This window comes from Ornithodoros turicata, chromosome 2 (assembly GCF_037126465.1).
Source record: "Ornithodoros turicata isolate Travis chromosome 2, ASM3712646v1, whole genome shotgun sequence".
Classification (NCBI taxonomy): Eukaryota; Metazoa; Arthropoda; class Arachnida; order Ixodida; family Argasidae; genus Ornithodoros; species Ornithodoros turicata.
The window spans coordinates 76,521,243-76,593,331 of NC_088202.1; the positions used below are offsets into that span (position 1 = coordinate 76,521,243).

Consider the following 72,089-nt stretch of genomic DNA (forward strand, 5'->3'; position numbering starts at 1 on the left):
CTCCCTTGTCTGAACGCTGCCATGGCCTCGGGGAAGTACCTCACAGTTTCAAAGTACCAGGTTAGCCGCGAGTGTACCATGCGCTTCATTGTCTTCGCCACGCAGCTGGTGAGTGTAATTGGCCGAAAGGAATCGATTTCGTGGGGCGATTTTCCAGGTTTTAAAATGGGGACCACCATTGCCGACTTTCATTCCGCGGGAACAACACCGGCGCGCCACGACTCATTAAGGAGCCGCAAGAGCAGCTGGCGTCCGCGGAGGGGTAGGCTACGAAGGGTCTTGCATGTCACTTGGTCTGCCCCTGGAGAGGTGTGCACTGGTGACTGTCTTAAGGCCGACTAGCTTCATAAAAGAGAATGGGTGGTTTAAGGAAGGCTCCATTGGCGGATCACGAACAACTGGGATATCGCAGGCTGACGTCAGGTCGACAGTGGGTGATGAGGTCAGCCTACTGCAATAGTCTTCCGCAAGCTCCATCTCCGAACGACCTGTGGCTAAGGATAGCGACCGAAACGGATCACGCTGAGTAACCGGCTCGGCTAGACCCTTCATCACATCAGGGACAGCGACGATGCAAAGCTTCTCCAGTGGTTCCTGGCTAGTTTGCGAATGTGCCTATCGACGGCTTTCTGCACCCGTTGTGCTTCGCGTTTTTCGTCAGGGAGGCGGGTTCGACGAGCGCGCCTTTCCGCTCTCCGGCTTATCGCACGCAGGCGCGCGTACTCCGCATCAACGGCCAAGAACTTCGTAGGGAGAAGATCGACGCTTGTGCAAGCGCGCGTGGCGCCGACCACCGTACAGCAGAAGTCTTGGTGGTTGGCTCGCTAGTGCACGGAGTCCGTGAGGGCGGATTCAACAGCAGCCCTATAACGGTGCCAGTTCGTCGACCTGGCGGTACGCCTGAGTTGGGTCCAAGGCGCTCCACGGATGTTGATCAACAGCGGCAAGTGGTCACTCCCAAGCGTGTCAGCATCAACTTGCCACGTGAACTGCCGGGCAATGGAGGCGGATACAACCGTGAGGTCCAGGCATGACGAGACAGAAGGCGACGGTACAAACGTACAAACGTTGGAGAATCGTCGTTAAGGAGATGGAGGTCTCTTTCTTCAAACAGCGCTGCAAAGCGTTCCCCTCACGAGTCAGAGCGTGTGCTACCCCAGGTGACATGGTGTGCGGTGAAGTCCCCACACAGTACATATGGAGGCGGGAGGCGGTCTAGAATGCTCCCCAAGTCGTTCACATCATAGGGGACTGCTGGGGGCAGATACACAGATACAACGGTGAGATCGGTAGTGCCCATCCGAACCGAGCAGCAGGCGTATTCCACTCCATCGGTTGGCCCGATGTTCCTGCTCAGAGAGGGTATGTCCGACCTAACAAAAACAGCTGCTCGACTCTTAGCACCTCTGGGCTTGGAGGCGAAGGCGCTATAGTGGGAGAGCTAGGCAGAAGTCGTCACGGATTCCGCATTCCGATATGCACATCAGAATGAACTTGTGCCTCCAGGAAAACTGACGGAAATCGGACACCTTCGACTGCAGGCTTCTCGCGTTCCACTGGAAGATCGTTGTCGTTTGGTACTGAACAGCCATGCTACCAGTGGCGGAGCGGTAAGGGCGCCCAGCTGGTCTTAGCGCCTGCTACGCTTAGGGCCGGATAGTAAGGTGGGAGCGATGGCGTTCTAGAGTTGTGGGACCGATCTGATTTCAGCAAGTGCCTTGCACTCAGGACAAGCGGCGATGATGACTTTTAATGCCGCGAAGGGCAGCCTGATCACCACGACCTGCATGTCACCAGGGCCGTCGTTGGCTCGGATCGGTGATGGCCGGCGGGCCTTCTGAGAGTCGGTCGGCAGCCGACTGGCCTCAGCAGACGGCTTCGGGGCAGGAGTGTGCGCCGTTGGCAGAGCATCGCGACGGTGGGGCAGGGGGGGGGGGGGAGGGGGGGTCACCGTCGCTCAATGGAGATGGCCCACCAGCCTCATTGCTAGAGGCAGCACGGTGTCGTGACTGCAGTCTTCTCCGCCGCCGCCGTCTGCTGTGCTTACTGCGTTGCTCTTTCTGGACCTCCACCTTTGCCTCCCGGTAACTGCTATTGGAGCGCGAGCGCTCCCTGGCAATGCGCCACTGCTCTTTCCGCTTGGGGCAGTCGCTTGATGTTGCTGGATGATTGCCCTGGCAATTCGCGCACAGGGGATCGTCTTGTGGGCAGTCAGAACAGTCATGGGACGTTCCACAGTTTGCGCAGACCTTCTTTCGGAGGCAGCACGCAGCAACATGTCCATGTCTCAGGCAGTTGTGGCATTGTGGCGTTTACGGTAGGTAGTGCTTAACTCTCATCGTGAGGAGATGAAGACTGGATCACCTGCCTTATCTGGGCGTCGGACAATGAGGTGTCGACACCGGTGATAACGCCATAGCAAGAATCAGCCGGGCGCGTTGATACGCACGGACAGGGATCGAGCAGATCCTCTCGAGTCCCAAGAGAGGGCCTTTGGCAAGGGGGGAACGGCTTCCACCGCGATGATGTTATTCGCATAGTTCGGTCGTATTTCCTTAATCTTTCCGGGTTGCTCATACGTAAGGAACTCTCTCAGGTGTTCTCTGTTCTCAGGTGATTCAGTCTGGCAAGGCTCACAAGGTTGGGTCCCGTGGTGCAAAGATCACCGTACTTCCATCAGGCGGGGCAGGCCGCGCCGACTTCAGACGGGCGGTCTTCCGCGCCCCTTTTGAGGACTTCCTTGAACGGTCGGTCATCGTCGTCGTCCGAAAACGAGAGCATGACGTTGTCGCTTAGTCGCTTTCGGAGGATGATCGTGCTGCTACTGGAAGTGTCACTACCGCGGGCCCCCTCGGTACACGATGGGCTGCAGCTGCTGCGAACACCCTCCACACTCTAAATCCGGCACCCGATATGTTCCGCATGAAAGAGGACGCGCACCTGGGCCAAGCGGTACACATGAGGTACAGTCCTCAACCAGCAGGTACAGTTCGCGACCACTGCGAAATTCAAACGGTACAAGGGCTGCGAGACCCATCCGTACCGGATAGGTACCTCTTAAGCGCGATCTGTAGCAGCTGTACCTCATGTGTACCGCGTGTTCCCGCGCATGAGTACGAACGCCTTCTCACGATCTCCATGCGCTGCCAAAATATTTCGCGTGATTCCGAATACCAGTCAATACATTCCTTTATGCAGCACTGCCGTAATGAATCAGCACCATCATTCTGTCAAAGAAGTGCAATAACTAGAACCTGTGACCGTGAGGGATCGCACGTTTGGGAAGATTGCGTTTCTTGCAACCGCTGGCAAATCAGTTTGTTTTGAAACGTCGGGGAGCGAGGACGAGTGTGCTCGGTCTTTGAAGAAGCTCGTTCGACGCTTTCAAGATTGGAGTCATTTAAGGTGCGTATTATATCTAGGAAGTAATTATCCGTCTGCAAGACACATTTTCGTTCATCTTTGCTCTGATTCCCAGTGGTCCTGATCACCGGCAGGCTGGACACAATGACTGAGGAACGGAGACAACGAACTTTGTGCTTCATGCACGAACGTTGATGCGTGAATTAGAGAAGCCTAGATTGCACTTCACACCTGGATTACACAAGCAAGTAGGCCCGTTTTTCATGCAAGCTATTTCGGTTGTTGGATTTTTTTACGTTGTATTTTCTCCTAGGTTACGTCCAGGCGATGTCGTAAATGGGTGAGTCAGTCATCTTCTGTGGTTGGTATTACGTTCTGCGGAAGAAACGGAAGTTGGGGAAGAACAGTAATCCAAAGGTGTGGAAGAGATAAAGAAGCGTGACCACAGAGCAGCTGCAATGGTGAAGGAGAGATGCAGTGGTCAGCGTTAATCCATATACGTTGTGCCCAGTGTGTTCGGCGTTTGTGGATCATGACAATGTACGCTCACGATGGACAAGCATCACCCCTGAAATGGATGTAATTTTCGAATAAAGGTATTAATATCTCGTAGAGGAGGGGAACCACACCGACCAGTAGGCCTAAATAGCTGCGGGCTATCCGTTACATGTACCGCATGTGAGGGCGCGTGTACCTCTTAAATTTAAGAGGTACATTTTTTTTTTAAAATGTACCTCTTGGCCAAGCGGTACTTAACCGTTACATAGGCGTTACCTGGTTTAGAGTGCATTCCCGGGTGGGATGCACTGGCCGTCCCGTGCCTTGCAGCGAGGCAGGGCCTGCTCAAATCCAGGCCTGGATGAGATAGAGCAGGAACAGAAACAAGAAAGAAGCGAAGGAATTGTCTAGATTAGCAGAAAAATTACGGAGCAGAAAATCGCACGTCAGAACACTTCGTCGTCGTCGTCGGGCCCACTGATGGAGGCCAGCCAAATCCAGGAAAAAGTGCGTGAGCACAACTGTCACAGGCAACCCATCTCAACTTAAAAACTTCAGTAGCAATTTAGCGGTAAATGCAAGAGAAATGCGTTATCGTTAAGCGCTTTTTCTGGTCTAAACCCGACTTCCGGTTCTACTCGACTTCTGGTTGTCCCCTTGCGGTTGTCCACCTCCAGACCATATTTGACTTCAGACATTTTCAATGGCTATATGTAAGTCCATTTAATTAACCTTTAATTATCCTCAATTACTTTCATTTATCCTTTAATTAGCTTTTAATTACCTAAGGTAAGTGCAGGTTACCTAGGGTAATCCTGAATTTCAGTTAATTCCCTTTAACTATATTTATTTGCTTTAATTAATCTCCTAATTATCCTTTAATTGACGTTAATTACATTTAATTTCCTGCTGTTACCTTCAGTAAACTTTGATTTAATTTAGTCATTCTCTACCTTACATGAATTATCTTAACCTCCACTTTCTTGCTTTAACTGCCTCTAATCACTTTTAATCACCCCGTACTCTTACTTAATTACCTTGAACTACTTCAATTTTATATGATTAACCTTCACTTACATTTACCCTCTTATCTCCCGTTTACATGTCCACGTATACCTCTGCCTCGGTGGGGCTACACCATGTGATACGTAGACCCCCCCTACACACACACACACACATATATATATATATATATATAATAGAAGCCATTTTAATCTGTAAGTTTGAATTTCAAACACGTCTAGCATCATTTACTTATTATTTTTTAATGGCTTTTCCTCCCTCTTTATATATATATATATATATATACAGCTTTTCCCATTTTGACGCTCTTAATACTAACGCATTAATAACTAATACCCAGAGGAAACAGCGTTTGACAACAAGTGGATTAAAAATACATCCAAGACAAAAAAGAGTGCGCACACAAAATGAAATACATTCATTGGCATGCTTTTTATCTCCACCTATGCACACCAAGCTCGTTTTTAAAAGTGTCACAATACCTTTCTTCGAGTCACTATGTGCTGTATCACAAGCAGGGATCGGAACCGGAACTGAACCCGAACCGAAAACCGGAAAAAAACGTTATTTTCTGACGAACCCGAACCGAACCCGAACAGTTTTCTTGCTTGTCCTGAGCCGAACCGGAACTGAACCGAAAAAAATTGATACGGTTACCGGTTCGGGAATCGCTTCAGAGGTGAATTAATTGTACTACTGACCGACCTTTTTTTTTTGCTCACCTGAAACGTTTATCTCACACCTTTCGCTTACAATCGTGTACGGTGAGCGTAAGCTTGCTCGCATGTAGCAAAATTACTGCCCGTGAACCGGTTAAACCGAGGCCGAAAAAAGTAACTGTTCCAATCCCTGTAAATGCCCCGACCGCTGACAGATTTTTTTTTTTTTTGTCTGTGTATGTGCGGGGGTGGGGGGGGGGGGGGTTCTCCCTGAGCCGAACCCGAACCGAACCGATATACCTGAACCGGTTCAAGCTGATAATTTCGGTTCAGCAGAGCTAAACCCGAACCGAACCAATATGCGTGAACCCGAACCCGAACCGGACCGAAAAAAATACCGGTTCCGTTCCCTGACCACAAGTAGGGAACACCTGGATCAGCGCATCTGGTTTCTCCTTTTCTGCAGCTAAGTTAACAAGGGTTTGAAACTGTGTTGCAACGACGTCAGAAAACTGTGATTCAAGGTCCATTTGCGTAAGTCGAGAAAACTCTGCAAAGATCTGAAATAGAATACAATTAGCAAGATATTCATGGCTTCCATTGAAGATGCAAAGAAGACATGAAGATGTACATCGTTATAGAACAGAGGAAAATCGTTTGCCACATGAACAAGCCATGTGACATTGTAGTAACATATGTGAAATAAGATGCAATCAATGCATGAATTCGGCTTACAGCAGCAACAGACGCACAAAGACGTAGAAGGGCAGTCGAAACCATAGTTGAAGAACACAAAAACAAAAGCACGAAAGACAATCCTAATTTATGAAAACAACAAGCAACAGAAGTGAATCCTCTACAAACATTCAATTGTGATGCGCATGCATACGTGTTTTCCCAAGCACAGCGCAGGGTATGTTTTCAGAATTGAAGCTGCTGACGGTTTTTCACTCTCAGTCCACATACGTCTTGATCCGAATGTTCGGCTCATAGCATCCTCAACCTTTGCATTATCAGGAACGCTCTTTTGCAACTCCTTTATCGTCTGAGCCTTGTGGTATTCAACGGAGTGTGCATCTTCGGTCACAACTTCTGCGTCCTAGATGCATGAAAGCAAAACAAGCAGGGAGAGGAAAAACAGCAATGAAGAAACATATTACTCGTTGGGCACTACTCATGATCTGCAGTCCATAGGTGCACCTATGCACCTATAGGTGCATCTATGGACTGCAGATCATGAGTAGTTGCCAACGAGTAATGTGTTTCTTCATTGTTGTTTTTCCTCTCCCTGCTTGTTTTGCTTTGCATTCACATGGCAGTTCCATTTAACAGACTTTTTATTCACTGCAGAGAGTAATAACACGTAGCTTTCTTTCAAGCTTCACAGCAACAAGCTGAAAATCACAGGCTTAAATTTAATTATGCTTCGGACATGTATAGTCACTGTACCTTATCACTGCTGTTTGATCACTACCACATACCTTAATGTTACGTGACACTCTCCCGGGATTTGGTGACACTACAGGAGATGCGTTTTTAGCGGCAAACTTCTCCCTGTTGCTTGATTTCCCCCACTGATTTTAGTTTATGCCTTTCGTACTTTGCCTTCCAACGTAGTGAACGCTGCCAGGAGTCCTACAATAATGCACAAGTTTGCAACACAACCGTACAAATGGGACGCAGACAGGGTAGCTTACATAACCAGCAACTGCATCTCTCAGTCTGTGGTCACGCAACACAAGTTGGCGTGCTGCCTCACTGTAGAGCTTTTGTGGATAGCTGTGTAATGAATCATGGTAATAACTGTGGTGTACAGAAAATGCAGCACTGGCAAAATATCACTGATGCAAGCAAGCTGATATGATCTCCACACTAAGGAAGCAAGAGCTATGATCTAAAACAAAGAAAGGGACACAGCATAACGTAGCTGTCCCCTTTTCTGTACGTTAGTTCAAAGCTGGGGTTTCTTTTGTGTGAATAGTGGTATACACTATGTCTGAAATAAACATGCGGAATGCTAATAGCAGCTGCCAAACTGGCAAATGTGCCTTAAGGACACAGGCAGGGGAAGATAAATAAAATATGAAGACAAAAAGGACTGTGCCACACTTACAGGCCATATCTGCACAGGTCGTGATAAATCCAAGATACGATACGGGTGCGAAGCAAGCTCTGTATAACTTTATCCTGCCATGCTTTCAAGGAAAGTTGTATATCTGCCGGAAACTTCGGCAGCGCGTAGCTTGTTGCTTGTGGGGTATCATCACAAATTTCTGTGCTAGTCATTGCATGTGGATCCAATGCAACCTCGTTCCTATTGGTAACACAAAAGAAGAAGAAAAAAATGAACGCTTGTTTCCTGCGTCTTACATTGTTTCGTACCTTTCACATTCTTGTTGCTGGGCGCTGGAAACTGACTGGCGTACGTGATTCATCTTTTTCTTGATGCGTGACGAGAATACGACTCTTGTCGTTGAGAACTGTGTCGGGAGTATAGTCGAGGAAGAGCTCAAAATCATCACCATAGACCTGTAGAGAAGGTGTTTAAAAATGTGACCCCTGCATTGGCGAATCTTCGAATTATCACGCTTGTTTTATAAACGAAATGCACATTAATTTTGATGTATTTTGTGTTTTTTATTATGTTGTGACGCAGGAAATGTTACATTATGCTGGATCGTAAGATTGAAACGGAAACCACTGAAACATCCGTTCCCCTCCCCCGTTGCTTGCATGCCCTGTTGCAACACCATGGGGACTCCATTGGACGGAGGGTAGTGTCTTGTCGGTTCCTATTCAAGTGCTTCAACTCACAGTACAATGTCAGCATTGTATTGCCCGCTCTGCCCTTTGATGATGATGATGATGATTGAAAGAAAAAAATGGGGATTGTAGCCCTCATCACGAGGCTGCCTCACACACTGTGACCTGTTGTACTTCACGTTCGGCCCACACATGTCCCAAGGTATCTTACCAAACGAAGCGGGGTAGGTGTTTCAGGTTGCACAGATGTGGTTGCATGAGGAGTGGCCCATTGAAGCTAAATAACAAGAGCAATATATCATCAACCAAGCAAATACGTCACATTGAATCACTGCAGAGGAAATGTGTTGTCACTAAAACAACAAATTTTCAATTGTTTGTTTTCCAGTTCTTGTGTTCCTGGCTGATTAACAAAGCAGTGTTAGCACGCTGGGATGGCAATGAGATCTGATGAAATACAACGTACGTCCATATCTGGATCCGTAGGGCGACTTTGGTATGGCGCAGGTGGGGACCGAAACCCTCTGCTGCCCTGCTTTATTATATGTGTGAAAAAGACAGTTGTAGAATTAGATCATTACCAATACCAAATCCCAAAAACTAGAACATGGTAAGTGGAGTGTCCGAAGAATAAAGTACAAAGCAAAAAGAAAAGGGGAAAGGAAGTAAAAAAAAAGTATCTTGCAGTTTCTTCTGTGCTTGCAAACGGGTCCCAGAGGAGATCCTGAAAATAGAACATCCCGGTCACTCACTATACCTTTATAGAAAGAAAGAATAGCCTTGTCAAAATGATACAGTAGATAGAAACATCAAAATTGTGTCCAATATGCGTGACATGGTGGATTCAGCCAAGCACTAAACACAGGCTATGGTTACAGCAATATCCCTGATAGGGTACTTGGCTGCATCTGTTGACATCCAGTAAATTTAAAAGTGTGAAAACTTCCTGCACATCATGGTGCATGGTGTGATCCCAGAAATGCTGTTGACTCCTGATCCTGAGTTCTGGGAAGAAAAGCTGTCCCTGGCTCACTCTGAAAAGAAAGCAGATAAAAGACAAAATAGCTCCGGTGAAGCCAAGGAAGGGTAACACCATGCAGAAAAATGTTCATCCTCTTGCCATCACTTCCAGGGGCGGTGAAACGTCCTCAACCCAGGGGAATTCATGCCAAACGACTGCCTCACTGCCCACAAATTTTTCCAGCGAATACATTTGGAACAGTCTCATTTCCTTGGATCCTTTTCGTGTCTGGAGAGTTTCAGATGCCAGGGAAGTTTGTCGATTTCGTGCGAAACTCAGGACATTACTGAATGGCATTCTTTGCCACCATGCCGTAATCTGTGCACCCCTTCTGTGGGAGACATATCATTACGTGAGCAGTGCTTCCTACTCGCTTCTGAATCTCCTGCATAAGGGCTTATATATTCTGATTTTGTGATGGAGGTAAAATTGGGACATTTTAATCATCTGAAATATACCTGGAGAAGCCGACTGGCTCCCTTTCTTCATGACAATTGTATGCACCTGTTGAGGAATTCAGGGAGGGAATGTACCCTTTTCCCCCTGTTCCGCCACCCCTGATCACTTTATACTGCGCACTGGAGTGTGAATATTGTTCAGGCGTAACATGCTTTTCTTGTGTGGGTGTACATACCACATTTGCAAGTGCTTCCACTTCCTCATCATGACTTGACTGCCCACCATCCACAAGCATTGTGAGTTGGAGCAATGCAAAAGCGCGTATTTTCTAGTATAGGAAGATATCATTCATCAAAGAGTGTCAAAGGCTACAGCGTTGCCGTCTGCACAGTTTCTAAACGGGTGAACTATGTCACCGTTGCAAATTCATTGAATGGCCCTACCAGTCACACAATGTATGTTACTGTTCACCTTAACAAGCAGGAGTCATAAGCATGTAATATTTTAAGTTACTCGCTGCTCTCATGGAGCAAAGAGTGATTGAAGCTTGGATTGAAAGGAAGTTCTTTCTCCAGCTATATGTTGCCCCATAGTTTTACACAATCACCTAACTCCAAGGAACAGAAAAATTACAAATTACAGAAATCTAATAATGACATCTAAGTGTCAGAAAAAGAAAAGGAAATGAAATGTGTCCTGCATTGTGTTCACACATCCGTACCTCAACGATTGCTTCAGGTTCAGGCCCATCAGATGTAATAGCAGATTCGCTTCAGGTGTGCTCGTGTGCGAGGGAAACGCCCTGCTGCTGCTACTGGCCAACGTCGCTGGCCGGAAACAAAGATGACACCGCCTTTGTGCACTCATGATAAAACACCGGTTATTTCAAGGTGTTCGGATCTTGTCATTCCCCTCCTTACCTCAAATTGGAACGCAATAGTAAGAACTGCACCTTCACGACCTTCACGCAAACGTGCATTTCCTATGGGATTGCGGTCCATATATTGTTCTTGAAAGTGTAGCGAACATACGTATATCGACTTTGGCAGATCCCATTCTGGAGACATTTCCAAGGCCTCCAGCCGTTTGGCACCACGATCCTGGTCCTTCGGAACCCTGCACATATACGTCGTGCACTTCGCGGTTTTCTTTCCTTTCTGAGGGCCACCGGCCTCCTTCAAGAACTGTAGGGATTTCTTTTGTTTTCCTTCCCTCTTCATCCTTCATGTGAACCTTTTTGGAGTGGGGTAGGGTTCTGCACTCAACGCAGGGAAACATCCCGCATCATCATCATCGTCCATTCATCTATGTTGTTGTTGTATTATCTTTCGAACGCTCACTTGTGAAAAGTAATTCCGCACGCTTGTCGGGTCGAATGATTCCCGCATCGAAGAACAAAGCCGCTTCGCATGTTAATTTGCCACTTTCGGTTCGCTATGACCACTGCAAGCACAGGAAACTCGAAGCCGTGGAGTTGTCGAGGCGGGTAAAACAACACCGAACTCTACAACCAACTCCCATGGGCACTATGTTGTTTGCCCGAAATAAAATGGCTGCCGGAGAACTTCCGGCTTCCCTATCTGAGCCGACGTGGGGTCTCCTTAGCTTTGCTTCCTCCATGCCAGAGCCACACCTGCCACTGCCGCCACGCCGGCGCCGCGTCGGGAGATCCGCGTGCCCTCTCCTCCTCTCCCCTCGGAGCGCCTCTCTCCACTTCCGTGGCTACAGACACAACACGCCGCGATTCTTGCCTAGCGAGGACTCTAATGCTAACGCATTAAAATGTAGGTGTGAGCCCGCTTACCGTGGGACAAGCTACTCCAGGTCTAGTAGAGAAAAAGGAAAAAAAAACGTCTAAAAAGACGAGAGCTCTGTTATGCTCTTAACGAAGGTGGAGAGTGAGCGCTGTGCACCCTGACGATGAATCGCAGGCCATTCGCCCAGCACTTTCACGACGTCAAAAGGTCGGCTATCAAGACGGTCTAGGGATCTCTGAAGTTGCAAACGGGCAGTGCGAAACTGCGCACATTCGAGAAGAATATGTGCCGAATCTTCACGCACACCACACGTTGAACACAACGACGAAGGAACAGAAGTGCTTTGGCCAATGGGGCACTGAATCGGAGTCTGTGAAGCAAAGCTTCGAGCGGCCGGGATATCCGCGGAAGGATTCGGTAAGATAGGTCCGGGTCAATTCTGCGCAGCAGCGACGTCGGCTCTGCGGAATTCGACCACTGACTCCGAACCGAACTACGCTGGATGACACACAACGTACGTTTCGCATCCTCAGAGGTGAAATATATCATTTGCGTGGGACCTCGTTGGTGAGCATCACGTGCTTCACTGTCAGCAGCATCATTCCCAGCAATGCCGGTGTGACCGGGGATCCACTGGAGCTCGATTGTGTGCCCTTTTGCGACATTGACATTGTACGATAAAATGATGTCCTACACTATGACCACAATGCCACTGGAGGCCACAGGTGCGTGTAGTGCTTCAAGACCGCTCTTCGAATCAGAAAGGATTGACGACTCACCACGTGTTGCTTGGTTGGCAATGTACTGGACGGCATTGAGAACAGCGTACAGCTCTGCAGCCGTAGAAGACGTTTGGTGCGATAAGCGCACAGCATGGCGGACACTGGAGCCCAGGATGACGAACGCGCAAGAAGATCCTGTGGTTGGTGCATGCATCCGTGAAAATCATCGTCCTTTCTGCATGCCTTATGATATGTTCCAGAGTGAGCTGCTTAAGGACTGGCGTTGGAGTTGATCCTTTATTCGTTATACCAGGTATATCCACGATAACATCAGGCTGACGGAGGATTCATGGGGCCAGCTTGGGATACGCAACGCTTTGCGGCGCGGAATTTCATGAAGCAGCGGGATTACGAGCCTATGTATGCCAAAGTTAGGGCGAATGAGGATAGCCCTGGCAAGCGGGTGACTCCGATGACGGGTTACAAGACGAGTGTAGTGACGCAAGGCTTCAACATTTCGAAGTGTAGGTATGGGTGGTTCCCTCGTCTCGGCTAAGGCTGTTATGTTGGACGTTACGTTGAGACGGAGGCGGTGCAGCAGTGATTCTTCCAGACGACTGCTCCAACATGCAATGAAGAAGGCAACCGAGGGGTCCATGGACTGCATGTGACTGCTGTAGGCAGCAGCCTCAGATCTAAATGCTTGGGCACGGGCAGCACACCGGCGGCGAATAGATACATGGCAAGCCGAAAGTGTAAGGGGCAGACGTGCAGTGGCACGAGTAGCGGCTGTGGCAGCTCGTCTTGCAGTCGCATCTGCGCATGTGTTACCCACGTGACCGGGTACCCATTGGAAGTTCAAAGCATGACCATTGGCATTGAGCCTGTTGTACGTCTGCATGATCAGGCTGGGTATATCCTGTATGAGGCTGGGGCGGCACGACATCAAGCGGAGGAGGGACGCCTTGCTGTCGGTGAGCACGACCCATTTCCCAGGTGGCAGGTCAGAAATATTCCAGGGCGGTAAGGACTCCGAAGAGTTCAGCCTCGTTGGACGACATGGGGTAGGGCAGTTTGTAGGTCTGTTCATGGTCTGTATCGGTGACGTAAAAGGCCGCACCCAATGCGTCAGGCATTACGGAGGCATCGGTGAAGATTTGTCGGCAATGGGGATGAGTAGAGGTGAGGTGGGCCAAAGCGAATTGTCCTCCGAGCTCCATGGCTTGAGTGAATTGCCGCCAGTTAGTGATCCGTGCGTGCCGCCTAATTTGTGAGACAGATAAGTGACATATCAGGACGGGGACGTGGTCGCTACCCATGGGCTCCACATCTGTCATCCAGTGTAGGGTCCTGGCTATGTCAGTAGAACAAAAGGAGGCGTCCAAACAGCTGGAATAGCGCGCACCCCGGAAAAAAGTAGACGAGCCGTCGTTCAACGGCTAATCTCCAAATTCTGCAGCCATGTGGCCAAATAGAAGACCCCTTGCATCCGAGTGCTGACCGCCTTAGACAACGTTATGCGCATTAAAGTCCCCGCATATTATGAAGGGCTGGGGAGTGTTGGCGGAGAGCCGCCTCACCACGTCATCAGTTAACGTAACACGCGGAGTTGCGTACACGCTTCCAAACAATTAGATGAGTTAACCCTGATTGTATATGTGTTTGTTTGTAGGAAAAAAACCCTTAATTAATGTGTTCTTATGCAATCAATGTTATTCATATATCTTAGCCTGTATCTGTATTGTCAAGTATTGTTATCGCACGTATATTTATTATGTATTTTAATGTAGTTATGCTGTGTTACGTTATTTGTGTAAATTTTCTTCAATATAAGGTACATCCCGCAACAGACCTCCCCTGTTTACAAACAAATGACATCAGATGGTGCAACAGCGTATCCAACTTGGTAGACTGGAACTACTATTACAAAAAATCGATAAGTCACAAGAAAGCCACGTTTAAATATAGCTTTTCATATTGTAAATAAGGAGGAAAATTAGTCGAAGCTCTTTGGCTGCACGAAGAGTATGTGTTTATAAGTGCTCAACGCCGCCATACCAGCACTGGACAGCTGTTTCGGCTTTATTGTGCCATCAAGCAGCAGTGCGCAAGTAGGCGACGTTGGAGCAAGTGGCGTCGGAAGGTCACTTGAGGACCTCCCGTCAGGGTGAGTGACTCACCACTGAAAGCCCAGTGCAAAGCAAGTTAAGTATACAAGGAAGAAAATTAGCCCAAGCTGTATGGCTGCACGTAGAGTATGTGTAGAGCATAGCGTCGGAAGGTCACGTGCCACGTACCTTCAGAGGACACTTGCTGAAACGTCGCCTACCTGCGCACTGCTGATGATGGTCCAATAAGGCTGAAACAGCTGTCCAGTGCTGGTATGCCGGCGTTGAGCACTTATAAACACATTTTCATATTGTACAAATTTTATGCAATTTCTTACATATTATTAGCTGCACGGCCTTGTTCTGCTTCATTCTACTGGTAGCCTTACCTTTTCGGTAGCTCTTTCTAAAGATGGCTCCCGTGCTCTTCCATCTTCAAGAGCCTGAAGGGCATGAGTTTCTCTAGGAGTGCACGAGTTGTCTCTATACGAAGCAAGAGCGAACTAAGTCGTACCACGTTCCGCACAGCATTACATTGACTTTCGAGACGATGCAACCAACCCTTGGGTGGAGCCTCATTTTCTTTCCGCGGTGGACTGGGAACGCGAATGAAGACACCAAAGCGACTAAAAACATGACCTCATTTGTGTGTACCATTAATACAAAGCAGTGACCTTTGACCTTCGTGAAAGAATACGGCTTGGTGAAACGGCGGTGTTCTCCGTCCGCGCTGTTTCGGTTTCGCTATGTCTACCAACGTCATGATTACGTCACAGCGACGTTTCTTCGGTACAAGTCTATATGTACCGTTCGCAAACTATGGACGGCGCGCCAAGGACTCTGATGAGCGCCTCTGGCGAAGATCCTGCCGGCTAGTGAAGGGAGACGTTTGCAAAAGCGACCTCCACCCAGTGCGTTGAAGTAACGAATGTAGACGTGAACAGCGCTGAATTTCAACTGTGATTGAGTTGATCAGTAAACCCATAATTAGCAGGGGACGTTCCCTTCTGAAGACTGTTCATTTATTTAATCAAAAAGGAAAAGAAATAGAAACAGTCTCTCCCGTTGTAACCATGACAGGTATGTGCGTGGTGCAGGCAAATGTGAGTACGCCGGCTTACAATCTCACCGTAAAAGTGGGCCGGTCAACGGTAACAATATTGCAATATTATTGCCGTGCACACCAGGAAGTAATCAACAGGGAAGTATTCAACAAAGAAATACGTATATTAATATTAGGGATGATCGGTTTGAGTCGTTTTTTGCGAAAGTGTTGGATGCATCCGCTGGTGTTTATGTTTAAGATACAGGTGTATTACACATTTATTTTTCATCATGCAGTCTATCTGCTGAGTCATGGCCTTAATTTACACACTGACACTGCTATTTTGTGATAATTCAGGGTATAACGTCACTCTATGATCATCATGAGTAACAGCGGAGTTATCGGCACGTCAATTAATTTGGCTTGCTTTAGATTTCCCTGACATGTGCTGAGATCTCGGCACACGATACACACTATTTCTTTTATGAAACGTATTATTTAATTATTTAAATATTATGATGCGTTTGTCCATCTGTGTTTCATTCGCGTTAGAAACGTACCATATTGATATTTTGCAGCGGTGTGAAGATAGCAGAATATTCACCGCCCCACTAACATCGTGACAGCCTGATGTTTCCCAACCGACCCAGGTAATAATATTGAAAAATAACTTCTCTTGGTTTGGACGCACACTGCAATTATATGCAGTCTGTTAAGCATGCTGTCGTTAGCTACGAATCGACCCTAGTACTCAAAATTGAAAACACGTACCTTAATAAGCTATATGCAAGACTTGTTGTTGTTGTTAATTTTATTTCTCGGTTAGGTAATACACAATGGAAGGGCGGCCCTGTAGCAAAGCTAGAAGAAGGGCCTCCCAAATAAGGAAGTTATACGTGTTACACATAAAGTTACATGGTATTGACAAACAAACAAACAAAACAAGTGTCAAACTCTCGGGCACGGAGTGGCAATTAGATACATCATAAAAAATACATAAGAATAAAGAAAAATACATACAAGTACTGGTATAGTTATGAGGATCAATGAAACACAAAATAACAATACACAACACAAAACAAATAACACAAAACTTGACATGAATACTGTGGGCAGCCATTGAAAATATCATCTGGACTCTCGCTGTTGAGAACCACTCGTTCGTCGAGCAAACAGGGCATTCCAAATGTGTTTGCAAAATCCCACTCCATTCCCAGCCGGAATGGAATAGACGAGTTCAGAAAATCCCAGAGTGCTTAGCGTCGCGTTGCACTGTGGGAGTTTACTAATACGAAAGGAACGGGTGGCCTCCAAACTGTCCCGATTTCTCCCCTACCGGTCCATTGTTCACGACGTGTCAAGGTCACCGAAAGCGAAATGTGAAGGATTTTTTCTTCGTTCCCCCGCTCAGCAAGCATCCAGGATGCAATGCGTGCGCGAAGAGCACTGGGATTTTCTGAACTCGTCTATTGGAATGGACTGGTCTGGGTGCCACACGGTCAAGGGCGAAATAACCTTGTCTTTTTGCGTCTTCCGTGATGGGTAATGTCACTCTCCTCTATAGCACCGCTGGGCTACCCAGCACGGTTACCGGTCCCTTTTCTGTTATTGATGGAATTAAAGGAATGGGGTTGCCAAGCCATTCCAGGAGTGGGAACCGACCATACCTTTTCATTCCGAGGAATTGAAAGGAATGACATTATCACAAATCTCCATTCCTCGGAATGAAATTGGAATGGAATGGGTGATCCCATTCCGCAACCCTGGTACATACGGGTGTCACACTCCCCATACGAAATTCCATCACAGCCTGAGACGAAAATCCCGCGCAAATACCTACTTTTGTGCCGTGTCGAATGACTTCAAGGACAAGCTGATGATTTATATTTAAAAGATTCTCGTTGGTTCTGAACCTTTAGATATCTGATACGACTGTAATGTAGCCAACCAGAATTTTCAATGTGAAATGCTATTTGTATGTGTCTCCACATCTCTTGTTGGTCCACGTCGCATTTGTGTCCTGGAAAGCGACGAAAAAACGCATACCGCTAACTAACGCGCACATACCTGAACGCATAACTACCCGGGTAGTTATTGTTCGTATGGGCACATAAACGACGCTGACAGTACACTTTCCACACTGTACCAAGCACTGCGCGAGACGGAGGCGTGTCCCGCCACTTAACTCCGATAGCGAACGCACAGGCGCTAGCGGCTGATCTTTGTGGTATGAGTTTTCCTGGTATGGAGTTGAGTGTGGTATGATGAGTTATCCCGGTGCAGACTTGTACACGTTACTGTAAAGCAGGACCTCAATACTGTGACCCGTTTACTCGAGAAAAAAAAAAACTAAATATGTTACTCGTTACTGGAAAGCGATAAGGAACGCGGACCTCAGTAGCAACTGGTACTCAAAGCTGCCTGACATGAGTTCCCGAGTAGGGGACAAAGAGACAAACTACTAAACGCCCGGAGCAGAGTGAATCCTTGAAAGCAGCAACACAAAGAACAGATTGAGTGTTCTGAAACGCTGTGGAGACTAGAGCAATGAGAAAGGCGTTGCTCTCTGGTATCCTTTTCTCTTCGCTGGGGATTTTGCCGCGTGCTTCAGCCTCGTGCAATGCCGCCACATGCGCGGGGAAAACGACAACTGGCGGTCGTGGTTGGTGACACTGAGTAAAAAAAATAAGAAGGAACGAATAACCATAACAGTAACGCGTTACCAATTTTTGTAACTAAGTACGTTACTAGTTACATTTTTGAGAAAGTAACTCAATCGTTACTTAGTTACCACAAACAGTAACGCGTTACCGAATAACGCGTCCCTTGTAACGCGTTAGTACAGCTCTGTGTACAGGCGTTCAGCGGAATATACAGGCATCTTTGTTGGATGCATACTCTGGGGAAGAGAAGACGCACGTGTAAAGTGATCCAAAATGGCAAACGGACAACACGTCAATTAGAGCTTGCCAACCCAGTCAGGGGAGAAGACATTGGTGCAAAGCAGTAGATTTGATTATTTCGAGCTGCAAATTAACGCCGTCAACCTGTAGTTATATGTGTAATCAATAGAACCAAAAACATATCTTCTTACCTTTACGTGTTTCATTAAAGGGACTGTCGCATCCGTCGCGGTCGATTCCGAAACTACTGTGCCGTTTCACTCCGCCTCCATCACTGACACGCCGAAAATCCGATGCGAATTAGTGAAGTTGTTCCTGTGCAGTTTGACGTAACGCATGGCAAGGGCAGACGACGGACGTTGAGAGTATTCCGGAATTTCCTCTCTGGAAATCGGAGAAAATGTCACTTGGACAAGGCCAATCAGTGAGCGCCCTTTCGCGCGGACAAGTTCAGTCAGGGAGCGGCTGAAGGGCCCTTGGCGACCGGCCGGCGGTCGGGAGGGACGGCGTCTGCTGGTTGCTGAAAGTCTGTGATCGGTTTGTGGAATGTTGTTTGTGGTTAGCGTCGTTCGTACAGCCTCGAGCGTAACACCGTGTTCCACGCAACATGGTCGCGTCAGAACTCACACTGGCAAGGGAAAGTCGACGTATTTACCGATGACTTTTCTCTTAGTACCGTATTTTCCGGTGTATAACGCGCGCGTTATACAGTAAAAAAGTGCTCTGAAGAGGTCCTGCGCGTTATCTAACGGTGCACGCTATACACGGAAATATTTTCCTGCAGAGTTCCTTTTCAGGTCGGTGGCGTACAAATTCTAGCGTCTTCCAGGGTGTGCTGTGGCTTTGTCCCAAATCTCTTAGGGTGAGATGACAAAACCGGCGAAAGGGCACTAGACTTCATCAAATTTAAAAGTGTCTGAGATTGGTGGAACAGGACACACCCACAAAGAAAAATATAAAATGTTGCGCAGTTTTGAGAACGCACTGGCCGCATATGTTCTTGAATCGGGCTTTTCGTGTCCCTGAACTTCGCGCGCGACTGGCGTGATTGAGAAGGGATGCGAAACCGAAAGCGGAGAGGAGACTGAAGTATACTATGATACCGACTCTGTTGCATAAGAGTTTAACGGCTTTGACTAAACGTGTTCCAAATAAAGCATGTGCATATATAATACGCCGCCTTGTTTTATTGTATATACTGGTGGCTGTAAGAAGCTTGTAGCAACATTGCGGTGCGCTTTATGCACCGGTGCGCGTTATACGTAGAACTTTTTTCAAACTCAGTCCATTTTTAGGGGTGCGCGTTATACACCGGAAAATACGGACATTGCGGTGCGAACTCAAAGCAGACGACCTCGGAGACAATCGCCTGCGCTGCGCTTCCATTCGTGTGCCTGGGCCGACGTCATCGTGGTGTTACTACCGCTGGGGCTTCCTTAGCTGCAGAGGGGGCGCGAGTCTTTAAAACTCGTTTATTTCATATGTAAACTGTTTTCGGAAGAGAAATTTGGCCAAGTAGACTGTGAAGCGGTGACGAACATTACCGCATCGGTCTCGTACACACGTTTCCGGATGCGATAGTCCCTTTGAATTCGAGTACAATGTGCTGGAGGTACTCAGGCATTTTCTTTTCGGAAGGCAAAGCAGCCGATAAATTTCTAAATAAGCATCGCCTTTGCCTCACTTTGGTCATATCATACCGTCTAACGGAGGCCAGGGTGACGCTATGGTGAGCTCAGCCAAGTGAGTGGACCTCCTAACTCGGGAACTCGCTCGCTGACATAAGACAAGCAGGTGCGAGAAAAATCCAGTGTAATTTTCCAATCATCCCAGGGTTAGTGACTCGAGTTAATGCGGAAAGCGGCTCGTCAGGTTCTGATCCAGGTCAGGTTCATGGCTTTTACACTGCATGGGATGTCCTCATAACCTCATAGCACCGCCTTAACAAAGTCAGAAAGAGTATGCGCGAGGTTTTTCTTTTTCTTTTTCCAGGAGCGGAATGTGGTCAGTGACATGAATATCGGGAGCATTTTTATGTGTTGTGTGTGTTTAATTTAATTTAACCATATTCGTTTTGGGGCAACTTGCCGCCCTTTCCGGCAGGCAGACCGCCTTTTCAGTAAATGCCACGCAACGCCACGCCACGCTGCCTCACCATTTAGGTCAGATTGCCATGTGCGAAGCGTCAAGATTATCATGAGATAATCTTGAATTTCATGTAATTCGCTTTAATTACGTTTACTTGCTTTAATTACCCTCAATTTCGTTTTAATTGACGTTATAGTTACCTTTACATTTGATTGCCTGCGGTTACCTTGGGAATCTTTAGTTTGATTTAATCTTTCTCTTGATTACATATATCTTACAATCATTACCTTTATACTCAATTTTCTTGCTTTAATTACGTCAAATTACTTTTAATTACTCCTAATTACCTTCGACTAATTCAATCTCATTTAGCTCCATTTACATTTACCTTTTTATATCCCCTTTACATGTCCACTTAACCACTTCCTCGTTGAGGCTTCACGATCTCATGCACACACACACGCACATACCATACAGCTTTTTCAATTTTGACACTCCTATAATGCTAACGTATTAAAAGTGAGAAAAAGCGTTCCGTGAATTCTCAATGAGACGAGTATGCTGTCGCACTTCATATGCCGTCTCTCATTTGATGGATTATGGAGAGCGTGCACGACACAACGCACCACATCACCAAACAGAATTACTTTTATCTCGCCGATATAGGAAGCATTAGGACCTCGGGAGAAAACTGCAAGTTATTTTCTTTAAGTATATGCGCTTGAAATATAATACCCCCGTGAATAGCGCTATCTCAGGTGTAAAATAATTGCTAAACTCGATTTAAGGCACACATGCAACGGTAAGGGGGGAGGGGTAACGTTGGATAGAGGAGTGGCTGCCTGCCTGCGGTAGACGGCAGCTGTAATTTTGACGGCGTGTCTGGCAACACGTGTCCTGTTTTATCTCTGAAGTAACGCGTACTCTATTTTTCACACGACAATAGCATCCTAGGAACACTCACGCATCATGACCTTGATTGATCTCAACAAATGTGCAATCCATGTATCAGGGTATGAGCTTTTTATGATGCTGCAGGGGCAGCTGGGATGATATGAAACGTCGTGATGTACTGCAGGGGACACGGCTATATAAAATCAGCACTCCGTGGTTTATCTCATCTCAGATGTCCGGGTGTTGCAAGATTATTTCTTTCGAGTAATAAGCATGTGGAGCATATGGTCCACCTTCAAATACAATATATTAGCACAACACTTCCAAGCACAACAGAGGTAATATCGTACGGCGAAGTACTGACAGGTGATTTTAGCTCACCGTGTCCCCAACAGTACATGCAGTAAATCTAATACACCAGGGGCCTATTCTCGTCAAAGTAGTCGACCTCGATGACTTTAAATCTCGCCTGTCATTGGTCGTTACGTGAAGAAGGCATGAGGAACAGAAATGAATGCCACGCGCTGTCAGCCAATGCTAAAGAGCTTAAAGTGGGACATTCGCAACAAAATCGCCGCAAAGGTTGTGGTATATCCGTAATCTTTGGGATGTCAGGAACATGTGTACGAAATATCTCGGTCCCAAACTGCGCAGATTTTACTCAAACGAATTATTGCGAAGCGGGCGTTTCGCCTCTGTGAAGCAAGAGGGCGCTGAAAGCAACACACTGCTGACGTCATCCGGCATCCGGTAAGGTAGAAAGAATGCAGGCCTGGAAGCAGACGACAATGGTGGGTGACGTCACGGAATCCTCCTCCGGACGATAACCGCCGTAGTATGGAGCTCTGTTTTCTGCTCTTCGCATTTCGGTTTTTGGTTTGCTATTGCCATCTATCCCGTACTTATACCTCACCTTTATATACTGTGTGCCACCATTTTGGAGAAAATTGATGGATTTGGATTGAAACGGATACCACTGGTGACAGACCAAAACGTTGGACTTTGGGCCGCTTTTATCAACACCATCTGCACGGAGAGAGGCATGTTGGGAAGACTTGCTTGCTGGCAGACAGGTCCCCCAAACTCACCTCGGAAAAGCGTGCAATGAAGAAGGCCGCCACTAGATACCCCACTGTTGCCGTTCCGGATCACTGCAGCGCGCTAAGTTTAGCGGCAAAATGTTTTTGTTGTTTCTGCGAATGAATCTAGTCTTTATATGTCCAAATAAAACGCGTATAACAACTTTCTCTGTCGTGTTTCACTTTTTGGTCCGTTTTTAAACGTGTTGAGCGATCGGAAGGATCTAGTGCACGGCTGCGTGCATCACATAGCGTACCTGTCGTACCAGGCGCCGCAGGCGCTGCAGTCGTCCATTTCTCCTTCGGTGACTTGGCCAGGCGCCCACAGCTCCCCATAGAGTCCATAGTTTGAGATAATTCAGGCAACACTGGACATACAACCAATGAAAATGCGTCGTGATGCCTAGCAGCCAACCAATCAGCAACCTTTCAGTTTGGCTCGTCTTTCGGCCGGCCCTGGCTGCCATTGACTTCTACTGGTTTTCATACCTGGCGCCCGTTATTCCAAAATAACTAAGACATTTTTGATAGGCGAAATACATATTTATTGATGCAACGTATAAACTCAAATGTTTGACTCATATATTCACCGTGCGTACAGGACGTTTCGTTCCTTGAATAGACAGCAACCAAATCAAGTTCGAACTTGCAAAGCACACATACAGTCTATTTCTGGAGGCGAGCGAAGTCCACGAGTGCGTGCGTTTCATAGATGAGCATCTTCTTCTCATTCTGGCGATGCACCGTAGGTCACACAGTCACGGGAAATACTTTTGTCGTTACGAACACTCTCTTCTTAGTCAGTGTATTTGAAAATGCGACAGCGCTCGAAAGTGTTCCTCAGGCGTCAGCTCACCAAGCATTCCAGTTCCGACCCGGCAAGAATGTCCGTAGGTTGACACTTTATCGGAGATCAGTACATGGCCAGAGTCACTATAGCTCACGAACAAACCCCCCGTACACTTCCTCTTTGGTCGTTTTGGTCAACCGACATCGGCGAGCCGCGGAGACGCAGCGACGTTGCTTGGAGCTGCCCGCCTGGCCGACTGCCCAGTCTGCCCGCGAAAAGGGAGCTGTCAGATAGTTCGAAACTTTGTCAACCAATCCCGGAGCGCGCATCCTCCTTTGGCCAATGGGCATCCGTCATGATGCCTGACGATGTAATACCACGTGACTGTGACGTGATTTTATTTTTCTACTGCCGCAAATGCGGGGAGCTGTAGAGGCCTGACTTGGCCTGGCTTGGATTGTGCTTCAACTGGATCTTTAGCGCGCTACAATCCACGCAAGCCAACGTCAGGTAACAATGGGGTATCTAAGGGCGGCCTCCGACATTGCACGCATCGGGATAGGAACAAATACATGGGAAAATGGCGACCTTGGGGGACCTGCTGGCAGAAGACCGTTTTCGGCAGCGATTCCGGGTACGGCGAGGGTGAGGAAGGAGAGAGGACAGTGGAGAGGGAAACAATGCTGTCGTTCTCTCCCAGCCTTTGCGCCGTGAGCTTGCTGTAGGCGGCGGCTGCTATGTGCCGGCCGGGGAGCGCTGTTACGATTCCTATCACCGTAACACAAAGTTCGTACTTCCAAGTTTTTAAGAGGCAATTAGTGGACAAGTACCTCCAGAAACGAATACGTCCAACAGAATTGCAGTTTGTGTGCAACATGTACTCGAGCGAGGAATTTAGCGCAGACGCTGGATGTGCATCGTTCTCATAATAATACATAATGCGAAAGAGAGCGGGCAACACAACTAATAATGAGAGGCGTAATAATTCTCGACTTCATACAGATGCCTGAGTAAGTAAATTACATGATCTAGGGAACCGCATATGTAACGAAGTCGATAACCATCCCGAACAGCTACTTTGCTTCAATTAAGTAACTTGTACACCTGTTGTTATCACATCTACCTATTTTCATTCTGAAACATAGTTACCAGCATCCAGAACACCAAGCATGGGGGACGTTGCAAAAGAAATTGTGCGGGAGGGGAGGAGTCATAATTATCATTGTTCCCACGGAATACGGGAACAAATTCAAGGTTATTTCAAGGTCCTTTTAAGGCTCAGCTGTCATCCTGCATGTAAACTGGGAGAAAAGTTAGGGGATGTCTCCAATCAAATCAAATCACTTTCACACAATCAACCACAAATCACACACAAATCACACACACACAAATCACAAATCAACCACATCAAATTGCTGGTCCACGGACATGGTAGGTGAGTCTCATTTCGGTAGCCTTTGATCCAGTACGGCCCAGTGACGTCCAGTGCTCTCGTCTTTGCACATATCTTTTTAGTAATTTGTTTGATCGAAATGACTTAAAGGCCCAGTTTTCTTATTTTGTTTTCTCTGATTGGAGCAGCCCATTGTACGAGAACCTCTTACAATCAGACAGTTCGATCTAGACATTGCATACTGCAGTTCTGCTTGGCATTCGTCGAGCCGATTCGATACATTTTTCATCTTGTTAATGTCACGACAGTAATGAACAGAACTTTTACAGTATCCCCAAAGCCGCGAAACGCAACCGGGAGTATACGTGCGCAAACGTGCTAACAAAAAAGAAAAAAAAAAGCCACGCTCTCTGCCCTCTCTACTGCCCCTCGCTGATTTTGCTGATGCGTACATGCGGATATGTACTCACAGTATGAAATTAAATTCGTATTCTGTGAAAATGTTTTCTCACGACATCTCCGCTTCGCCGTTCCAAGCACCGTCCTCCATTCTGGATAAATTTTTGGTACCATAGCGGCCCCCGTGGAAAACGGCAACCAAAGAAATGCGCCCAAGTTTGATTCTGCCTCGAACGTTTCGGGCACAACCAGCTCAAGCTGGCCGCACTTCTTGGCCCTGTGCCTCAGCACCAGCAGTGGGCCGTCACAACTGCTTTACTGCACTTTCTGAAGTGCACTGGCCTGGCCTCTAAGCTCTGAGCTCCAGGAGTCGCACCTTCGTTTTCTTCGTTCTTCGTTGCTATATTTTTCTTTTTCCTTTCTTTCTTTCATTTCTTTTCGTTTTTGTTTTTCCTCCTTTTTACGGAGACTCACCTTTTCCTATTCGTCCTTTCCTTTCTATTTATTCTTCGTTTTCTTTTGTTTGTTTTTTAATGGAATAGCATGCCGACCTTGGTCTGGCAGACCTTTCCATTCAATAAATATATATTCCCCCCCCCCCCAAGTTTGATTCACAGGTCGAGCCTCTTTCTGAGGCTCCTCCTAATGGCCACACACCCTTCTAATACACGGCACTGTGTAGGGGGGCTGACGTCAGAACACGCAGGATACTCCATTGTACGTTTATGCTCTTCGACGAAATATTGCATAATCTCACAAAATTTTAGGGCGGTGTCTCCCATATTGGGGGGGGGGGGGGTGTAGGGGGCCGTCTGGATAACTTACAGGGTCAAGCAAGGTGGGCCGCTTCTTAAGAACAGGTAACTTTCTAACATGGGTGTACCGAGAGGGGGGCAAAGGGCCTGGAACCCCCAGGTCGCTTGTGAAAATAGTGCAGTCTTTAGTCATAGGTCGTAATGACTATTCTCAGTTGTCATGATAGGAATCTCTGAACACCCACACAGTGAGCAACGTCTTCCTCCAGAAAAACATGTGGTAGGGGTGAGGGCTGGCACTCTTGCACCCCTTTGGAAGCGCTTTGCCCCCCCCCCCCCGGAAAAAAATCCTGGGAACGCCCATGCTCTCTAATGTACGGGAGGCTCTAGGAGGGCCGCACGGGACCAGCAAGAACGTGAATTCACAAAGCGCTTTTGCCACTTAGGCACTGCTACGTGCTCTTGTTAAGGGTACTTCTGACTCGGCCTCTTCGAGCAGCATCCAAAAAAGCGCCCACGAAAGGTGAGAACTGCTCCATGCTGCATGACTCGAACATGCTGCCCTTGCTCGTTGGCAGCATCCGAATTTACATGCTTTTATGTTATTAGCTCAATTTATTTGGTCGCTCTGAGGGCAGAAACTCGCAATCGTCATAAATAACCGCCGCAACTCCACACCTACTGAGAACCCTGTTTTTATCTTTGCCAGCAGCTGTGTTATGCATTGAATGTAGGATACGTTTCCGCACTCGCTATACCAGCGTCGGAGCGTACGTAACTTTCGGTTCCAAGCAGGGCTTGTCCCAAGATTCATTGGTGTTGCAGCACAGCGTGTTACTGTAGAGAGCTACGATCTGGCTATAGTTCGCGTGTAATTTCAACGGTGTCGAAGTAGGCTGCAAGCACCGCCACGCGCTAAGCCATACACAGAGCAACGACAGAGAAATCCAAATGTGAAAAAACTGCGACCTCTGGACTGCTGCTTGACACTGTTTCCATTCTTGAACCTTCAAGGAACCCTGGGCCCTTTTATACGCCTTAGCTGAACTCAACCCATGTTGTGACATTTACGCCTTGTACGACGACATTACGTGGTCATGGATGGTTCATGCTGCGACTGTTGAGTTAGTGGCATGGATGTTACGCGCCGGTGCGAAACTTTATGCAGTGCCAATGACTTGTTCACCTATTACCTAATCATTCCATATCGCATACTGACCAGTGTGCCCCGGGGTAAATTACCATAATTATAGTGGCAAACGTCCTGATTCATCGTCACCTCATGCACTTTTTGTTGGCATGTCGGCAAGCGAGGTTGGCACTATGCAGTAGGTATGTGCTACTAATAACTAGAGGCACTAATAGGAAGCAGAATGAGACACTATACTGGCTTAATTTTTCCTGGCCGAAATTTTTCTCCTGGCGTTGCTTTATTCGATGTTGCGCAACACCACTTCAGCATCGTTATTGTGAACCATGCAGTTCGCGACGTCACTAAAGGTCAAGAGCTTAAGTTATCCAACCAACGATCGTAATAAGAGCGAGGTACGTGCTCATCAATTATGTCCGTTCCTCTCTAGATGACTAGGAGTGAACTGCGTTACAAATGCCATCCCAGTTCCCCAATACAAGCCCCCACTTCGTTAGGGCTCGCAGGCTGGTAAATTGAGCCCTTCATAAACGCTTGTGTGTGCGTTCGTGTTACGAATTGTGTACGGTTCTAACCGTCTTCCAGCTTCCACGTCGTATTTGAATCGTGGCTGCTCTAATCCGGTACATGTATTGTACATATTCAGTCCTTCCTCCGCATCGCAGTTCGTAATAATACGAGCATCACTGAAATCGTAGGAATTAGAACAGTGTCGCTACGACTTTCAGGGATTTGGCACACGAATTGCAACGATGTTTCGATTTCCATTGTCCTCTTTTCGCAGGTGCATATTAATCACTTGCATCTGCCTCTTCAGGATAAGCGGAAGCGGTACGAAACTAATCTCATGGGCCATGTTCGCATTCTGTCATTATTCAGGGTCGCTAGATCGTCAAGCTCGTAATAACAGAAACATCACTGCAATAATCGGAATTAGAATAGTGTCGATGTGGCTTTTAAGAACATCTCACACGAACTGCAATGCTGTTTCCTCTTTTCGCAGGTATATATATATATATATATATAGCTCTTTTGTCCCGAAGAAGGCGGAGCTTCCGCCGTAACGTAGACATCCTCCCTAACTTTTATAATTTTGAAGTTTTAATAAACCCATTTTTTGTTACTTCCCCTACTTTCGTCTGCTGTCTCCCATGTATTTCAACTATATATATATATATCAGAGCCGTCGCGAGGCGAGTTTGCACCCAGGGCAGGGTAAACGTGAAGCCCCCCCCCCCCCTTCTCTCTCTCACTCACTGCCGTCAGAGGCTCTGTAAACAAGGAAAAGACAACACATATTTGCACGCCCGTGATCGTAAATTCAAATTATCTTCTCTCCCGCTTTATACTGCACAAAAACCCGCCAGGCCTGCCGTTCGGTGCCCTCTCTGGCGAGGACGCCCCGAGCGTCTCCCCCCCCCCCCCCAATCGCTACGGCCCTGGTATTTATCGGGCCAGACATTTACTGAAACCAGACATGTATGCAACATGTGTGCTGTGTACTTAGAGTATCGAGTAGAGTATTTAAGTTATGTATCTTCAACACTTTATGTCGCAAATACCTTCAAGGGTCTGTATTTAATAATTTAACTGAAATATTTTTTTTTTCAATAACTTCTACCCATTTGCCAAGTTACTCTGAGCTTGACACGGTGGTCGAGCGAAAGGTTCTCTTTTGTCTCGGCAATGTGCTTTGTGTTGTACATCTGCTTTAGCGTCTGAGATATTAGGGACATCCACGTCCCTCTTGGGAATAGGTAGAGTACAGCACCTCGGGATTGGGAACATGCATAAGGCGATATGCTGTCCTGAGAGTATGCGGGGGGATATACAAGGTGTCCCAGCTAAATGCGAACATATTTTATAAAAAATATATATATATATCACTTTTTCCGAGATGAAATCATTGCAATATAGCATATGCTGAAGGGCACTCCTTAGGAGAGCATTAGAAAACTCCTAAGGCAATGCCTTAATTAACTTTCATTAATTAACTTTTTAATTATAAACGCTACGAAGTTGTCCAAATGAGAACATCTGGTCCCTTCGGTCACCTGATACCGGAGCCGTTTTCAGAACAAAAATCCGTTCGATAGATCGTCCGCGAAAAATTCGTGAAGTAACACCATTTTTTCTTTATTTTGTTCCTTGCGCATCTTAGGAGACGCGTCTTTTTTTCACCCCTAATGTCAGACGGTGAAACCAGGGGCGCGAAGCTGTAGTAGAAATCTATTGTAGCGGAAAACTCACGTGACCTCGAGAGCTGGACCAATGACTGAGCCACCCTATTTTTTCTTTTTGATTATGTCGCCAATGACGTAAAGGACGTGTCGCCCGTTTCTCTCTCACTACTTTCCTCATCTCTGTTCTGCTTCCCGTCTTCTTTTGTTGTTCCATTTTTCTTCCTTTCACTGTTGCTTGGTTCGCGTTTCTCCGAATGCACTGGGAGTTACAGGAAAACGACGGAGCCCTGGCTGTTTTTGTCACATTAAGTATTTTATTGTGCGACATACGGTTATGCATGTTATGCAAGCAAGACGTACACAGCATGTCTGCGGTAACGAAAACAACATGACATTAATATTGCTCCGGAATTTGCTGGAAGAAGCCTGACGATCCCTTATGAAAAAAAAATTCTATTTTCTACAGAATTTCTATAGGAAACCCTAGATAGAGCGCATAAGAAATAGATTAAAACTTGTATCTACTCCGAATGGAGTTTCTATGAATAAATGGGAATACTATTGGATAGAAAATAGATAAAGCATTTATATATACATTGAAAACAAAGTAGTTAGACATAGGATAGAAAGTTGCCCCATTTTTCTATACTGATTGTATTCATGTAGGATATAAAGTTGCCCCATTTTTCTACACAGATTGTGTTCATGTAGGACACAAAGTTGCCTCATTTTTCTATACTGACAGTATTTATGTACTATTTGAAGTGGACTTTACTGTCAATAGATGGTGCGTTACGAAAGAATTTTGAAGAGGGAGCCGATGGCAGTAGCTCGATAATCTTCTTCTGTATTTCAAAAACCAGGAACTTCCCATTTATTTTTGTATTGCCAACTGTAGGATGGGACAAGCATAAGCTTGCCCACATCACGGTTCAAAAATAGTACTGCTCTCGCCCTAAAAACGAAGAGCAGGCGAAGACGGCCGTTTCGAGCTTTCCATTTATTTCACCGCCACATCCCACCCACTGCGTGCCATCCCACTCCAAACCGCAAAAAAAAAAAGAAAGAAAAAAGGAACCAAAACGAAACCGAAGAAATACGTAAAATAAACAAAAGCAAGAGGGAAACGCTTGCACACGCACACGCCTGCGACGTGTTTGCAGAGGAACAGATACTGGTAAAACACGCAACGAAACGACTAGGCCACATGTGGAGCCGTCTTAGCTCGAGATGCAACCACACGGGTGAGGAGAGCACGCATAGATTGTTATGTCGGTAGCGAATAACAACCACTAAAAATATTTCCTCCAACTGGTTAGTATATTACTGCATTAAGGACTGTGTTTATTACTCAAATTACTCGAACTAACCCAGCACAATCTCCACACCAAATTAATGTGGTGCTGCACGTTGCGCATGCATGGAGCCAGCCCCGTACTATACGATTAGCTACATGCTATCAGTGAGTTACACTTGGTTTAAACGATAGTATAGACAGTTGAAATAGGTACAAAAATGGCACTTCCGCCCTGGTTTACACATACACTTTTTACACCTTTTCTTCTGACAGTGTAGAAGCAGCAGTTCGTCAAGTGCAACATTAAAAAGTAATAAACGGTAAATGTTGCCTGAAGTGATAAGTCACAATATTGCTATTAGCATTTGTATCTATGCCCATACATGCACAAATCACGTGTATTAGTTGTTCTTCAAATGTACAGCAAAAACAAGTAACAGATGTCCGTAAATAAGACCTTTCGGCGCCTAGTATTAGCTCTGTAGAGACTGTATAGAAAATGTATACATTCTAGTTCCTGAATCCTGTATAGAATGTGTATAGAGTTTAGCAGTTAAAAACCCTATACAGTTTTTATCTATTTCCTATGCACAAAATTGACACTAGATACGATAAACAGATTATGTATAGGTCCTGTATAGAAACTAGAAAATAATTCTTATTGCCTGCGTGCCGGCTGCTTTTCCCGTCGGCACAGGGTGCGGGCCATCACCGCTCCTGTGGCTATGGGCGACCGGCACTCGGTGTCGGGATAGGTGGCGGTGGTTTTCTCGCCGGTAGCGGGATTTTGAACACCGTGGGAGTATTACTAGGATTTATATTGACACGGTTTATTTCGGCACGATTTATTTCGGAACGATTTATTTTGGACGGTTTACTTCGGTCACCACCCGAGGGGAGCACGCATAAATTGTTATTTCAGTAGCGAATAACAGTCACTAAAAACATTTCCTCCAACTGTTAATATATTACTGCATTAAGGACTGTGTTTATTATTCAAATTACTCGAACTAGACCAGCACAATCTCCACACCAAATTAATTAGCCAGCCCCGTACTATACGATTAGCTACTGCGATCAGTGAGTTACACTTGGTTTAAACGATGGTATAGACAGTTGAAATAGGTACAAAAATGGTACTTCCGCCCTCGTTTACCTTTTTTTATACGTACGCTTTTTATACCTTTTCCCCTGACAGTGTAGAAGAAGCAGTTCTTCAAGTGCCACATTAAAAAGTACTAAACGGCAAATGTTCACCTTGTCTGAAGTGATAAGTCACAATATTGCTATTAGCATTTGTATCCATGTTCATACATGCACACATCACATGTATTAGTTGTTCTTCAAATGTACAGCCAAAAAAAGTAGCACATGTTCGTAAATAAGATTTTTCGGGACAGCTATAGTATTAGCTCTATAGAGACTGTATAGAAAATGTATACATTCTAGAATCTGAATCCTGTATAGAAACTGTATAGAGTTTACCAGTTAAAAACCCTATACAGCTTCTATCTATTTCCTATGCACAAGATTGACACTAGACACGATAGATAGATTCTCTATAGGTCTTGTATAGAAACTAGAAAATCATTTTCATAAGGGATGTCGGACTGCCTCTGGCAAGGACTGCTACTGGTCGATAGTCGTTGACCTGGTATCGGGTACGAGGCGTTCGGACTCTCGAATCGTTTCTACACCAAGAAGCAGAGCAGAAATGTTGCGCAGGCATCTTCCCTGGCAGCTGTGACTGTTCGAGGACAATCACATGATACAGCTTGCGTTTTTAAACAGGAAAAATCAGAATTCATATAGCAACCCAAGCCGGCACAGCCGTCGCGATGTCGCCTGTTTGAGCGCTCGCGAACAAATTTGAAAACGGCCAATCATTGCTCAGAAAACGAATTCATCCTCATCGGAACCAATCACTAAGCACTAGCCACCGGATGTCTCCATGACGTTCAATTTATGACGTTTTCTGACGTCCGGTGACGTGAAACGCATGAAGCGCCGCACTTTATCCCGCAAAGGAACTCGTGATTTTCGGGCCGTTGGTGAAACTTTCAAGTAACTGGGCCGCGATCAACACTTAGCATACTTCTGCAGTTTCAAAATAAGTACTCGATGATCAATAAGATCAAAGACTTGGATTAAATCAATAAAAATAAATATTTTTGCGACTGTACACCTTTATAATTTGCTCCACCACATTGCTGAGAGCAATTCGGTGCTCCTACCCTTACAAAAACAATTTTCACCTTCCTATAGACATTTAGTGCACTTCCTGCATAATCTGCTTACTTTCTATCCACTTCTCCTTTTTGCATACTTAGTACGCTGCCATTCTGCGCATGCCCTGTGTCCTACTAGCCCTCCTTTCATCAGCAAGATTAGTCACACTCCGAGCGGACTACGTACTAGGTTCCTGTCAACAAGCTGCAAAGTTTCTTATGTATGTACCTATAGCCTTTCCACAGAGCTCATGCGTTGGCCGTTCTGCATAGACTTTGCAGTCTTCCAGCATACCTTTCTGTAGCGAAAGCACGCAAGTTTCCTATTGGCTGTCTACAAAATTTAGATCTATTAGCGGCAGACTTACTGCTTTCTGTGCATTCAGCCTGTCTTCAGACCGTGCGCATAGCCAATCCGAACACATCTTGCGGTCTTCCCGTATGCCTCTTTCTGGCAGAGGTGCACAGGTTTCCTCCACACTACGTGCATACTTCCTGCGTAGACGTGATGGATTTCCTTCCTTGTGTGACTTCGGACTCGTCTGCAGACCATGTGCATAGCCATTTCGCGGACGCCGTGTGGTCTCCCCGTACCCTTTGCTGTTGCATGAATATAGTCAATTCCTATGCAACATGAGCGAACTTCCTGTATGGAAGGAGCAGAGCTTGCTCTTGGGCATCCATTATGGCGGGCTAGAATTCTAGCCCCGCCATACATCCATCAACGTTTCTGAAGTCTTTCGCGTCTCAAAAAAAAGAAAGAAAAAGATCACAAACAGGTTGTAATGGCCGGCGCGACAGACAAAATGGCTCACTCTGAAAAAATAAGGGTGTATTTGGGGTGTCTTGAGATGTCACATATCTCACACCCCTAGGATGTGTCAAACACCCCCAGACAAGATCCTGGGTGTGTGAAACACCTTTCTTTAGGGTGTAACACACCACGCCCTTTCTTTGGGTGTGTCCGTGCACCTGTTTCGTGTGTAGAAGTGTAGCGAAAGAAGCCATTAGGTGTTCTGTTGCACCCTTTTCTTGGGTGTGCCATGTTTTCTTTGTGGCTCTGTGTAGGATGATGTCCTTCATCCCAAGCAGCACAATGTACTGAAGGTCGAGTGCAATAGGGGTGGTCGGGCAGGTGGAAGACCTTGAACAGACTCGTGAAACTAAAGAACATTGATAAGACACATACCGGCCACCACCATTGCACTCGACTTTCAGTACATTTTGCTGCTTGGGATGTGTCTCATTATTTTATACTTAGTTGTAGAAGACGAGGGGGATCGAAGTAAAAGGAGAGGGTAATAGAGATATGCTTGGGTTCGTACAGGGAAAGCTGTATACCGCGTGTCCCAAGATAAGCTCCCCAGACCATGGTATGAATACAGCGATAAAGAGAAACCTCAGGCGGTCTTTGCGGTACTTGAGTTAGAAACAGGTTCTAAACCATGAACAGGACCCGTTTCTAACTCAAGTACCATAAAGATCGGCTCAGGTTTCCGTTTATGGATCTATTCGTACCGTGGTCTGGGGAGATTATCATGGGACACGCGGTATACATATCGCTCTCCATGAACTCTACATTACTATTATCTTTAGGGGGGATTTGTTAGAGCGCGGACGGGTACGTCGCTTTCCACGTTGTTGGAGCAATTACTGCTTCCAACATGCTTGTCCGTAATTTGGGTAGTCCGGTGTAGTAGTAGTTAGGTGTCCGTAATCAACATCGGGTTTTTTTCCTATCGCTGTCTTTGCGGACCGCTCTGTATTGAACTAGCAAATGAAGGAAACAAAATACCGTATATGTAGGGCTAAGTGGACGAAATCTAAGAGTGGGGACCAGTCAGTGAACAACAGATTACGAGGGGGCTGCTGTTTATTCCAGTCGTGATAAATACACAGAACAGAACACATCAGATCATTTGTGAAGGACAAGCTATCAACACAAAGTGGGACTGTTAACACAATCATGTACCAACACCCCTCAGACACACCTTTCATCTCCATCCTGATGCACAACACAGCGAACACAATGCACGTGATAGACCCTGCATATGGGCAACAACGAAGAGAAAGTGATATCTTACAATGTCACTTTTAAAATTGAATTTGCGCGAGACAGGGATGATGGTGTCACCGTCACAGATAAGCACGTAGTGCTTCAAAGTACATTCTATTTAGAGACACTGCATAAATATATGACTCAGTTACTTCTGATCATGAAGTCTCGTCATGAAATTGCGAGATCAGCACATGCCGTATTCACATCGCTGAAAATATGGATGCATCTGTGACACAACACAAGTATGTTTTACAAGAAAGTTCTAGTGCCACACATTTTCTAACGTTAACTGCACTCACGTCCAGCGTGTCATTCGTTTGTGCAACTTCGTAGATTATTGTACCACATAACGAACCAAGGAAAGAACGCACTGCAGCTAACCTAGCCATGCGAAAAATCAAGTTTCTAGGACAGCTGCAGGTGCGGTGTCCAAGGCTGCAGATCGCAATTATGTCAGTGATTATCCCAAATGCTCCGTCTATGAACACGTAAGAGTTCCAGCGACGTGACTTATCAAGAGATCTTACGCAATACGTGAATCGGTGGATCTGAACCTTTCTGTACGTCGTACCGCGCTCCCCAATCTTTCCCTTCCCGTAGAGCACGAGACCACTGACACTCCTTGTGTGTTTTCTTAGATGGTAGCCCTTGAGGAAGTAACGCATCAACCTCTGCTTCGATTCGTTATTTTGAAAATGCCTGCACTGATTCCAAAGCCTGGGGAGGCTCGTCAACAGTGAGTACTTCTCAGCCACCTGCCACTGCGCATGTCGTGTTCCATTAACAAAACGAACAAGCTGCCCGTTTAGGCTTTCAAACGGGTATGCGGAATAATTCCACAGCGGTCCCCACATCTGCACGGAGTCACACAGATGCGTCAGGAGGTGCGCGTTATAAGTTAGATTCTCCTTCCCATACAACTCTTGATATTCCTGTAAGAAAGACGACATTGCTTTGCGACATTCTCGAAGTTTTTCGGTTGGAATAGTGTCTGAGAGGTAGAAGTGCATCAGTCCCACGAATTTCACCCAGTTTCTGTAATATACAGATGGCAAAATGCCATGCAAAACCATTGGGGAATAAAATAGAAGCCAATTTTGCCACTCCGAGGCTTTCCAGTACCTTCTTGACTTTATTGGCCGAGGCAACCTTGAAATCTCCCATATCGGGTGCAACTCGCAAAGCCGTCTGTCAACTTCTTCCATCATTGACCCTATGCTGTACGGAAAGGCAGCGCGGGTGTCGAACCACATGCATGTTGTGTGTCTGACGAAACCAGAACAAACAGCATGCATGAAGTCAACGACAAAGCCCGCAGGGAATGTGAAAAAGGTCAAAAGGAAGAGTATGCTACGTCCCTTTACGCCACATGTCGGTTGCTGCGATAGCTGAGCCTCTGCAGCGAGATCCAAGAAAGATTGGTGCGTCCTGGGTGCAGGTGGCGGTGATATGGTAGGATACACGCGTACGTGACTATTTCCTTTTTGCACAACCTCTCCTTCGTGGACACACCAGCCACAGCCATGCGAACCATTGAACTGGTTCATATTCATGACCATGGCTCTGGCTACTGTGTCCACGGAGCATGGCCCTGGAAAAACATGGACAGTCTGTGTCCTTCCTTGGGGGTCTATGTACTCGAACCCAGTACTTGACAAAATATTAATCTGGTCAACGAAGGGCTTTAGAAAACAATTCATCTGAGGCTTCCTTGGCCCGAACCATAGCCCTGCTAGTAACAAGTGTCTTACACGAACTACGTGGGGAAGCTCATTTATTTGCAGTACTAGAGGCCAGATGCTGTAGCCCGATGACTCGTACAGAGGTACACCATCTGTATTCCATGTTACAGACAGGTCATTGCCAGCGATCGGGAGGTTACTGTAGCCCTGACTTGTAGTGATTTCGCCGACGTCGTACGAACGTGACCTTGACAGCTGTTTAAAATTCAGTTCCGTCTGCGAGAGTTTGTCTCTGATTTGCTCGCTTATGTCAAACGAGAGGAAGTAGCTACAATTCTCCGTGAGCACATTTATATCGAAGTCACGGGAGCATGTGTCACAGTAAAACTCGCTATCATTTTTGTCACCAAGGTATTGAAGACAGTTCGGGCAGTAAAAGTTGTACATCATCGTACGGTGGCTCGACAAAAACTGTTTGAAGAACATGTACTTGGAAGTTGGCAGTGCAGCTTCGTTGGGCAAGTGGGCTTCTAAGAGTTCCAGAAGACTTTCTGTTGCTTCTTTTGTGCAACTGTGGCGCAGGCTGTGCCCGAGGATAAGGAGCAGGCTTTCTCCCTTGGTAATGCGAGATCCTGGGTATAGGTCTTCATCCTGTCAAAGATAAACCGTTTATTCAGTCCTGTATTTATGCGGCTCATGTGCACCTAAGGTTATGAGAGTCACCACAATAGTTTGTAGATACGATCACGTCGCCTATTGCTCTTGTTGAGGATGCAGGAACAAAATGCGACATTTGTTGACCATGTAGTAAGACCAAATTTATATCAAGTTTGTTTTCATACCAGAGGAAAAGCTAAGTGCTCACCGTATGCCCTTTTCGATAAATTTAAACAAGCTACAGTCATGCACGACCATCATGCGCGATGCACAACTATGTACGTCAGAGTTTATATGACACATACCAGTTGACTCCTCGTTGCCTCTGAGCCGCTTTCCGATATGCCAGTGCTTTCGCTATCGCTAGTGTCAGATGATGCGATCACGACTCGCTCTGCCTCAGTGCTCTGGTCTTCACCTGGTGCAATATAAACATCACCCTAGAAAGCAAAAGATGTGTATACGCATAAAGAACTTTGTTTCGATATTAGTGGCATCATTCAGAGCATTAAGGCTCGAGACTTCGAGTGATTCCAGATGAAAAGGCGCTCGTAACCCTGGATATGAAAATGTGTTCCTATATAAAGCATAGCAAGCGTGTAGTAAAGTATGCTCCGTAGTAAGGTACCTTACCACAAAAGTATGATAAAATCAGGTTAACGAACAAGATAATTTGAAGTACAATAACCAGTGATAAAATCGACTCACGGCGTCCATGCGCCGCAGCGTGTTGTGACGGACGTGTGACACATCTTCATCATCTGCAACCCCCAAAATAGCGTACCGAGCAAAGCAATGAATGTATTTAACTTGATCCTTAGGAGCGGGATCGCTGTGAATATTTCGAAGCATGGTTGTTTGTTTCGTGGTGCGCATTTCAGACCTCCGATTTGACATTTTTGTTTTGTGAATTGCCTTTAATCCAATGTGAAACTTTGGTTCAGAACACGCAGAACGCGTTTCTGGCGTAAATGTGTTCCCGTGACGGAACCCCACAGGGGTGCCATGATTAGTTTATTTCAACTCTGTACCCTCAAACGCGACGTTGATCGATATAAAGGAGGAGTCAAACTATGAAGCCTTACATTTGACACACGTTTGTTCTATATTCGGCACCGCTTTAGGACAGCTGAGCTTTTTCCGGCAAGATAATAAAAATAATTCAGGATTTGCGTCGCATGTCAACTATGACCATGAGGAACGCCACAGCGGTTGGACTGTGGATTAATTCGCCCACCTGAGGGTTGTTTAACGTGCGTGAAATTTCACACACTGGGCACGGTATTTAACGTCTCCCGGAGACGGTGTGCGTGTGCAATCCGTACCCGCCACTGAACTGCTAGCCTGCTCGGCCAGCTTCGAACCCGCGACCTTGGGGTTGGAAGGCATACGTGTGGCCAACCAAGCCACCGACGAGGCTCTTTACGACAACAGCTTTCCAATAACGGGAGGAAGATAATTGCACATTGTGTCGCGGAAAGTGCGGGGAAATCGTAGTATGCAGACTGGCTCAGACTAGTATACAGACTGCAGACATGGTTTACCTCGTGCCGTGATAATGCGTGTCAGCCCCGATCACTGCATTGCAGGCGACGGGGAACTGGCGTCAATGTTTATTTATTTATTTATTTTCACTTTATATTATCCGTAAGTCGAAGCGGTGTGGCGTGTGGACTGAAGTGTTACCGGTTCCCACTCGTTTCTCTGTACCACCCCGCTAGCTCAGTCTTGACGCAGAATCGGCGAAAATTGCAATTTTGGTCCAGGGTTGCGTAGGACATGAACGATGGCGCTGTTGGCGCAAATGGCTCATCACTTCCATCGTTGTAGTGACATATCTTTAGTAATTTTACACGAAATTACCTCTACCAGGGCGACTAATACCTGCAGATACCTACCGTGCTTCCGCCTCTACTTCCAGATGACGTCGATGGCACAGGGTCGTCTGATGGCGCTACGTGGTCCGGACCTCGATCATCCTCGGGAGCCTCAGCGTGTTCTCCGGCGTCGTGCCCCTGACGTGAAGATTCCGCCTGTTTGGAATGCCTGAACTGCGTGGTGCGCGGTTTCGGTGTATTGGGATCGAACAGCCATTGTCGATACCTTTTTGGCATAATCAGGCCGTGCCCGGCAGCTCCTCTACAGCGGAGGACGCTGTAGTCACATTAACAGACTGCGACACTCATAGCGTCTCTGAACCCGTTCGTGATTATTCCGACAGCAAAAGAGGTAGCCGACGCACAGCATAAACCAATGTCAATCCGCTATGATAAAAGAAGTATACTGCTTCGCGAGCAAGGGTGTGAGGAACAGCGGTCAAGGTCAATGCGACTGCTTTGTCAGTCAACCCAGCGCAGCCTTAGTCCTGGCCTATCTCTTTTTCTTAGATATCTTTTTTTCATCACGTCTTCCGGCATGTGCTTATCCCGTCGCTATCACATTTATCATCCGCCTGCCTTTCCTTTTGTGCGCAGCCCTGGCGCTGAAAGCTGAAGAAACTGTATCCTCCTTGTTGCTTCCACTTCGTCAAATCGTTGAAACAGCGTTGACGGCTTTGGTTTTTAAAATGACGCACATATTGGTAAAATGGACAACAGCTGAAGCATGGGATGTCTACCCGACGCGCAAGATGACTGATATTCAGACAGCAACTGAAATAATGAATGACCCATCAATCGTGGAGTCACTCGTCGGACGCACCTTCGAAATTACTTGGAAGAGCGGGGAGCCGCCGGCAAAGGCACATTTGATTGCTGCGGGTAATGTCTGTTTTCTTATTTCGCATGTTATCGCTTTGCGGTCAGCTACCGTTGCCAGTCGCCTGCTTGAATTTAATTTAGATTGGCACGCGCTTTATCAAGTTCAGCAATATTGCTAACACGAAGGCAAACATCTTTGATGGCGCATGCGCTCCGGTTTGTTTCGGTAAAATGCAAGACTTGCAGCCTTGAAAAAACGTGTGGGATTCTGAACATCGTCATATACACACAATGTTCCAGGAGACCCGGGCACCCTTGAGAGAAGACGGAACCGCCTCGCCGCACGAGCATGCAAGAACATGTCACAGGTGACTGGCTCAAAGCACATATTTTTTTTAGAACAGCAAATCGTGATGGGTGCATTACAAATTAACTGATTGCATGGCAATGAATGTGTGACTATCCATAATTCCGTGAGTCATCCCAATCATTGCGTCGTCGCTTGGCCCTAGCTTTAAAACCTATTCTGCCCTGTCACAGGCGAGTGGCTGCTGTGGTCATGAAGAACAAATAAAGCAACTGCAGCAGGCGAATGATGACCTGAAACGTAAAATAGAGGATCTGGAAAACATGATGGGTATACAAGAGTGTATCACGATCTGCTGGTTTTCGCTGACTGTTTTACATATTTCTGACTCCCCAGACATCCAGAAGACCGTGAAAACACTCAAGCGAATTGTCAGAAACATGAAGGCTTCTCAGGAGGAACGTCCTGTGCTGGAGCCGAACCAGGTGAGCGCTGACGGATTCGTAGCTGGGCGCCCTAGTCATATCCGCTCACAAGCATACGTACTGTTTTTGTTTTCTTCACTGTGTCCTTCCTGCTACAATATAGCAGTGACACCTACTATATTTCGCATACGCACGGTGTCGAAACTAAATGTGCACAACATTTCTCATTAAGCGACCTGTCGCGGGAAGCTGGTGTCGTTGTTTGAAGACTTGTGTTGCAAACATGTGCCGCCTTGCAAGATCCACGCGTTTCTTGCACAAGCATCCCAGGGAACTTATCAGCCTATCGGAACTTATCGTTGCCTATGACAACGATTTTTATTAGAAATTATGTTCACATTTAGCGTGGGCACCTTGTATATGAATGAGTGGAACGAAGTGAACGTATCATATCCCGACGAAATGTGTTTTCGTTATAGTGGCATTGGTATCCCAGGTTGAGCCCCAGTGAAGCGCACGTTGAAGCTATTCGAGCACTATACCTCCCCTTGCAGGCTGGAATCAAGAATTATTTGCGGTCACGGAATCGGCACGAGTTGAATGTCCGGCTAGGTGTCACATGGCTGTCAGGTCGGCGTTGTTGCCACCGCGCTTCATTGCACCAGGATTTGACAGTGTCAGGGAATGTCCTAGCCGACATCTAGGTCTTAAGTCACTTGAAACATTGCAATCACTGCGGTGTTGTATTTGTGCATTTTTATCAAGTTCCAGTACGCATTTTTTGCAGACCTGCGGGGTCTTGGTCGGGTAAGGCCCAGTCTTCATCGGGCACGGTCGGGCTGGGCTTTATTTTTTCTGAGTCGGGTAAGACGACTCTGCTTCGGGCACGCGGGCAGGATATTAAAAGCTGCTACTGTCGACAAAATGCTTAGTCGTTCACAAAGGGGAGTGACCGTGCGTGCCCAATTATTAGGGACGTACTGGATGTGGCACAATCCATGTCAAACATGCGTGCGGTGTCTGCCTGTTATTTAGTCTCTTTCTGTAACAGCTGTGTGAACATGCAGTTTAATTTTCTTTTAATTTTCTTGATGACAGGTAGACCTGGGAAGCGGCGTGTACGTGTCCAGCGCGACGCTTACAAGGCTACAGGAATCCTACAAGGATTCTCCCAGCAAGTTTGCCCGTGCTCTCACTCGTGTACTTTTTACAGATGAAGAGCTAAAAAACCGATCACTTTTTGGTAAACAGTCCAACAGCCACAAGAACAAGGACCCAAGGCCTGCCCTCGACGAGAACCGTGTGACAGCTATCTTGGGTATGCGCTTCTTTGCCCGTGCATCACACTTCCCAGGAAAAGCGTACCCGTCGTATACTGTCCAAAGTGGCAGTCCGCATTCAAAAGGAGCACCGAGGTGTTCGTATAACAGTGCCGCTTATGGCAAGGGGAAGAGACTTGTGAAATACCTCAATCCAAAACCCATCGGAACTCGCGTCAATGATTATTCTCCACAGAGCACGAGATGCTATGACGACGCATGGAAGTGTCCCGCGACATAAGACTTTTGTTGCAGACAATTCAAGATGGAGGCTGTGTTCGGCATATCTTGGACGCTGACTGCGCTCAGGACGACTTTCACTTACTTTTTGCCAAGGCCGTTGCGCCCCTCCCACTGAGTAGAGCTCTTACCCGCAGATGTGCAAAAACTGCAATGTGTCATGGAAAGGAGTCCGGGAACCAAAAGGAGAAAAACAGGGTCGCTGAAATTATTAGGAATCAGTCCTTAGGCACAGCAAGCCTTTTTTGTCCAGCGTCCTCCCTATTACCCCTATACACCACTTTATCTGCACCGTATGTACGATATGGATATTAACCAGGGACGTACAACGTGTAAACAGTAAAGCAGCTGTTCACGATTCATGTCGTTTAAACCGTTAGGTATAGGCATGAATACGTGCTTAAAAGATGTGAATTCCTTTCCGTGGATCACTGGCGTTAATCTTCATTCGCTGTTTCTATTGCAGAGCACACCTGCGCTACATTCAAGTGCGCGGACTACCTGGTGAAAAGAAGCCTCAGTGCCATGCTTCAGAAGCTCAACAAGGGCACCCCATGATGTTGCAGTGTACAATGTGCAAATAAATGCTTTGGGTGGAAGTTCGCACCAACAGCTTGTCGGACGCAGTGCTGAAAATATAGCAAGGCCACTGCGTTGTTTTTAGCAAAATAACATGCACTCCCTGTAGAAGGGTGCTTGCTGGAGGCATGGATGACCAAAAAAGTATGCTGAATGCTTCGAGCCAGTCTGAGTTCTGGGGCGCTTTAGAGACTGCATATTTTCTGCGGTAAGCGTGCATTGGGTTGTGCAGGCTTTCTGTAGCAAGGTACGCTCCATTTCTTCGACGGGTGGCAGCTAGTCTGCTGTATGCGTGAAGCCTTTCCGCGTACTAGGTCACTTGGAGTGTGTACGGTATCGAAAGCAGGGAAATTTATGGTACATAGACTTTCCATACGAAGTCTTGATCCGCTGGACCAAGAAAGATGAAAAAGCCTGCTCTAAGGTTTAAGCCTTTCTGAATACGGGGTTTGTTTAGTCATTCTGTTTTCTGTAGGAAGACAGCAGAGCTTATAGTACGCAGACTTTCTATAGGAAAATGTGTTCCAATTGGGATTAGAAAGGTGACAGGGGTAACAGACGGTCTACTGGATTGTTTCACGTTTTCTGAGTACTTAGTCGCTTGGAGTCCGTATATTTTCTATAGGAAGGGCAGAAGATTTTTTGTAAGGGTACCTTTTCGAAAGCCAAATTGCGATTCTTAACGCACTTCAAAGTAACTCGTCAGTCGACCTAGTAGAAGAGCACCAATTAATTTACTCAACGGTGTAAGTATGGCTATGGGTCTACAATTCTGTTCGTTACTTGTTTTAGCTTTTTCATCTTTTTTTTTAAGAAATCGGAAGCCGGCCTACGCCTGACTAACATTTCCTTCCTTTGTTTTTGTTTTTAATAAACATATCCACCCGTTACTTGCTCCGGCCATCCATTACATGCTCCAAAATGCATAGCTAATTTTAATTTGGAAAAGCTATGCACGAAATGGAGCCTCATGACCGGCCTCATTTGTTCCTCGGAGCTGGAAACCATACAGACCAGCGGCATGATAGAAGACAGAGTTCTTAAATAAACGACGTCTCGTTTTTCCAGCGTAGAAGGGGAATAAAAGAAGGCTTCGTCTAAGAAGCCTTTAAATTTTGTATTTCGCTCTTCCTAAATTTATGTCCATACGTTCGTAAAATCAGGTTCTTTCGATGTCATGTCTTTACGGACGGACAAAATCAAGCATCTAAAAGTTTTTATTTTTCTTTCTTTCTTTCGCAGCATCACTTTGAAGATGCAGCGCACTGTAATCGAAATCCCTCGCCTCAAACTTTCACATAGCGACGAGGTCTGCCTCATACGGGTCACGTTACCAAATCGGCGCCCGTGCGTAATGCAGTGCTATTGCAGCAGCATTAATAAATGGACCTACCGCAAGACGACTTACTTTTGTTAATCCGTAAAGCTTGGGCTTAATACTCAGAACGTAATCCGCTTCTATCGGTTTGACGGGACAAGCATAGACACCTTTCTGGAATGGCATTACAACGAACTCCAACGAACCATACTGTGCAGCGTACTTCCGTGAGCAGCAGACGCCATCAAGTTTAATAAATTGTACCAACGGCTTAACTCGCCTAATCCCAACCAAAAGAATGACGCTGTTCGCACATGCAAGTTCAACAAAAGTAACATGATAACGCCATCACCGGCATGTCACTTTATTCATAACACAGGATTGTTGTGTGCATTTTTAATGCAGTGCTGTAAGCAAAATCTACGCTCTAATAATAGTTATTGCTGTGCGTTTACTGCTTTTATTAGTGTATTAGCACAGGTTTAAAGGGTCTCTGACCAGAACCTGGTCAATGTCTTTGGTTGTATGGATAACGAACCTACATGGTGCCTCCAAGTTACAACTGAAACGTTTCGTCTCTGCGGAGCCGCCAACTATTCCAAACAAGGAGCCGAAAAGCGGTTTCGATTTCTGCCCTCAACTCGTGCCATCAGCGCAAAACTCTAGCTATTATGCAGTGGTTTTCCCATGTGTATGACGTCAAACGCCCGCGACGTTTATTGGTGGAAAGTCCACACCGGAAGTTCGGGTGGTTTCCGCAACTTCCGTATTGCTGGGTGCCTTTTCAATATGGACGCGGAAGCACAGCGGAGTCGACAAGTCAGCTTTTCAGCTACCTTTCAGCAGCTGAGAGGCACCTGCTACGTGCAGCAGAGTTTGGACGCCTTGCTTTTGAAATGTTGAGCCGCGAATCGACTTCTGCATGAAGAGGAAGTTCCAACGACAGACTGTTAGATGAGCTTTCAGCATCCATCACGATGTAGCACATCAACAGCTTGTGTAAATTTCATGTTTGACGGCGCCGTGTAAAGGGGCCGGAGTGGTTCATTGCATAATAATGCCGAAAGAAATCGAGTGCTTATGTTGCAAGGAGCTGCTCTTAAAGTAGCATATTTAGAACTTCGAGGGCAGCACGAACCTAGCGCTCATATTCACAAGTAAGAAGCGTACGTGTCTCATGCACAATCATGCTGGTAGGTTTCAATACAAAATAGTTTTTCTGAACTTTTCGTTATTGTTCGTCACTTATTCAGAAAGAGTGCAGCTGAATTAATACTCAACGTCCTACAAGCTTTAGCTTTGTTCAAAGCTTGCCTGTCTCATACAGGAAATAGATACGTACACTACTTACCAACAGTTCGTGAGATGGATGTTGCACAAACTTGAAAAAAAAAAACAAGAGAATCGTTATACCAGTCTGCGCGGTGAACAGGATACATAAAGCCTTTCCCATAGTAACTACTACATGCTTTAAATACCCAAGTTACTAGGTGGAAGTACCCCCTACAGGGGATGCCCTTGCAATTTCAGCTGTAGACTAATGATGCAACTATAATAATGACCTCCCCTCCCCCCGAACTTTTTTCAACACTCCTTGATGCTTGGGATTCTGGATAAACCACTGTGCTGACCCCTGACACAAAGCACCATCTCATCAGCCTGGTAAGAATTACATTGGGCTCTCAATTCCACCACAGACACAAATCCAATCCTGTTCTGACACATCCTTTTGTCCACCAATCCAGTCAATGTCGTAAGTGTTGTTCGAACTCTTACTGCCTGATAGCACCCAAACAGTATTGTTTAGGCACCTGAAGTATTTTAATTATCGTTATGTGGAAGTAAATCAGACTGTTATGCAGGTTATCCTGTGTGTGACCTCTGTTCCTGCTCTCAGTCCTCCAGAAGTGCTCACTACACAAGTTGATTATCGAAAACCTCAATCTTCCATGCATGATGTAAAACCCCAGTTCGCTTGCTTCCTAGCCATTTTTTCATTCTCAATCTTCCTTTTGTGTGCAAAGTGCACACCCAGTTAGAGTAGGTTGTAGACCTTGAGGAACCAAGCTTTGTATCTTGGGCTGCTCGAATACTCAAATAGGCATGTTTTAGTCAAAGATGATGTAACATGAAATGTGGTTCATATAGTTTATTGTGGCACTCAGATAATATCTTCATAATATGTCTGAAGAGATTGCTCCAAAATAGTATATGTGATGCAGCGTTATACATTGGGCTTCTGGGAAAGCCTTTGTAACGGTGTCTGACACATTTTTAGCAGCCACTGTTTTAAAATAGGCATTAAAAATGCTCCAATTATGAAAGTATCACGAAGTTCTTCATTTCATTTGTTTACTTAAAGACCCTTGTGAAGGGATTTACATAAATGCGGGAGGTTTTTTATCCAAAAAAGACAAATACCAAAATGATGTACACAAAATTCGTTCACTCACCACAAAGAAATTCATTCGATCTGAAAACGATCATAGCACTTGGAAATAAATGACGATACATTTTGTTCTGATGCTATGTGGGCAGGAACGTCATTCCAGTTTGACACCGTCAGCTGGTGTGGAGAGTAGGGGAATTTTTTTGTTTGTGTAGGTGGAGCATGTACTTTGTGCGAGTCATCAAGTCTTGGAAGTAACTTGTGAGGGGATTGACAGTAAGTGGGGTGTGGAGGGGAGGGTGACCGTAATATAGCTTACGAAAGAATGCCAGGCCTGATACTTTTCATCTGGTAATCAAAGGAGCAAGAAAGAGTTTGGCTTTAAGGGCTGAGACGCTGGAAAAGGATGATAATCACGAGCAACAAACCGTGCGGTTCTGTACAAATTCTACTTTGTCGATTAAGAGATGTTGGGATGGGTTCCAGATCGCAGAGGCATATTCCAGTTCTTTTGAACATGGCAGTTGATGTTCTGAGACTGGAACACATAGAAAAGGCAAATACATACAAAGCATCAAGTGCCTAAGAAATGAATGATGAAAGAAGGCAGTCACTGGAAAGGTTAGCCAGTAGTAGGACTTGAACCCACATCTTCTGTATTACCGATCCAGGGCCCTTACCAATTGAGCTAAGCGAACACGCCTCTCCAGTGACCTCCAAGGGTGCAGATGTACCCTAGGAATAGGTTTATGGGCAGGAGAACACTAGTCACTGTTATTATACAGGCATAGCTCTCTGTCCAGTATGATCACCGCAGAGCACATTTACAGGAACTCACAGGTACAAAACTTGCATAATAAATATGTAATAACCTCAAACAGCTATTATATATAATAACTGGGACATGGAACTCCAATAGCAGATGGTATGGCAGTACAACACAGGTAATCTTGCCATCAGTATATTTTTCCCGAAATGCTGAAACTAAATCGATAGAATTACTGCAGTGAACTGCTCAATTTTTCACCTCAGATATATTTTTAGCACTCTGTCTTTCATGTTTCAAAATATACATGCATCGAACCTGCAGAAGCTTGTGTGTTTAAGTAGAGTCACACATCTCATGTGCAACAGGCAGGTCTAAGTTGTATTGAGATATGTCAATTCCTTACGCGTGCTCACCACCTGTAGATTCCTTTAAAGGGAACAAGAAACTTTTTGTTAGTAACAACTTCACTCTATATGCCACATTTATAAAAGAAATTGGTCTCGTACCTGACGGACAACTGTCATGACCATTGCCAGATGTCTTCCTCTCCTGTTCCTTCCACTTCCATGAAGTCATCACCCTAACATTGTTAAAAAAAAGCCATATAAATGCGATAACTGAGATATTACCACTACGAGCATACAGCAAATCACAACCACATAAATAAAATACACAATTGCACCGAGCTGTCCACATTTTCACACACACACACGAAAATATATAACACTGTGGACAGTCTCTAATAACGCTTCAACAAGTTTGTGTGACTCTGTTTTGAAACTGGACACAGGAAGGCCATTTCCAATCAGCTGAAAAAATTTGTTCCGAAGAGGAACAGTTTCTGATGATTTCTGTAGCAGTGGAACCTTGTAAGGTGGTACAGTGATGGATTTCATACCGTAATGGCAAGTGTTTGGGATGGCGCTAAAAGATCCTGAATTTGCAAGGCAATTTTGTGTAAATGTCTGATTTCCAAGTGAATGCTTTGTCTACTGTATTTTGCATGTGTTGAAGGAGCTGAGGGGCTGGATGGATGGATTGTAGTGGCACCACTGGTGGGCCTCTTTGCAACGAGGGTCCAGCACATTGCACCTGTAGACAACCTGTAGACATGGTTGTCGTATACCAGGCTTTCTTTCTTTTTTTGTGCACTGCAATTTTATCGTAGTTGCCCTCTGTGGTGTTTCCCCAGGGTTCCCTGGGGGTAAACTAAGGATTTCAACTGCGTTGGTTTAGAATCCAGAACCCTTCTTTACTATGTGCAGTATGCTGCATATTATAAGGAAAACAAATTGATGAAAACTTGTACCTGATCCCTGCCTTGTATTTCCAACATTTGGTTCCACATCTTGTCCAAGGAAGTCATGAACTACATTGGTGCACACTGCTGTGACAATTACGTTACATCTAGATGCGGAATACACAGCTTCATTTTACGTACTGTGAATGTTGCTTACTGCATGGCTGCATACTGCTATACTGCATGAATGTTGCAATTGGCATGGCTGCATTCAACAACACTCTGAATTGTACAGTAATCTTTTGATTTAGCGCGTAAACTTCAATTTTCTTTAATCCGTATTTTGCTTTGTTGCGTAAATGGTCTCCTAACATCTGCATGCCACAACGTAATTCTCACAAGGAGAGTAATCACTGTATAAAATTATACAGAAGACACTAACCTCGTCACGTCCAGATGCAACAGTCTTGGAAGATAGATTCACTGCGGACTGCTGTAGGCGGAGGTTCTTTGTACTCAAACTGAGGGGTCCGTCTCATAGTCTGCATTCTTCAAATACGATTGGCAAAATGCGCTGCCAACCATACCTGCCGCTGCCAACCATACCTGCCGCTGCGGTTGAACGCGCAGTATCGTACGGAACTGAATGCCCGCCGAATAATCTCGCTTTGACGACACAACCAAGGCACGTCAAATGAAGTAAGGGCTGTACCTCGATAAATTGGTCGTTGTTCCAAAAGATATAACTAAAGAAAACTTGGAAATACACACACTACGCTAACGCAGTGAAATAGCGCGCTGGATCCCGAAAGTCGTCGTAGCTCGTAGCCTCGTAGCTCCTCTTTCCACGGAAGTCGCTAATTGGATTATCGCAGTTATAAAACAGGTCGTAGATTTCGAAGTATATACATACTTTTCATTTCCAGACATTGTGACAACAGTATATCGGCGTAAAAATGTTGGTTCTTGCTGAAAGTTGTTGTTGTAGTGCTCGATCACGTGACGGCATTCTGCGCGCTGATTGCATGGGCGATTGACGTCATCCCGGTGGGATGACCAGATGAGTTTTCTATATATGCATACGTTTTCTTGGTTTGACGCTAGGTGTGCCAGCGTCGGCGTGAACCGCGATGTTCAAAATTCGAGTTTACGAAAACTACGAGGTGTTGAGGCATGAATTTTCGTATATGAAGTTGCTTTTGTGTATTCTATCGGTAGCCACTGCGGAAAAGGCTCTCCAGCTTCTGGTCAGAGACCCTTTAACACCTAGTGCAAGAGAAATGGTATAAACAAAGCATTACTGCAGATGCGGTGCGATCAAATTTAATAACGTAGAAATATGGCTCCTGCATTTGTCAAGCACAATAGATAGTTCGCAAACAATTGATGGCTTTGCAATATCAGATAATACATTTTCTATTCCCCGTATTGCCAACAAAAATCTCTCTGATCATATTCGTCCGTCTTTGCGACAAGTGTTGAGTTGAGCATGGCGCTAACTCCATTCGCAGTTCACGACGAAAATGTTATTCTCTTTTTGGGGGGCTCCTCTAAAACTAATCAAGTCTCTGGCTGCATAGCCTGTGTAAACAGCGCGAAGCTACATAATTTGGTCGTTTGAAAGTGTCCCGTTGTTAAAACAGACATGTTCCAAGATACTATAAAAATATTTAAAATAGGTTACGAGACATTAAGAAGGCAAAATGTAATGAAGATACAGTCCAATACTTGGTCGCGAAAACAGTTACCGCATAGTATAGTAAATACCAGCGAGTAATCAAGAGATCTTGTGAAAGTTCGAGAAATTCATACGGGAGAGTGCCGCAACGGCATGAATATGCCTGCATTGGTGACGAAACCTGGTGCATCACTGTGAGCTCGAAAGGAAGACTGTCAAGCAAGACAATGTCTTCAGAGGGGCAGCACACATACTCTCCAGTGATGAGAATTCAATTCGGAACCCGCCACTGGAAAGGAAGCGCGCTCAAAAGCGAGCGACCAGCCACACATAAAACTGGCGGTGCCATGTTTGCAAACGACGGTTGAACGAAATAGCCCCGGGTTCAATGTAGTTTTATAGCCCATCATGTGGGCGGGGGGCTCAAGGGGGCTGTGCAGGTGCTTAGATTGCAAAAACTAATTTGTATAGTTCATTGCCACATCGTGTCTCATTTTGCCCCACGCGATGTCTCGTCTTGCCCCGAGGGTTGGGGCAAGATGAGAAAATATGGATTTTTGAATTTCTGGTTCTATATGTATTTTAGAACCGGCTACGTTCGTTCTGATTTATGGATCAGAAGCTCTATACCTCTGAGAATGTGCCTATATGGTTAGTTTTTTGAAATACACGAAAAATAAAAAATCCATATTCAGTTACAAATTTCTGTCTCATCTTGTCCCACCTTCCCCTATAGTAGGAGATATGCCGGAAAGTTATTTTATTCACTGTTGTTTTTGTTTTTCGCTTTTACGTGACTTAAGCTGAGTTAGGTGATTCACTTTCATTAAATCTTCTTGCAAGTTTCTTTCAATTACGAATCCTAATTTTACAACGCGAGGCAGGTATCTCGTCGTATTCGTCGACAAGCAGACGAGATATGAAAGGGAAAGGTTATAGGACGATTTACTCCACCATTGCTGGAATCGTTCCATCTTCTTTTGAATGAAATACAGTGAAAATAGTAGCCTTTGTTCCACTGATTTCGAAATTGTTCATGGCAATCTATCTTAATTCCACGAGGTCAAAAACATTCTCCTTTGGCACGCATTCACCGCACGGCAGTTACTCTTTTGTTGAGTGTCTGAAATAACCCATAAAATGTTTCCGCACGATCCCACTTTGAAAACGGCGCCGCCTATTATTTCTCTGCCCCAGTGGAGCCGTTCTGTGGTCCTTCGGAAAACATGCATTCGATAAGATGGCTTTGAAAGCCAGGAAACAATCCCTTGCCTTGCCAGTTCTTGGAGCATGAGGGCCACAACACGTCAATGCTCGACCTAACCCTCTTTGCTGGTTTCCTGTTTTGTTGTGAACTCAACCTGAAGTTTTATTTTACAGTCCAGTGCACCTTTCTCTTGTCAACTGTGTGTGACGCTTCCTTAGTATTCGAGGCATAGCATAGCAAGGGTGCTAAGGAAGGGCAGAGAAATACGAGAGCAGCACAATTCGCAGGGTGCCAAATACAATTTGTCTTCCTTTTCTTTCGTAACGGTCAAACTCAAACAAAAGACAGCAGCATTTGAAAACGCAGCCAGGGAGCTGTCAGATCTATGAACTAACGGGACGAATAGGGACGGCGCAATTGTCAGGAATGGCGCACACGTGACACATGAAAGGCCACTCAGGTTAGTTAACGGCCACTATCACTCAGTACTCACCAACAGCTCACTGATGACTCACGGCTCTTGATGAGAAACAACGTGGCCATGCTATCGACTGCACGCGTGGAACCCCTCTGTATCATAGCTGACGACGTCTCTTTCTCTCTCTCTCTCTTTATTTTCTTCAAGTAAGAAACTAACGCTGATAGACGAACATATTGAAATACGTACGACTCCTGTTACGAGTGGACTGAAGTGGTGTAGTCGGTGCGTGTACATACTGAATTAATAAACTGCAGCACAAAAACGCGGAAGGCGGGTTAAGGACAGTTACCGACAGACACAACTGCAGACTCCCAATATCATGAGTTTAGGTGAAAGACCACGTATTGTCCTTGTCATACTAAAGTGATAAAAAAATTCTAACTGCCGACGTACTCGCCTGAGGATTCTGGGACTTTCGGCAATTGCTTTCTGGAAACTTTTGCCGCCATGTATAGGAAGGCTTTGGACAATTTTAAATTGAGGGAAATTCATTTTGCTCAATTGAACTTTGAAAATTGACAAGCGAACCTCACTTTTTTTTTTTTTTCAGAAACATGAAGTCCTCCACTGATAACTACAGTCTCAACAGAAACTGTGCAATGTATTACAACAGAAATAGTCGGAAAAAAATACAAAAATTCCGCTTTAGGCCGGCCTGCTTGACTGCCGCAAAGAAGAGCGCAAGGAAGGTGTGGGGAGAGGAGGAAGTGTTCCCGCCTCTTGTTTTACTTTTCTTTCCCCCACTTTGACCTTGAAGCTGGTGACAACCGTCTCATCCCAAAGAAAACAAAACAACCGTCTTGTCAAAAAGAAGGCAAAACAAATGAAGGCAGGGACACTTTCTCTTTCAGATGCAAATTTCTTGTGCGCTTCTTTGCGACAATTAAGCAGGCGGGGCTACAGCGGAATTTTTACTATTTTTGTCGACTGTTTCTGTTGCGATACAGTGCATAGTTTTTGTTGGGTCTGCGGTCATCCGTGGAGGACTTTATGTTTTTGTAAAAAAAAAAAAAGTGTTAGGCTCGCTTGGCAATTCTCGAAGTTCAATTGAAAAAATAAATTTCCCACAATCAAAAATTCTCAAAAGCCCTCCTCAATGGCGGCAAAAGATTCCAGAAGATAATTGCCCAAAGTCCCACAATCCTCCGTCGAGTACGTGCCCAGTTATAATTTTTTTATCACCCTAGGTGCAACACCCTGGATACAGGGTGTCCCAGAAAATGTGTCATTGAATTATAATAAAAAAACGACACCATCTAGAAGCATGCGGTCAACGGCATTTGCTCTTACTAGGTTTTTGCCGCCTCCTAATGTGCATGCCATGTAACGTAAGTTTAACTATGTATATTTTTGTGAACTGAACTCTGAAATTTGCCAAGTAAAAGTCACTTTTTGCCCCACCAAAATGAAAAGCGTGCCGAATTTACTGAAATTAATGATAATTGACAGGGGTATTTAGGAGCTATCCCATCGAAAAAAATAGCCCAACATCATGCTGTACAGCGCTCCCAGGGGATAGCGCGCGACGAATTTTTCAGCGCAATCGTTGCCAGTCCTACGAAGGTATGTTGGGAACCCAGCCCACAACAGCATCGTAGACAGAGATAACACAGCCATAGCTTATCGCGTCCGGCTTCTGCTGGGACCATGCCTTCCCTGTCCCAATTTCAGGAACTGTCACTTTTTTTTTTTTACTATCACTCTGTGGGCTGGGTTTGCAACCTTATTTCGTCGGACTGACACCGATTGCGCTCAATAAGTCTTGGCACGTTACGCTCGGTAATGGTACTGTGAGTGGTAATGAGTGGTAACTGTGAATGGTAATGTTACCGTAAGGGGTTGTCTGCGCAGTGTGGCGACATGTTGCACGTGCCGCAGGGTAGGACTGCGGATAATTTGGACCACCCGGGGGTTCTTTTGACGTGCACCGGAAATCTCCGACACACGGTGCTGGAAGTAATGTTTACCTCCCCCACATTGCTACCGCCCTCGGCCGGGATCGAACCCTGCAGAAGAAAAGACTGCCCTTAAACGACTCTTAGGCATAGCCTCGTTGAATCGCACGGAGCAAGCATCTTCACATTGAGTGTCTGGGCCAGCGGGTATCTCCATGAATGAGAGGTGCGTTCTTCTACGTTCTACGTAGAAGCTTCTGCTCCCTTCTTCTACTCCAGCTTCTACTCCCCTAGTCTGCAATTACTCCCCATTTTAGTCCCCTAACCCGACATTTAGTCCCGACATTTACTCCCCAGGACTGCAAATTGTCACTAACCTTCGCGAATGGTGTCCCGAATGCAACATCCTACGTAAATATGTGCCCTTGGTCAATTTGAACGACATAAGGCTGTATAACTCAGACAACGTAGCAATTTTCCAGCCACACAGAGTAAAAAACAGTTAGCGCATCTTTCTTCGCAAATTGTGCCCTAGTATGGCGCAAGATTTTATATCACTGGATATATCACGGTTGGCGGTTTGCTTCAAAGTATTTTCATGCATGCATGCGAATTATGTATACCTGGGACTCTTACAACAGCGCGTGAAATGTAGCCTCCACTCTGTGACATTCATTTACTCCCGTGCATTTACTCCCGAAAGGGGCTATTTTTTTGTGGCAATGCGTTTAGTCCCCAAAAGGAATAAAAGTACTTACAACACAAGGAAGTTACGTGTTTGTAGGTACAGTGAGAGCAGGAGAGTCGCATGACAGTGTGACAATCTTTAGCCAGATGTCATGGTTTCCCACACTTGTAACAACATCCTGACTGCCGTTACTTTGCTTGCTTTTCTTCGGAGATCAGGTGGGTCTTGCAGTCTTGAACGGAATGCTGCATGGATCCAAAAAGAACGCACTTGAGAATCTGAGGATCCGTACAGGTTGACAAGGCATAGGCTGAAGGAAGTGGGGAAGAAGGTTCAGGAGAAGAACAGTATTGTGATACGGTTTCTTTCTTGCGGCCTATCATTCGTTCCCGATATTTGATTTCCGCCCGTAGGAAAGCCAGAAGTGACATGAGATCAGTTGAATCTCGTTGGGGCGACGGGTCTTGGGCGACAAGTAGTGGGGGGAGACGTTGCTGATGAGCTGTTTTCATGACGACCGTTCTGACGGTGATATTCCCGCTTGAGGTCGGGCGGGAGCTTTTTCAGTAAAGCAGTCAGAACTACAATACCGTAGGCGCTGTCCGGAACCGGAAGACTCTTTACATTGCGCATCCTCGCGGTTAAACTGTCATATAGTTGGCACAGTCTTACCACATCATCGGAGGAACGAATGGTGGGTAATTCCAGAACACTGCAAAAATATTCCGTGAAAAAAAACGTGAAAATGCATGGCAGCTGTATTAATTGTGAACTCCGTAAAAAAGACGGGAAAGTGTTTGCGAGATATACGACACAAACTCGTGAAATTCACATGTCGCTGTATTCCTACATTACGTGTCCACCCCATCTAATACCCCTGTCACACGGGCATTTTCGATCCTGCTCGACCGAACCTGCTTGAACCCAATGCAGATCGCATGGTGCTACACGGCCGCTTCCAAGCAGGATCGAACTTTGATCCTGCTTGACTCAAGACAGCTCCCATAACAGGATTGAGAATTTCAAGACGGCTCGACGGACGCCATTTGCATCCTCGACCCCGGTGAACTGTCATAACTTGCTACAAATGATGCTTACATCGGTATACGATAAATTACCACTAATATCGCTGTTATCTAGGAAACGCGAAATTAATGAGTTCCGTTTATTCATTTGCCTATATTCTCGACACCGCGTGACAACAGCCGGAACAGTTAATCGGATACGTACTCAGACGGCGACGGTTGCGCCGCCTCTCGCGCCACAGGTCAACCATTCAATGCGCATTGAAAGTGGCCGTGTAGCAGCGTCAAAACGCGAGCGTGCTCGGGAAGTTCGATGCAGATCGGATTCGAGAAGGACCGAAATGCCCGTGTGACAGGGGTATAAAAGATGAGACCATGTTCTTCTTGTTTAATGGTTCACCGTTATTATGATGGGATACTGTATTATAGGAATGTAGTGTGCCTGATTACAGTAGGGACCCAGACAACCGTTCCCTTGGAGGATTAGACCTAGAATGAACGTTTATTGAGCTCGCGCATCCTGCCTCCCCTTTGTCGCTCACACCCGACACACAGTGTCCTGTCACAGTGTCGCTCGCGGGGCCCGACACACAGTACTCCTGGGTAGGTCGCAGCCACATCTTCGGCGCTCTCTAGCTTCGCCTGCGGCCTCTGGGTAGATCGATGCAAATGCGGTGTCTCCGGTGTCGACTCTATCGTCCCAAAACAGGTTCATCCGCATAGCCTTCGTGTGGGGCCTGGATAGCAAAAGGCTGTAGTCAACGCCGTCCATCACGACCGCTTGCGTGGACAGGGTCTGGTCCCGGGGACGACCAAGGGGAGGACAGATGTATCCGGGAGGTTCGGGTCTGCTATCTGCAGAAGTCTTCTTTTTTCGAAGAAGTACTTGGTGGTGCTGCCCGACCTGTACTTGAAGGATAGCGCACGTTCCCACCTGCCGGTGGCATTTCTCTGAAAAGATGTGAGGAAGCTCTGTTTCCAGCCATTCCAGGTGTCATCCCTGTGTTTCAGTAACCGTAGCTCATACCACGAGCGTGGCATCTTCTCAAGGAAGATGCCGAAGATTTTTGACTTTTTCCTCGCCCGTCACCCAGTAGTTCTCCTGGCAGGCGTGCTAAAAAAAACTGAGCCATTCCTGAGGGTTCGCAGTAGTGCCATCAAAGACATCAGGGGCGTGTTACCGAACACTGCCCGAGCTTGCGAGCTCGCGACGCTCCGCCCATCATCGGGGTTGCGCAGGTGGCAGTCGCACGATCAGTAACACTACCGTTGTGCCATCGCATCGCGAGCCGTGTCGGAGCGAAGAAACTCTCGACAACACGTGCTTCTCATAACAGCAACAAAATAACAGGTTGAAATAAGCTTTAAGTGCAATAGATACTTTTGTTCAGATGAATAAATGAATTATGAGTGAGCCTCGAAACAGCATTCATTTCAGTGGTTTGTCTTATTCTTCAACTTGACCAATGGGAGAACACCTTCTTGTCGTCTACTAAGAAAAGCGCCAGATTCATCTCGCGAAAGTGAACAATGCAAAAATTTACCGGTAAGTATGAAAGTATTCTCAGAATTAATTGCGTGTGCTATCGCACAGTCGTGTACCACATTTTGCAAGTTTATATCCCAATCAGACTTAGTATAAACCATGAATATGTAAATCAACGAGATGAAATCGTGTAGCTACGTTCCCGTATTGCTTCGGGAGTTCGCATGCTGCACTTTCTTGCCATGGCGAGCTTTTCGTATTTAACTTCTTCCACTGAAGCGAGTTACATCACACCGTACAGACGCTTAGGCTCTTATTGCAGCAGTCGCCGATCACATTTTTATGCGCGTGGCGGTGCAGTTTTATTTCTCGGCGCACACCATACATGATATGGGTCGTCAAATTCTCAATTCATTTTGATGTGCCTTCATTCAGAGCCTGCGTAAAATTTAAGCAACATTTCACACAGTCTGTAGTGGCGCGCCACTGTAGGGGTGTAGTTAGTAACTTACCATGATTAATTTGAATAAAGAAAAAAAAACAGCAGGATGGTGAAAAATAGGGAGATGTAGAGACAAGTTTCAATGTCCAATCCCTCCTCTCTAGTGCAATTGACAAAGTAACTAGTCATCTATATGAAGTAACGTCTGAAACAAAAAAAAACAAAAAAAAGGGGGGGGGGAAGGCCTGCACCATCCATGGTGGCTAGTTCCATCTCAAATCGGACAATCCGGTACACTTGATGTCTCGAATGAAAGAGGAAAAAATATATGTTGAAGGCCATCGGTGAGTTAGGAGAAATAAACGCTTTCCGAATTCTCGGCGCTGCGCGGTTCAGGAAGTAGGAGAGGAGGAAAAAACTGCCTCTCATAAGACGATGTCGTCGCGCGCGGGTTTGAGCGTTCGCTACAAGGCTGTTTCTTGTCGCATTATAGAAATTTCTTGATCTGGCTTTAGACCATTTAGGGCACAATAGGATCCTGCGTTGGCAGTGCTGTGTCCGTTTTTGTTTGTTTTTAAGAAAAAATTTACTCAAAGTGCCGAAAAGCGCCATATTCACTGCAACTTTGCGGACGATGTACAAAACGGATACGATTGAGCTTTATTCCGTTTAATTTGTCATTCATGTGGCTATCGAATGATGTATAACTTGTTGCTCTACTCTGTCAGGAACGTAAGCGATACCTCTTTCAGTAACACCATACCACCGAAAAATGACGAATTTCGGAAGCCTTTATCTAAAAAACCTAACCAAATACTTGCCTCGAAAATTTTATATGTTGTAGGTAGTTCCTTAGACTATGCACAGAAGAAAAAAAAAAGTCGGACTTTATTGGTAGGCGCGCTGTGAATTTTTTGCCAGCCCAACTTGACAGCGAAGAAGACAAGGTGACGAAGGTAAGAAGGTAACGTAAGTTATGCAGAGCATTCCGGGTGGATGAGAGTGCTGGTGTCATGAACTGCTTTAGGCCGTTGTGGAAGCCACTTTCCTTAATGTTACTTTTGATGGCAGGTTCTTGTCAGATTTTCTTTCAAATGTGGGCAACATTGCTGCGTGTTCTGACTCAGCCACCTTTGCTGTGAAGTACTTGAAGCAGCTTCTGCATAGCTGGCCCATTTCTGTTACACCTTCGGCTTCATCTGCTGGAACCACAGTCTTTATGGCAGCTACGCCGATCTCCGAAGCAAAGCGAAAATCATTTGTCTATAGCACTTTTTTCTTGTGTATGAGGCGGTAGTCAGCGAAATCCACACGATCAGCACTGTACAACGAAGAGGCCATTGAGGTAGGTGTGATACCAGGACGACACACTACAGTAATGGAGATGTCGTCGCACACTCTGTATAAGGGCACTCCATGCTCTTCTGTAGTCGAGAAGTGAGTGAAGCGTCTTCTGTGTGTAGGCGAAACTTTGCGCAAGGTGTCTTCAGGGAGTAAATGCGATCAGGACCTTCCCATGGTCGCAGCATGTCGAACCGAAGAACATATTGGACAGCGGCGCCAGTCGGGCTGTTTCGGCAAGGTTCACAAAAGGCATCATGAATTAGCCTTGAGTGTGTGCGTATGACACTACAACATTTTCCTCAGTGCAATTTCCCCCGTCCGAGGTCATGGGACCGTAGGAAAGGAAATGTTTCAAAGAATACTGGAAGTCACTGCGTCCCTCCTGCCATAATGCGTACAGTAAATATGCTTGTTTAGAATAACCCTGAACAGATATGCCCCTTACAAAGATGTAACATCATTCTGTTCTTCCCGGGCTCCCCGCACTTGCAATGCATGTGTGACATCCCGCAAAAAATGCGAGCACATCTGGTTGCTCCACACTCTAGATTCAGCGATTACACCATTGTTATGAACGCAAACGCTCAGAACCTTGAAAAGGAAACCTTGAAACCTCAGAATGGTTTCAAATGACAGCAATTACTTTTTATATGAAGACAGAAGTTGAAAGTCCCTTTGGAAAATTCGATTTTGCAACACGCGGGACACGGTGCCTCCGCTTGAATGCGCTCCGCGTATAGGGCTGGCGAAAAATTCACAGTGCGCCTACCAATCAAGTCCGAATTTTGATTTTGCTTCTGTGCGTAGTCTAAGGAACTACCTACAACATATAAAATTTTCGAGGTAAGTTTTTGGTGGGGTTTTTTAGATAAAGGCTTCCGAAATTCGTCATTTTTCGGTGGTATGGTGTTACTAAAAGAGGTATCGCTTACGTTCCTTACAGAGTAGAGCAACAAATTATACATCATTCGATAGTCATATGAATGACAAATTAAACGGCATAAAGCTCAGTCGTATTCGTTTTGTACATCGTCCGCAAAGCTGCAGTGAGTATGGTGTTTTTCGGCACTTTGAGTCAACTTTGATATTTTTTTGCAGACAAACAAAAACCGGTACAGCACTGCCAACGAAGGAACCTGTTGTGCCCTAAGTGGTCTAAAGCCAGATCAAGAAATTACTATAATGTGAGAAGAAATTGCCTTGTAGCGAACGCTCAAACCCACTCGCGACGACGTCGCCTTATGAGAGGCAGTTTTTTCCTCCTCTCCTATTTCCCGAACCGCGCAGCGCAGAGAATTCGGAAATCGTTTATTTCTCCTAACTCACCGATGGCTTCAACATATATTTTTTCCCGTTCATTCGAGACATCAAGTGCACCAGATTGTTCGATTTGAGATGGAACTAGCCTGGTGTAAATGCTGTTCATGTGGAACTGTACAGCTACCTATACCGTCTCACCTAAACATTACTAAAGCTAGTGCATGAATACATGCAATTTCAGCTGCACCAAGAGCTGTACGTGACCCACTGACTCCATTCACATGTTCAAAGCGTATGGTAGAGTTTCATGCAAAAGAATAAACCTGAGGAAATGTTATTAATCATGCAGTATTTCAAGTTTGACATGCGTCATATCAATGTAAATGTCAATGTGAATGTTTTTCCGCCCTTTACAGCCATGGCAACCGAGGCACAACGGATGCTGCTGTTGCCACTACTGGAAGAAGCTCCGGAACTCTGCAATAACCGGACCTTCCTCCGGGGTGAGACAGCAGCTGATCGACGTGCCAAATGGGACCAGATTGCTGCAATCCTTAATGCTGTTGGGGCATTTAATACAGATGCTAAGGGGTGGCAGCAGCTCTGGAAAGACTGGAGGTACCGCGTGCGCAGCCGCGCACGGGAGATGACGCGGAAAATGCAGGCCACGGGTGGAGGCAGTGGCTACGTGGTGACCAGCCAGGGGGGCACTCTTGTGGACATCGCTGCCCACCAGTCTGGACTCGACCTGTCGAGTCGGTAATGGCACTCGTTGGATGGGACTCCTCCTCAGGATTTCCCAGAGGAGTGGAGCCATCTGTGGAAACCGGAGTCATGGAAGTGAGATTTCCTGTCTCTGCTGTAAGATATCTACAGTGATCTTAGATTAACACGATTTTGAAGCAATTATGAAACATCACAACCAAATGGAGAACACTTCACATTCCATCCTTTTTATATAAAGCTTCCTTCGAAAAGAGTGATGTGTTGTACATTTTTTTTTTTTTTTTTTGAGCACGTGGAAGAACCTGTGCCGTCTACCTCGGCCGGTCATGCTGGTGCTGAGCCAACCTAGACTGCCAATATGGTGAAAACTGTCCTGCCGCTATTCTAAAAACCTATGATTCTATGGCCTACAGGACCAAGCACCTCCTGCGCCTGAGAGCAGGCGCCAGGGCACAGGTGTTTATACGGACCGTTCCTTTCTCGCGAATTTCCTTCTAGCACATCTTGGCCTTCTCTGTAACGTAGTGCATCATGTCCGGTGTACTCACGGATTCGGGTAGTGGAGCAGGATCCTCCTCGTCAACTTGGTAGCTCTCGAGAATGAAGCTCGCGTCGCCAGAGGGCTTCATGAAAAATTGAACCCACATCGTATCGAATCCTGTCGACTGCGCCAAAATGTAGTGTGCCTGTTTACAGTAGGGACCCAGACAACCGTTTCCTTGGAGGATTAGACCTAGAATGAACGTTTATTGAGCGCGCGCATCCTGCCTCCTCTTTGTCGCTCACGAGAAACACGCACCAGCCTGTAAAAATTACTGTCTATCATTTTATGGAATCGTGTTTGACCTGTATCATTATCAGACACCCACACCACATGTTGTGTGTTCATACAACAATATATTCACTGAAGTGTACAGTGCAGTAACTTTCTGCAGAACGTCAACTTGCAACGGCTCCTGAAATCAGAACAAAACATGAAATTAGGAACATTCAGTGAAAGGCATAAGAAGAGACAAGACATATTTATGTATAAACTGAAGTTCTCAATACACAGTTTGAATCTGTGCGCTTGAAGAAGCACAATGCTCGTACGTAGACAAAGTACGTGAAAGCACAGAAGTATGTCTGTTGTGCCTACCCTGTAGTATTCAGCTTAACCTAACTAACGCTTGTGGAAGAAGATGCAAGAAACAATATCAAGGCTCACAAATTGGGACTCAAAAGCACAATGGTAAATGGTTAAGAGTATAAAATTTTGGGGAATGTGGACCAAATAGAAATAATCAGTACCAAACTGCAGAATAAGAAAGGGCTAAAGGCGGGATACATACCTTTCAACTGTACCCCAGTTTGCAGGCACGCCCAGGAGTGGCAGGCACGCCACTTAATCTTGTTTACCGTTGGGGGCGCCTTGTTCCTCTTTCAGGGCTGATGTGTCCAAAATAGCTGTGAAATAAGGAGGGTGTTTTTCAACAATCCTAATTTTTCATGCTGTACCATGTCAGGTGTTGGACTGCCCTCCCTGCTTCATCGGCAGGTCGGCCATCTGTCAGCCACCGAAAGTGGCAAAATAAAATTTGTAAACCTAGCTGTCCATAAGTGAATGTATGATAACCCAGTTGGGGGGGCCCAATAACGCCACGTTGCAAAGAGCAGCAGCAGGTTTTTCAGTATCTGTAAAACCAAGGAATATAAAGACAGGAAAAGAAACATTTGAAACACACGGCCGTAAAACTTATTGTCACCCCAAGGTAACTATGAACAATAAAAGCATGAATACAGCGGAGTAGTTGACGACTACGCGATAACGATTTATGATACGATGAGTGTAATACATGAGAACGCATATCGTTGCATGAATTCTAACGTAAGAGACGTCGGTGGCAGGTACTGCACATCGTAGTTGAAAGTCACTCCGAGCTGAAGCGCCAATGCTTTCTCCACGCTCCTTGCAGTCAGCATTTTGTCGTTGTCCAAGGGAAGAACAATCCCTGAGAAGTGTAGTAGTGATGACCTTATGAGAGAGAGATCACTGTTAATCTATTGCAGTGGCTGCAAAAGTTTTGAGAGCCCATGTTGCAGCTGCAGCACAGACTTTTGTTTTGTGACAGCATCCCTTCTTTCAGTTGCACAAAACAAAAATACGTTTTACATAAAGGAGAAGAAATGGCCACTGCGAGGTGCCAATAGCAGGCAAAGAAGACTTGCAGGAAATAGAAGAACTCATACCAATAGCAGAGGCGTGGTGTTGGGGGGTGCACACTCCACAGCTGTTGGCCCAGCTGTGTGCTAAAGAGAGATTGTATACCCCGCTCAGTAATGCAAACAATTGAACAGTCATATAATAGTCATCAGACACAAGCAAATATGCAACATTAAACAGATGAAACTAAATATATCATCAAAAACATAAACAAAAAAGCATTGTGCACTCGTTACTTCTTACAAAATTTTTGTCTGCACTTTGCTATATCATTTACAGACAGGATACAGAGACAATGGTGAAAATCGCCTGTGATTGCATAGTTGCTGCCTTTAGAACTGCTTGTCTGAATTAAAGTTCATACACCCTGCACTGACACAACCTTCAGATGTCAATCATGCTACAGTCATCTTTGATATTTTCTTTTTTCATGTGTGTCACCAAGAAATATGTCAGTGATCATATTATCACAGAAGAACTCTCAGAATCAAGATGGTGATCAAGATGAGAACTTACAGGGTGGAACGAGGTGCGGACCTCATATCTTCATTAAAATATGCGCAGACCGGCTTCAACACAAAGATGTGTTGTCGTCCTGGGCAGCCATTTTCATCACGGGTGCCCTATATGGGCTGCAGTAACTTTCTTGTTTGTGGCTTCCATTCCAGTCTCCTTGGGCACATGACACAGATACGTTATGTACAGATGAATGTACTTGGAAGTGCATTTGATGCATCTGTATATGCCCAGACCCTGCTTGGTAATAAAATTGAGAAAGAGGTAAGGCCACAAAAGTATTAAAAAGAGGGCGTACACAAGAAGATGCCTGAAAAGGAACAGGTGTTGTCTGCGTCAGAGTAAAAGCTCTGTAGAAGAAAAAAAAACGTATTGTGCTGCTACGCTATCACTTCATCATGCGAATACCGCTCAGCTAACGAAACATGTCACAACATTATCGCATACCCTTCGCCAGATTTGCGTTAAAATAACTGCATGGTGTAAGGTGAGAGAGCCGTACACGGTAAAACTTAGGGAAACTTTGACTGCGTCGAGAAACTCAGAGACGTGCAATCGTTATTCGTCCCATTCAAACCGGGCTCTTCTTGCTGGGGCCCTATTCTCGTCAATGTAATCGAGGTCGATGTGACCGCGTGATGTCAGAACAGAGGTCTGTGTCACGCACACTGAACCGATAGTTCGAGTACTTGATGCTTCAATTTTTGTGATAAACCATGAAGATGCAGGTGGTGCAAGGCAAGTGCTCAACAAGTCGTTGAGCGCGCGTGAGATTCACCTCTGTTCTTCACGCCTTCTTCACGGAGCGACCAATGACATTTTTCTTAATAAACATATCCCCCCCCCCCAATGACAGGTGAAACACAAAGTAATCCAGGTCGATTACTTTGATGAGAGTAGGTCCCCAGGTGTGCCATCAGTGTAGTGCCGTAACTTGATAGCCCTGTTCATATCAGGCGATGTTGTCGAACACTTTTGGTGCTAACACCGAAAATACTCTCGCGTATATGCATGGGTGGGCGTTTTCCTGCGGCCTCACTCATCGTCACCTCACGAAGCACAGACTTTATCGGTCTCACTCACCCTCACCAAATTTTCCTCACCAGTAACTTAACTTCAGTCGCACTCACCCTCATATTCCATTTTCAAATTTACCCTCACAAACCTCACCTCAGGGCATCGGGATCCCGAAAGGCCTCACCATCCTCATCCTTACACGCCTTCACCTCATGAGGCTATTCACAACCCTCATGGCATCACGTATCTTCACCTCATGAGGGTTCTCATCCTCACATGTCCTCACCTCAAGAGGGCCATCATGGCCTCAGGTGTCCTCATCCTCACGTGCCCTCACCTCATGAGGGCCATGATGTCCTCACGGCGCCTCACGTACTTTTGGCTAATGAGTACCCACGTGGTCTCACGAGTCCTCATCCTCATATGCCCTCACCTCATGAGGACCCTCATGGCCTCATGTACCTTCCTCTCATGAGGACCCTCATGGTCTGACGACCCCTCATCCTCACGAGCCCTCGCGTCGTGAATACCCTCATGGCCTCACGTGTCTTCAAGTCACTAGGGGGCAGCCCCAGATGATATGTACAGCTTTCTGGACAAGGTGTGTCCAGCTTCAGCTGCGCCGAACGAGACGGAGTTAGACGGATACTTGCGAGCCCCATGCAGCGTAGATGAACCAATTCCATTTTGGAGGACAAATTCTTGCATCTACCTGCAGCTTGCGAAGCTTTCTGCTGTGTGTTTTGTCATGCCAGCTGCATCAGGGTCAGCTGAAAGACTTTTTTCTAGAGATGGGACGAATCCAGAATTTTCCGAATCCGAATCCAAGGAAGGCTCTGCGAATTCACGAATATATGCCAGGGGTCGAACGCGTATATACCAGGGGTCGAAACCGTAACTAAACCGTAACCCAAAACCGCAAAAAAAAACACGTTATTTTTTGCCGAACCGAACCCGAACAGAACCGTAAACATTTTTTTTCTCCCCTTGAACGAACCGGAACTGAATCGAAAAAATATGATGCGGTAACCGGTTCGCCAGACGGTAAAAACGCCTATACCTTCCCACTTGACTGCCGCGCACCAGCTCCCTACATCGCTCGTAATCTTGCCGAATTCATAGAGCGGACAAATTGATAAACCAACAAGTGGTGAGTCCACGCACTTCCAAAAGGTTCACGATATCCCTGTACATAGGATGAAAGAAGGAAGTCACTGAAATGGTTATCCAGCTGTAGGACTCGAACCCACATGTTCTGGATTACCAGTCCAGGGCTCTTACCCATACCAGTCCAGAAGATGTGGGTTCGAGTCCTACAGCTAGCTAACCTTTTCAGTGACTCCCTTCTTTCATCCTTTATTTCTCAGGCACTTGAGGCTTTGTATGTATTTGTCCCTTCTATATGTCCCAGCCTCAGAACATCAACTGCCGTCATCCCTGTACATTTTTGTGACTCGAGGTGTAAAAAAAAAAAAAAAAAAAAAAGATGTGCTACAAAATAGCTACACTTTGCATTGTTGCCTCGGCTGCTTCCTCTCATTCAGCGTCGCAGTGTGAAGGCGACATAAATTGTAATAGTTCACAGTGACATCCACAAGCAACGCAGACCTCTAGCGACCACGGGAAAGAGGTTGACGTGTGGTCCAGAGCATGGAGGAATGTAACACAGGAGCCGCCTCTCGCCCTGTTTTCAACGGGGAGCAGAGTGCCGGCCTGCGCATGCGACTCTGAGATACTCCTATCTACCACGTGACCGCTTGCTTCCTTTTTTCTTTAGAAATTGGCGATAGCCTTTTGGAATGGAGTTTAATGGTATGCTGTACGCCATTCCACGGCACTTTTCGGTACCGTAAAGAATGATCTGCTGTGAATTGCATGGTTCTCTGTTCCTATGAAGTGTAGAGGCGAAGGAGTAAGAGGTAGGAACGAGGAGCAAGCCGTCGCCGGAACCTGATATTACCTCTCACATGTGGCACACTGATTAGCACAGCACACGTAAACCGGTTGGAACCGATTAATATCGGTTCAAACCGTTATTTTGGTTGCGCTGAACCCGAACCCGAACCCAACCGATAACCTTGAACCGAAACTTGAACCGAACCCCAAAAAATAACGGTTCCGAGCCCTGGTATATACTATTGTCCATGCCACATTCAACTCATGATAGTTGCGCGTCTGCAGTTGTGTCTGTCGGTTACTGTTCTTAACCCGCCTGTTCGCGTTTTTGTGCTGCAATTTATTATTTCAGTATGTTGCTTCCTGTTACGAGGCAATAAATCCTACGAGCCTGCGTTCAGATAAAAGTAAAATTGGTGATTCGCATGATGAGGTATAATCAAATATTTTAAGGTACGGGGGATGCTTTAAAAATAGCGCTATAAGGACGCTTCACTTTGTTTTCGGTAATATTAGACAGGCTAGTACTAGAGTTAAAAGCGATGCATACATTGCTATGAATCACCTTACTTTGGAAAATGCATGTACAGTATGGGATCCGCACGACATAGTTGTTCTTCAGGAACTAGTGAGGGTTCAGAATATTGCGGCTAGATTAATGTTTAATTGTATGGGTATGGTTGGTTGTTTGGTAAAAAGGACAGGGAGAGAGAGAGAGAGAGAGAGATGGAGGTGTTGGTCCAACCCTACATTGGGCCGGCAACTCCAGTACGCTTATGGTAGCAAGGTCTGTCTACCAAGGAGGATATATGTTCCACAAAAGTCTTAAGGAAGGAGATCACAGGGTGTGAAGCATGTTGATGTGCTGCTGGCCAGTCACCGAGTACCTTCTTGAGGTCAAGAGGGCCCTTGTCGTGGCTGACCAAGGCATCCCGGAGAGCTTCTCGACTTGCCGTGAACCGCTCGCAGCTGAGCAGTACGTGTTCAGTGTCCTGTGGCGCTCCGCATTGGATACAGTCTAGTGACGGAGCTATCCCGATACGGTGTTGAAACACGCGGCCGTGGGGAACTTTCAGCCGAAATCGATAGAGTTAGGATTCCACTGGTCTGGACGTCCGTGACGGTATTCGACATGTGAGGTGAGGATCAATCCTGTCGAGCAGTGACGTCGGTGCCCTTAGGAAAAACCAATCACGTTTTGCCAGCCGTGTTTGCAGAAGACCAAGAGTACATTTCGCGTCAGAGTCGGTGAACTACACTTTCTGTGTGGGCGCGCGCTGGTGAGCGTTCAGTGCCAGACGGTCGGCACTTCGTTGCCGCGGATGCCCACGTGACCCGGTATCCACCGTAGTCGGATGTCGTAGCCTTTGTTTAGAGCTTCGGTGTGCGCGGCGCTGATGTGTTGGACCACAAGTGAAAGGCTACTGGTTTCTTTCGCTGTACGAAGTGCGGTTAAGCCACTTTTAGAGACACTGGGGACAACCCAGGAGTCCATGGCTGGCACTGTAGCGAGAATTATTCCATATAATTCCGCTGGCGGTGGCCGGGCCGAAGGTGGATGGGACAAGAGAACAGAGTGTTGAATTCCACAGCTTGGAATGTAGAAAGCGCGTGTAGAAAGCACGTGATGCGTCAGTAAATATCTGTTTACTTATTTGCAGTTCTCTCTGTATGTATGTATGTATGTTAGTGTAAGTGGGTTAAACGTAAGGTTAGGGTGAGATAGTTTGTCGGCAAGGAGACAACAGTTACGTTTGCGATTTTACAGTTTTACAGTTTTTTCGATAAGATTATTAATGATAAATCTGGCATAATAAAAGATCGATACTTGGAACCTCCGACGTATATCTCCGAGATTTGATCATCGCAGGAAAATTCAGCCCCACAGATGTAGAACTTCCCCCCTGTCCCCCACTCCTTTCTGCTGTCCTCTCTCCATCTGTCCACATCTGTACGCCGCTCATAGCCACAGTTGCTTCGAGGGACGGAAGAAAAAAAAAGATGTAGAACTGATGTTTTCAAACATCCATTCTTTCCTCGCACCGCAGGCCAGTGCAATGATGTCGGGATCTCAGTATGTGTTGTTGTATACATGTGTGCTTTTTATTTATTTTTCTTTCTACATATTCACCTTCCCTTCGCGTACTTGTCACGCCTATGCTCCAACTTCCTTATTCCATCAGTAAAAATGTTTTTGTTGGTTCCCTCACCCAGTGATCATGGTGATCATCCCGAAATTTTTGTTCTCTCAAAGCGTTCTTCAAGGGTGGAAACGCATCATAACCAGTGAGAGCAGCTCTAGGGCATGGACTGTACAGGGGGTAGCTACAACATACCAATCCTCAATCTCCGTGGTGCCAAGCGGTGAAGCAAGCGTGTGAGGTGTGTGTTATCGTGAAGGAGAACAATGCCCTCAGAAGAAAATCCTCTACCACGGCTCTGTATTGAAGGTCACTGTATCAGGCATCATTCCCAGCTTCACCTTTTGGCCAAAAATTGTTCCATTCATATCCCAGAAGAGATGAAGACTACTGCTTTGCTGGAAATATCCTAAGAAACAGGAAAATTAGCTGGAAAATCCTAAGCAATATGTCAAAAAAGGAATTTCTGAGGAACATGCGTAAAGCCACATAACAATTGACGTATCAGTTTCTAAATTAAATTAAATTTAATTTGCATTACATTTAAATTAAATTAAGTTGTAGCGTCTTGCACCGTGCACATAACATCGGATGCATTAATTTTTCAGTTAAACACCGGATAAGCAAGAGTGCCCATATTTTGCATATATCTAGATGAATGAATAAAGAAATCGGATGTGGACTTACATTGACAGTATAAGCCTGCGACACGCTGCTGCACAGCTGACAAGAAAAAGGACTACAGAAAATCGCGCCCTTTTTGCCTGTCTTTTCATTCCAGGCAGAAGTAACCGATTTTTTATTTTCTCTCTTCAACGCAAACGCCAATCCGGACAATTCTCACGTGCAATAAAGCGGACATGCAGCGCCACCTATGAGTCAAGTTCCAAGCCCATGGAGCAACGCGTCTCTAAGACAGGCGGCGTCGATAAAAAAATGTCGCATCTTGCCCCACCTTACCCTGTATTGTAGATGTGGCTTTGAAAGAAGAGTCGTCATACGCGATGAACACCCGTGCAACACTGAGGTCGCTGTTCGTGAGAGAACTGATGTTGTGAGGCTGGAACAACATAGAAGGGACAATCACATACAAGGCCTCAAGTTGGCTAAGAAATTAACGATGAAAGATGGAAGTCACTGAAAAGGTTAGCCAGCTGTAGGACTCGAACCCACATCTTCTGGATTACCGGTCCAGGGCTCTACCAATTGAGCTAAGCTAACACGCCTACGCAGCGACTTCCAGGGTGCGTCAGGGTGCGTCCAGGGTAGAGCCCTGGACCGGTAATCCAGAAGATGTAGGTTCGAGTCCTACAGCTGGCTAACACTTTCAGTGACTTCCATCTTTCATTGCTGTTCGTGTCCACCTGTGGCTCCGAAGAAACTTCGTTGCACTCGTGCGAGTCAGAGGGAAAGCACACAGGTCATAATGACTTCAAACCCATGATGGAACACTGCTTCCAAAACCCGTATGACCGTTCGCGACACACGCGTACTTCTACTGCTTCTACATACCCGGTGACGTCATGCGCCGGCTTCGTGCGGGCGCTCTGGGAAAGGGAAGTTTTAACCTCCTGCTTCCCCGACTGTGGTTTTGGTTTAGATTAACTGATATTTCCGCATAATACTTGGCGTAAGAGGGAAACCATGCCCATAGCCGGTGTTTGGGGGCTAACATGTACCAAATGCGACGTGCAACAATTTTTTTTTTTTTTTCAAAGATCGTTCCGAAGTCTCCTTTTAAGACGTAACTTAGCCTAATAAGGACCGACCCGGTCTTCCATTTGCTAATTAAACGATATGTCAGTCAACATACAGAGCATCAGCATTCCTTCGAAGTTCTGCCACATCCCACTACATCCTCATTACTTATTTGTTGTTGTTGTCGAAGCTCTGCTCCAATTAGGAAAAAAAAAAAGAAAACTTAGAATGCGGAATGTATATTGTACTGTTCGCTGTTGTCTCCCGACATAAACCCCAAATTAATAATAATATCGTACTTTTGACCCATTTAGCTTTCTGTCATATGTCTGCTCTCCTCTTCAGATCTGAGCCAAGCTAGCTTTTCGTGGGTTGCATTAAAATTCGAATTCGTCTGAAAATATTATGTTTTTGTTTTTCCCGGCTTCATGTGAATATGGCCGCTGATACCGCTAGCCATTGTCCTATTATACAAGGTTCAAGAAGAATGCTTGCCTATAATGGATTAACTGGCTGAAGAGTCCTGATCACAGGTGACGTTCACTCCGTAATTCCTTTTCCATGATGATCCCATTTCTGTATCAATTTCACAGTAACATGCAAAGAAACAAGAAGCCGAATCTCTTAAACTGCACGCAATTTCACCGTGCCAGCACAGCAGGGACAGGGTTTCTTGACTACGTAAGTGTTGCAAGAGGCATAAGTATTACTTGGTTAATTAATTTATCCACTCATTAACGTTTTTCCTGCGCGCTCTGTTAGCACCCAGTGGAGATGAAAATCAAAGTAAATCTGTGTTGGGTTCCCTTCACAGTTGCCCCACTGCGCACTCGGGGGCTTCAACTAATTACCTTGATGAGATGCTGCCTACAGGATATTGGGAAATTTTCGTCTGGGAATTCTCCGTTGCCGATTAGAAATGACGTCAGAATTAGACTTCGTTAGAATTAAAAACTGTTACAATTAGACTGCATTGATGATCCTGTGGACAACACATGCGGACAAAGGTGGGATAATATCAGGAGCATTATAGGATCTTGTTCTTCTGCAAGTAGCTAGAATGATTCTTTTTTTTCTTTGTACTTCTATCTCTTTTAGAACTGAGTAGACGTTTTCAGTAGTAATCAACTTGTTCTGCGTGTTTCAACCTCGGCCACCAGCTTGTCATTTTCCGTATCTCCTTTTCGTTTATGTAGCGTATTTCCGATGACGAAGAATAAGTGCTTAAATGGGCAATAAACAGGTATACAACGTGCACTTTCTTCTAATACAGTGTGATTCGTTGCCTATGATGAACGTTTTCCAAAAATTGTTGTCGCAAAAAAGTAAATAATGGCTCTAAACCGACCGAGTATTCACTGGACTCTTTCGCGCTCATGCTCCGCCCTGCGATGCCATGGCGACAGTAGCCACACGTCATTTCGACGTCGCCCCCCATCAACCATTCCAGATGCGTGACACTTATACATTGATTTTGTTGTAATATCGGGAAGTGAAGTTAATTCTAAGCATCTGTCCACTTGTGAATCCCAAGGTAGCCAGATCAAACGGTACCAAAAGCCCACAATGTTCCATTTCATGTGCGCACTATGTTTTCAGTGCTGTATTTCTCCGCGAGTTCACAGCAATGCTCCCGGAACCGGTTCCTTCACGAGCCGCTGCTTGCCTCAGTGGGGCCCGTCATTGGCTAGGAGAGCAACCTCTCCCCCACCTCCAGAGCCTGGAATGTGGCGTTGCTATACGTTGGAACGTTGCAACGTGATCCAGCTCCAAGGATGAAGGAGAGACTCACGCATTATGCTATTTGAATGGCATTGTTTGATGGTAAAGACTATCGCTCGAAGTAAGTGAATTCCATATTTGGATATCGTGAGCCACGTTATTTCATGAAGCATAATAATTGGCAAATGTTCGTCGAGCTGTTTAGTGCCCTTGAAAAAGGAAAAATCGAGAAATATTAAAGCTCCCAGCGCCACTAAATCCGAGGAGGCCACTTTGAAAGGAGGGGTATTGTCATCAAGTAAGGAACCTGTCTACAAAGGCAGGCCCTTATGCAAGTACTACAACTCAAACGTACTGAAAGGAATATTCCTTTCGGAGACAAAACAGATGCTATGCATTGCTTGTCTTGCGCATGCCCACAAATGCGAGAGCCCCCCTCGCATCTGAGTCACGGTGTATCTTTC

The 72,089-nt window shown here is 45.9% G+C and overlaps 3 protein-coding genes across 3 annotated transcripts in view; 1 reads left to right on the forward strand and 2 right to left on the reverse strand.

The window, feature by feature from the left end:
* Positions 1-23, reverse strand: part of LOC135384794 (uncharacterized) — a 1,561-nt gene extending 1,538 nt beyond the window's left edge. The window contains exon 1 of the mRNA XM_064613980.1: positions 1-23. This exon is cut by the window's left edge and continues 263 nt beyond it. Coding sequence (XP_064470050.1) covers positions 1-23 — 23 coding nt within the window.
* A 6,376-nt stretch (positions 24-6,399) lies between these two features.
* On the reverse strand, positions 6,400-39,065 carry LOC135384795 (uncharacterized). The gene is made up of 7 exons (XM_064613981.1): positions 38,814-39,065; positions 37,221-37,355; positions 36,328-36,909; positions 7,933-8,072; positions 7,657-7,857; positions 7,241-7,322; positions 6,400-6,642 (listed from the first exon to the last, which is right to left on the reverse strand). Exons 1-7 carry the CDS (start codon positions 39,027-39,029, stop codon positions 6,400-6,402), a joined length of 1,599 nt encoding a protein of 532 aa, XP_064470051.1. The 5' UTR covers positions 39,030-39,065.
* A 479-nt stretch (positions 39,066-39,544) lies between these two features.
* On the forward strand, positions 39,545-42,463 carry LOC135384796 (BEN domain-containing protein 5-like). The gene is made up of 6 exons (XM_064613982.1): positions 39,545-39,674; positions 39,915-39,982; positions 40,155-40,251; positions 40,318-40,406; positions 41,445-41,664; positions 42,372-42,463. The coding sequence occupies exons 1-6, from the start codon at positions 39,545-39,547 to the stop codon at positions 42,461-42,463; spliced, it is 696 nt and encodes a 231-aa protein (XP_064470052.1).
* Positions 42,464-72,089: the final 29,626 nt, after the last annotated feature.

Coding starts and splice junctions, on each gene's coding strand:
- LOC135384795 (XM_064613981.1), bottom strand. CDS start 39,029: ATGCCAAAAAGGTATCGACAATGGCTGTTCGATCCCAATACACCGAAA. Junction 37,356..38,813: donor GAAGTAGAGGCGGAAGCACG/GTAGGTATCTGC, acceptor TTTGCTTTCTAG/GGTGATGTTTATATTGCACC. Junction 7,323..7,656: donor GACCTGTGCAGATATGGCCT/GTAAGTGTGGCA, acceptor TTCATTACACAG/CTATCCACAAAAGCTCTACA.
- LOC135384796 (XM_064613982.1), top strand. CDS start 39,545: ATGACTGATATTCAGACAGCAACTGAAATAATGAATGACCCATCAATC. Junction 39,675..39,914: donor GGCACATTTGATTGCTGCGG/GTAATGTCTGTT, acceptor ACAATGTTCCAG/GAGACCCGGGCACCCTTGAG. Junction 40,252..40,317: donor GGATCTGGAAAACATGATGG/GTATACAAGAGT, acceptor CTGACTCCCCAG/ACATCCAGAAGACCGTGAAA.